The sequence below is a fragment of the Centropristis striata genome, chromosome 13, assembly GCF_030273125.1.
Source record: "Centropristis striata isolate RG_2023a ecotype Rhode Island chromosome 13, C.striata_1.0, whole genome shotgun sequence".
NCBI classification, from domain to species: domain Eukaryota; kingdom Metazoa; phylum Chordata; class Actinopteri; order Perciformes; family Serranidae; genus Centropristis; species Centropristis striata.
In genome coordinates, this window is record NC_081529.1 from 13051797 (window position 1) to 13123885 (window position 72089).

The 72089-nt window shown below is 39.8% G+C and overlaps 2 protein-coding genes across 3 annotated transcripts; one reads left to right on the plus strand and one right to left on the minus strand.

The window, feature by feature from the left end:
• The first annotated feature begins 7222 nt into the window (after positions 1–7222).
• On the plus strand, positions 7223–39973 carry sgsm3 (small G protein signaling modulator 3). Its single transcript, XM_059348621.1, has 21 exons — positions 7223–7395; positions 14688–14772; positions 15005–15090; positions 16174–16237; positions 21100–21311; positions 21461–21568; positions 21755–21898; positions 22988–23183; positions 23451–23596; positions 24252–24485; positions 24587–24769; positions 31473–31628; positions 31743–31797; positions 32838–32887; positions 33081–33233; positions 33337–33407; positions 33641–33689; positions 33941–34026; positions 34144–34266; positions 35159–35219; positions 37833–39973. The coding sequence occupies exons 2-21, from the start codon at positions 14766–14768 to the stop codon at positions 37914–37916; spliced, it is 2268 nt and encodes a 755-aa protein (XP_059204604.1). The 5' UTR covers positions 7223–7395; positions 14688–14765; the 3' UTR covers positions 37917–39973.
• Positions 39974–43678: 3705 nt separating this feature from the next.
• On the minus strand, positions 43679–66331 carry gtpbp1 (GTP binding protein 1). 2 transcript variants are annotated; one of them, XM_059348623.1, is made up of 13 exons: positions 65895–66331; positions 61403–61514; positions 58571–58751; positions 56715–56898; positions 55860–56024; positions 55636–55759; positions 54610–54724; positions 54387–54531; positions 53344–53526; positions 53089–53224; positions 51766–51944; positions 49783–49944; positions 43679–45473 (listed from the first exon to the last, which is right to left on the minus strand). In XM_059348623.1, exons 1-13 carry the CDS (start codon positions 66087–66089, stop codon positions 45357–45359), a joined length of 1998 nt encoding a protein of 665 aa, XP_059204606.1. In that variant the 5' UTR covers positions 66090–66331; the 3' UTR covers positions 43679–45356. The 2 variants fall into 2 exon arrangements, with proteins under 2 accessions (XP_059204606.1, XP_059204607.1); XM_059348624.1 differs by having other exon boundaries at positions 43679–45683.
• Positions 66332–72089: the final 5758 nt, after the last annotated feature.

A 72089-nucleotide genomic window follows, 5' to 3' on the forward strand; every position in this document is an offset into this window, starting at 1 on the left:
AAGGAAGATTTGCATGTTTAATGGAACGTTTTGGAGGAAGAGTGGCATTTTTCATTTAACATTTTGAATGGGACTTTGTGGAGATTTTTGGATGGGGGGGGGGGTGCATTTTTGAATGAGTGGGGTTAGGGGATGGGTGATATTGAACCCAACACTCCTGTTTTTGTTCATCCATGAAATAAGTAATTAGAACGTGTTCTACTCTACTTCCAAATAAATCTGTTGAAATTACATATGTATTATATGTATTGTAGCTTCCAATTTGGAATATTTCCAAAATTCCCAAGCTTAACTTCCCATGGAAATTTTCCGGAAATTTACCGGAAATTTTCCGCCCCTTTGCAACCCTAATTAGAAGGGGTGTCAATATATTGTGCATCAAAGGGTGAAGCACTGGTTACATAACTTTTCCATTTTACAAATTGCAAAAAAGTGATTGCTGTAAAAGATACCACTTTGTAGTTCTGTAGTTATATTACAGAATACAGATTTCCTCTTATAACAATTGCCCAGTGTTTGAGGTTTCTTGTAGCATTTTGTTAAAGTAGAAATACAAATGTTTCATTGCAGTGATACATTAATGCAGCACTTTTATATGCTGCAGTGAAAAAAACACATTCTGCTGTGGCTTTATGATTACTATCTGTACCCTCTTTGGCTCTGCCTTTTATATCTCACATTGTAAATCTAGCTCCATGTGCTTCCCTCGCTGTCATCTTAACATGTTGGTCCCTCTCACCTCACCTCACCTCCTTTACATTACATCAATGCCCAGAGTGTGTGTGTGTTTGGATGCTCAGTGCAGTATTCCCCACATGCATTGACCTCAGTAAATGATAAAACAAGCTTAGACAGAGAGAATGTAGGACACAAGTGCACTAAAGATGTCATGATACTCATCAGACTCCTGTCATTCTTTTCCCCCTCGCTCTGCTTTTCCTTTTCATCTTGCCCTTCCCACAACCAAGAAGTACGAAATAAAAAACGTGCTATTCAAATGTATTTGTCTTCATCACATGCAGATCTCTATTTTTTTAATGAGTGACAGGTAGAAAGCATGTTGCCCTCCTTTTTGTGCACCACATGCTCTATCTTAGTATAGATTTAACAACACAGAATCATTTTTGTGCCCCACATGCTCTATCTTAGTATAGATTTAACAACACAGAATCATAAATACACAGAGCAGCCACTCCCAGCATAACACCCATGAGGATTCACTTGCCATTGCAATGCGTAGCCTCAGAGCTGCTGCCCTTTACCTTCAATCCTCCTCATCACAGGAGAGATCCTCTGAGACTGGGGGAACAGCTGCGTGAAAGCCCCATGATCCAGCCCAAGAGACCCAGTCTGGCTAAGTCTATTCTGGCCTTATATGCAAAATTGATCCCAAAGGCAGAAGCTCGTCATGCAGGTTACATAAACCTGTGCGCTGTGTTGCTTAAGGGCCGCCCTATGATCTCCTCTATGACAGTAAAGACATGCAGACTTAATCATGTTCACCTGAATGACTTCAATCTAGTTCAAAAGAATGAAAATATTAGAGTGAGGACTCATAGGAGTCACGGCCTCACTGTGATTTTATTATGCATGCTGGAAAAACACAGTACATACACATGACATCGTAAAGACAAATATGTATGCATGCATACACATAAATGAATATGCATGAATGGTGCTGATATGTGGGCACACAAGCCTGTTTTCATACACATCAATGCATGTTCTCATGCATGCGCTCATGTGGGCATGGGCGCACATTTGCATTTACAATATAATCAAATATGGCTCACATGCAGTTAATTGCATACTGACTGAGGTAATGCAACAGCACTATCTTCTGTCCTGATGGAAAATTGCAACACTGCAGCAAATTGACTCAGTGAGAACAAGTGGTCCTATCTCTTTCTTTTCTTTTCTCATCTGTCTGATACTAAGCTGCTGATTCATCTGGATCAATAATCTCTTTCATCTGATCCAATGAACATGTCAATAACACTTGTGCATGTGTGCTTGTATCTGTGTGCATGCAAGCTTTGGAGCTGACTAAAAACCCGCCCACATACACACCAAGGCTGTGAGCCTGAGGTTTCTCTTGCTTTATATGAACAATATATTTTAAAAAAGCCTCTCTCAGCCCACGTCTTCTCTCCTCCCTATACTTTTTCACTCTGTTTTACACTGCTTTCTCTTCATTCTTCAACTGCCACTTGCTCTTAATTATCTTGTGCTCCAGCCCCACATAAACACACACTTTCTTCAATGAATCTCTCGCTCATTTTCCTATATTTTTTGCACTCACACTTATCACATCTTGATTTCTTTCCCCTCCCTCCAGAGGCGTGGCCACCGGGGTGGCTGGGGGTGGCACTGGCTACCCCTGAAATGTGATTGGCCATGCTGCTGGCCACCCCTACCAGAGCTGCCAATCAGTTTGTCCGAGTCGATTTTAAAAAATATACAGGATGCACCAAAGAAGAAGAAGTACTCTGCTCCGGTCGCACTACAACTCTCATTCAGACTCGCACTTAGCTTGAACTAGATCACAAGCTTTTATCTTAAAATGTATACTATTACTACCAGGTTATACACCAGTATAGTCTTCAGGAGCAAAGATCAACCCATTCAAACGAACAAAACATTTTACTCAGTTAGATACAATTTTCTAAATGCTGGAGGCAACACTGTTCTGTGCATTATTTGGGTGAATAAAATAGTTCTATACATACCTCAGCCTACTGTTTATTATGTTTAAGACTGGGACATTTAAAATGTAATTTCAGTGTGCCACCCTTCCACAGTCTGTGCCCCGAGCGTGCCCCCCCCGAGAAGAAAATCCTAGACAAGCCCCTGCCTCCCTCTCCCACGTATCCTCCCCCCCTCTTTGTTTCTCAAGCTCTGTCTGTCTCCTCATTCCTCCCTTGGCATTTCCCTCCGCCTCTTTCTGCTTCTGTCTGACGTCATAGCAACTGCATTGTAAGATCCAGGGCTTGCATGACAGTGCCCATCATTCTATCAAAAATGACGAAGACAGCCAGACAGATGACCACTAGAGGAGGCGGAGTAGGGTGAAAGAGTTTGCTGAAAGGGACTGAACCACACCCACATTTCTGTGACATTTAGAGTGAATGCACTGTTGGGGCTATTTGGCCAGCAAGCTGTGGGCAAGGTCGGCTTCAGGCTGCAGCATTTTTAATGATGTGACTCACTCTGGCATGGTGCAGCAAACTGAGCATGCAAGCGATGCAAGAGGGTTAGAATGAAGAGAAGAGCGTCATGCTGATGTGTCACAGGGCAGAGGCAGAAGGGAAGGGGGTGAGAGGGAAGAAAGAGATTGAGGGAAGGGTATGTAAGGCGAAAGATATTTTAGAGAAAAGGACATAGTAACTTTTCAAGTGTGTCAGTGGCAAAAGAGGACTGCAGGAGCAAAGGGGTGAGCTGTTGTGCAAGTGTATTAGGTAAAAACAGGGTGAGACACTAAGTTATTTGCATTTTAAGGGATTATTGGCTCCCCTGTCAGGAGGCGACATGCGACATTTTCATGACACAATCTCATTTTTTGGAAGGAATTAAAATGCAGTCTCTCACTGTTCAAAATATGCAGCTACAGCATCAAAGTGCCAGCTCCTGTCACGCATGAATCATCTCGTAGATAGGAGAATAGCTGATCATTGGTTCTAATGCCCATTTATCCTGACTTCCACAAGCTGACGTGAGATAACACAGCCTACTGTCCCTTGAGGCCAATTTGGACTAAAGGAGGACACCAGAATTCAATTAGAATATCTTATCTTAGGTGTTCATTTGTGGGTGAGAGGTTTAGTGGGTGTGTGGAGGTGGAAGATGGAGGCCTGTGGGGGCTGTAATAAAGGAAACATGCAGGTCTTACTTTCAATGGTTGAGCTATGACTATAATGAAGAAGCCAATGTGAAAAAGCTTGTGAACTCATTGCACTAGAGACATCTTGTGGAGTAATTGTGTAAAAACATTATGAACATCAGTGAAAACATTTTACAGGAAATCCAAGGTTTGGCTCAAAATAATTTAAGGGGGACAGTCGGGTGATTCTCATGAACATGGTACAGCTCATAGCAAAAATCCAACAGCATTGAATACATATTCTCTTTGAGCCTTTATAACATATACAATCTAAAGTCACTGTTTAATATGGATTTATAATCTCTTTGAAAACTTTTAAGGTATTTTTTGACATTTCTAGAGACACTGTGAGAAAAATTCATTACAGTAACACATTTTTAAATGAAAAAAACATTTTTTTTTCTCGTTTTTTTCTTTGGCAAGCACTTAAATATGCTCAAGGGTAGCACAAAAATGTTTTTAATTAAATATATACATATTTTAATGCAAACAATTTATTTTTATGAAGTTTATTAAATATTTATTTCATATAAGTGTGGGGAAACCATGACATTTTTATCTGGGCGCATAACGGTAATGAATTTGTGATTAAAAAAATATGTTTAAAAATATAGAAAATATTATTTTAACACAAAAAAATGAATTGTGCCTCATTACGGCTATATTGTTCACTCATATAAAAGTGAAATATATTTAGTTTAATAAAGTATGTCACAGACATAACTTAGACTGGCTTCATCACGCAATTGCTCCTCAATGGTGCTACAACCTAATACCATTCAATGTCCATTTATGTCATTTATATATACAAAAATCTTTATTTTTTAGATTCAATATGGCAGTTTATTTTGAATAGATAGTCTATCCATGCCCACACCTAGGGGTAAGAAAGAAAAGTACGCCAATACCATTAGGCTACACTTATTAGAACTCAATAGGCCTATAATAATAATACTCATCGTCATCATCATAATCATTATCATAATAATAACCATATTGCTATTTTTGGTGTCACATCAGAAAACATATCTATGACTTCCTGTCAACGCAGGGTTACGGCATTCTCCTCCTTATTAGCACGGCAGTTGATTTTGTTGAACTGGAAGACTACTGCTCCACCCACCTACACACATCTCATCAGGAGTATTATGTGTAATCTGTGGCGGCTGTGGCTCAGTTGGTAGAGTTGGTTGGCCCCTAACCGAAGGGTTGGTGGTTCAATCCCTCACCGTCGCAGCCTACATGTCGAAGTATCCTTGAGCAAGATACTGAACCCCAAATTGCTCCCGATGCTGCGTTCATCGGTGTGTGAATGAATTCCCAAGGCAGGTGGGACTGTTTAGGGTAGCCTCTGCCACCAGTATGAATGTGTGTGTGAAAGGGTGAATGAGCGCAGTCTGTAGTGTAAAGCGCTTTGAGTGGTCGCAAAGCAACTAGAAAAGCGCAGGTCCATTTACCATTTAATCTTAAACTAGAGGAAATCAGATTTATTGTCCATTGTTCTCCACCTTGGGGTGATTTCTGGGGGTCGCCAAATCATTTTGGAAGTCAGCTCTGTCTCCACTGTGTTAAAGTGTTTATGTGTTAATGTGTTTTAGTCTTTTTGGTCATTTAATGTCTTTTTTTTGTGGTCATTTTGTGTCTTTTTTATGTAATTTTGTGGTCAATTTGTGTCTTTTTTTGGTCATTTTGTTTCCTTTTTGGGTAATTTTGTGTCTTTTTTTTGGTCCTTTTGTGTCTTTTTTGGTCATTTTGTGACTTTTGTCGTCAGTTTTTGTCATTTTGTGGTCAATTTGAGTCCTTTTTTGCTTAATTTTATGTAATTTTTTGGTCATTTTGTGTCTTTTTTTGACTATTTTGTGGTCAATTTGATTCTTTTATGGGTAATTTTGTGTTTTTCCTGAAAAAGTATCAAGTTATTACTTTCTTTAAGTCTCTGGCTTGAAGCTGACTGTTACACACTCAGGAGGTCAGAATGGACCTTTACACTTATAGCAAAGGACTTAGATTAAAAGTAACAATAAAATATAAAAATATATATAAATGCACAGACAGAGATGTTTTAGTTGTTGTCTGCTTCATTATTTGTCCAAATTTTTTTGTATCAACTGAATTTGTATGATCTAAACTGTGCACATGAGATTGTGTTCAGTGAGCGGGGGTCGCGGACAACATGAATGTTAAATTGGGGGTTGCGACTCAAAAAGGTTGAGAACTACTGGTCTACAAAACTTTCACAAGACATGGGATGACTTTGTTGGATTTGTAAAGCAACTTGTTGGGCTTCATTTAGAGTGATAAACCTCCAGCTGATCCATTATTACTTCAGGTTCTCTGGTTGAGGACAACTGACTCTATGCCAACTGGACCTTTACCCCTTAACCCCCAGAGACCCACCCTCCTCCCCAATCCCTCCCTTCCCTCTTATGTTGTCCCTTCCTGTCTGTTTGTATGTGTGTCTTATCTTCCTTTTATTCCATTTTATTATTATTTTCTCATATATGGTTATCTTCATTCATGTATTTGTTTATTTTCCATTTGCTTTGTTTTTGTATATTTTGACTATGTAATTTTGGTGTTTATATTTATTTTGTTCTTACCTAGTCTATGGATGTATTGGATAAAATGATATGTGCTCTGACAGCTGATATAATTCAGCTCCAAAAATCCAATAAAAATCATTTTGAACATAATAACAATCATAATAACCAGTGTGTCATAACCATTTTATTATGTGAAAGATTATAAAACAAAATTAATCCAATCCAATCCACTTTATTTATATAGCACGTTTATAACAAACACAGGGTTTTCAAAGTGCTGCACAAAAACACAATAAGTAAATAACACAATGAAAGCACAATTAAAAAAAGATAGGTAGACAATAAACACTAAAATACAACATGATAAAATAGAATAAAATAAAATAAATGAAATGCACTGCCCGCACAAAATAGAATGTGCATGCATAATTTACAGCTTTTTTACTCTCATTGTCAGTTTATTATGGATAATAACGTGATTCAAAAGGTTTTTATGAGTCATTCAAAATAACAAGTAAACGAGCACAAATAAAAAACAATCGACGTGGATCCCGAACGTGATAAAGTGTGTGACAGTGTGACAACTGTTTCATCTCACTTTATGATTACTTTATTATTGTGACTGGAGTCAGGTTGACTTTGGTGCAGGAATGAATGAAAACATGCGGAAACTAATGAATGAATGAATGGAAGACAGAAACGTCGTGTGCCTACGTCATCTATTCCTCAGCGGAGGGATATGTTCCGTGAGAAGCGCAGTTCCGGGATGTGGGACTACTTCTCAGGATGGACAGGGAAAATCCTTAAAAAGGTGTAAGGATACGGCGGAGCTACACGTCGCTAGCAGGTGCACAACGCAGGGAAAACACTAATAGGAGACGAATGATGGCATAGCATATGGCGGTTCCCCTTCTCCAACTCCAGAAGAAACCACAAACCACAACCTTGTGCTTTCACTAGAATAATGTTACGGTAAGTTGTGCTAGCAGGCTATTGTCCTCCGTTGTATGTAACTGTTAGCTCAAAGCAAAAGGTAGCATGTTTGGCTAGCAGCTGACAAGTGAATGACGTTAACATTACATGACGCTTATCTCTACAACGGCTGTTAGCAGTATTATCAACTCATAATTGTGTTTTAAATCTTACCGAACCGTTTGAGTATCATTTATAATGCATGTGAATGTCGGTCAGTGTTGCCATTGACAATTTCTGCTCGTTTAATTGTCTAACTGCATTTGACGTCAGCTGTGGTTGACGTAACGTTTACGTTATTTCAGCTTTCTATAGTGACATGACGTATAGGCCACACACCTGCATACAAATAATCACAATACTTTCATAGCACCTCAATATGTTTGCGCTTTATATCGTGTGGCTCTAATGAATAACGGTGCACAACGTCAGCTTTTCATAAACCATCTTCGTGGACTGCCAATTATAACAGATACTGCAGTTTACATCTTTATGTTACAGCTCAACGTGTGTGTGTGTGTGTGTGTGTGTGTGTGCTTGTGTGTGTGTGTGATCACCAACCAGTGATGACTGACTTGTTGCTTCAAGTATTATATTATCTTATAGAAGACCTGAGGGCATCAGAGACCGTTCATATTTTAAGAGGAAACTTAAGACTTATCTTTTTATTTGGCTTTTACTTGAACCATTTTCTTAGAGATTTTTCTGCTCATGCATCTTGGTGTTATAACATCTTCTCTTTATTTATTTATATATATATATATATATATAAAAAAATGTCATTTATTAGGGCCCGAGCAGGCAACGACCTGCGAGGTCCCTATTGTATTTCGAATGATTATTTTTTTTTTTCTTCTTCCCAAATGATCGCATTTTTCACTGCCTGAACATACTCCAAAACTCATGAAACTTTAAATATAAGTCACACCTGGCGAAAAATTTTATAATCTATTTTCATCCTGAATTTTCACCACTAGGTGGCGCTATAATAAAGGAAAGTGCGATTTGGCTAATAGCTCCCACATACTTTATCGCACATTCAAAAAACGTATACACGCGTTCACTGAGTTGTGCTGAATCTCGTAATATAAACCACGCCCATTTTCGCCTACCTTTTTTTTTTCGCAAATTCACGAAATGTCGTAAACCTACTTTTTCGAACTCCTCCGAGGCAATTTCATCGTTTTGCACCAAACTTTGCACACACCATCTATGGACCCTCATGACAAAAAGTTAGTAAAAGAATTTTGATTACCCAAAGAATACTCAAGTTATTAAATGACAACTTCCTGCAGGTGGCGCTATTTTCAACACAAAACACGGAGTGTTGCATATCTCCACATTGGTGTGTCTGAATGACATGAAACTCAGGTTACTACTTCCCCATGAGCCCCTGAGGCTCGCTGCAAAATTTTGGGCGATGACCACTAGGTGGCGCTCTTTAAATTGAAGTATTTTATATCTCCAAATCGGTTGGTCGGATTAACACCAAACTTGGTATACTTATTGTCAATGCCCTCCTGAGGATAAGCCTTGAAGGTTTTATTGATCAGCCCCTAGGTGGCGCTCTGGCGGCAGTTTAATTTAATAAGTGCCACTGTGCCCAGACCATAGGAATTAAGGCAATGAAATTCATAGGGGTGGTATAGACTGGCCCCTGTAACGCACACACCCTGACGGCAGCATGCCCCAACACGCATGGACTGCGAGGGCCCGTTCAGTACTGCGCGCAGTCCTAGTTTATTTTATCTTTTATTTTTTCTTACCTCTTGTTACAAAGAAAGCTGTTTTTTAAATCATTTTACAGCTTATTTTTGAAGTAGATTTATTTATTAAGAGCTGTGAACTCTATAAAAAAAAAAAAAAAAAGAGAAGCTTTTAAAGAACGCTCCTTTCCCCTGCAAAATGATTTGTCTACCTTCTAAAACCCCTGAAAAGCTGGGGATTACGCTGGGGTTTTCCTCTAACTCTTATTTCCCTGTTCTGGAGGAAGCAGCATTCCTGTTTACCACAGTGGCTCATACCTCTGTGTGGTGTCCACTGACAGATGGAGAGACGCAGTCAATGCCAGAGAGTCATTTAAAAAGGAGTGTCTATCCAAAGCTATCTTGGTGGGGCACGAGCCGTGGTTCTCTGACATACATGGTTGTGTAGGTGGGCGGATTCACAAGAGGAAAACATGACTCACCATTGTTTTGGTTGCTGTGAGGAACAGCTGGAGGAGGTGTTTGTGAAGGGAGGGGAGAGGGCTGTTGGTTGGGAATCCCAACAGGGCAACACAAACTCTGTTATCAAGGTAAAATTAGGACTCACTCTCCTGATGTAAAAGCAAGAGGGTGATTGTCATGAAGCCAGACTAAGTTATGTCTGTGAAGATTATAAGGATATACTTTATTAAGCTAAATATATTTCACTTTTATATGAATGAACAGTATAGCCATAATGAGACACAATTCATTGTTTTGTGCTAAAATAATATTTTCTATATTTTTGAGCATATTTTTGATTCACAAATTCATTACCGTAATGCGTCCAGATAAAAATGCCATGGTTTCCCCACACTTGTATTCAATAAATATTTAATAATTTTAATTTTAATTTAATTTAAAAATGTATAATTTAACAGAATATTATCAAATATAATGTTTTTTAACAAAAAACAAAATCAGAAAGAAAATTGATGAGTAAAAAAATGGTTAAATGTTACGGTAATTATAGAATTGTTTGAATTAAAATATGTGTACATTTTAATAAAATACATTTTGGTGATACCAGCTACCCTTGAGCATATTTAAGTGCTTGCCAAAGAGAAAAAAAAAACCTTTCATTGTTTTATTTCTATTTTAAAATGTGGTATGTTAATTAATTTTGCTCACAGTGTCTCTAAAAATGTCAGAAAATACCTTAAAAATTTTCAAATGGATTATAAATTCATATTAAACAGTGACTTTAGATTGTATATGTTATAAAGGGTCAAAGAAAATATGTATTCAATTCTCTTGGATTTTTGCTATGAGCTGTACCATGTTCATGAGAATCACCCAAGGACTTTGTCACACACACACACACACACACACACCCACACAGACATACACTTGCCCTGTCAGTGCAGCAGGATGTTGCTCTTTGCTTTACTTGCAGGGTGTTAACCAGTGTGTGCAAACATCGGTGAGCACAGCCGCACCTCAGTAGTGGAAGAGATCTTCTTGTGTTCAGTGTAAGATAAAGAAATCATCCTATTATAGATTCAGTTGAATCCTCTGTAAAGTCACCCAAACCAAAGTGGTTTCTCCTGGGAGTTTCATATAATCTGTATAACATTGGACGATATAAACTCTGAGAACACATTTGTAACATGCCAGATTTTGTGGTCTGTTCCTGCCTCTTCATTGTTTCTGTGTTGTGTTTTATATTGCTGGTTCAGGGATTGTTGTAAATCTGGAACTGCTTTTTGGCAATATTGGATTTTATTTGATATTTTAGTCTTTGGAGTAGAGCCTAACATATACTGGACTTCTGAAGCCAATACTGATAGTGGGATTTGATAGTGAGGATAATAAGACAACAATTGATATTTTATTTTTCATCAATATTTTTTCTGAGGAACCATCAAAAATTGACGTATGATTTTACAACTGACCAACAATATAGAACAATAGTATTTGGAATGGTAAATAATACATTGAAATATATCTTATTATAAGAGCACAAAAATGACTGCTGTGATTTCTTTTCTGTCTAAGTGTAACCAGTATGATGCATCTGTGGTAGCCCAGTGTCTGCAAATAATATTGGTTCTCCTCTATTCTCAACATAATATAAAGTCGATGTGGAATTATGTTTACTCCAGTGTAACTTAGACATTGTAAAAGCTGATACACTACTAGCTAGTTACCATCAGATTGGAAACAACCTAGTTGTCTACAATTTTTTTTTTTTTTTATTCTTTGCATTAAGAATCATATCTTACTTGCTTACTTACTCTGACAGTATGGATGTAAAATTCTCTAGCTTTCTTATTAATCCTCACACATCCCTGCCTTTGACAAGCTGGACCCAGCATTTGTTGGCATTTTTATTTTGGAAATTACTTCAAACAATTAGTTGATTATTTTTGTTTATTTACTAATTTGTAAATCAACAAATTGTTTCAGGACTACCTTTTTGTTTCTTTCTGTTGCAGAATTTTGCTGTTGGGTTGTAAATATTTGCAACAGTTTGCAGGAGGGGCTCAGTCGTGTTGGTTTTCTTGGCAGGTGATTAAGCGGTTTGTGTTATTGTAAGGGAGTCAGTCCAAAATCCCAGTACCCCCCTACACACGGAGCTAGCCTGAAAGTACTTGGCCATCCTCCCAACCTCAAATTGATTTCTCATCTCTCTTAAGTCCTAAATCCCTCTTCAGATGCTGCAAGCCTGCTGCTGGAATGAATCATTTTGGCAGGGTGTTTGCATGCTGGTGAGCCTCTTTTGCAAGTTGCAGTGGTTGCGCTGTTGTGTCTGCTCATGTGGGTTTGTGCGGGTTATCAGTGCTTGCATTTAAAATAATGTCCCCTCTCAGGATACTTAGTAGGGCTGCACAATTAATCGAATTTTAATCGTGAACACGATTTTGGCCGCCACGATGAAAGTAACCTGATCATCGGTGATATTTCCCTTTTTAAAATGTGGACTTACCTGCATTTCTAATCAAGCACTTTCTACACCAGTAGTCTACCAACCACTAGTTGGTTTGGCCTGGTTGCTGATTGGATAGAACGCTAAGCACGATTTGACGTAGTACTCGACGCCACTACAACACGCGCCATTTGTAAAAGCCGGCAAAGCAGTGTTGCCAACTTAGCGACTTTGTTGCTATATTTAGCAACTTTTCATACCCCCTTAGCGGCTATTTTTCAAAAAAACGACTGGAGACAAATACAGCAACTTTTTCTGGTCTTATTGGAGACTTTTGGGGAATTGTTCTTACTCGGGGGATGGTGGCTCGTTAAGAAGAGTAAGGACAAGACGAAGCAGCACAGTCCTCCTGCAGCAGTCTCTCCCAGCTGCAGAGCCGGAGGGGATGTTAACCCCTTAGCGTCCAGTCTGCAAATTGCTAACAGGCTAACAGTTAGCTCTGTAGCAGTACAGTGTGTATGTGCTGCTGCTGCAGGAGGTGTTCACTTAACGATCTCTGTTTGTTTACAACAAGCACCGGACACTCTGTACACACACTAAAAACTGTTCCTATTGTTTGTTTAAAAGTAGTACAATAAAAATACAGATGTTTTCCCTAACATGATGAATAATCTTGATTACAATATTGATCAAAATAATTGTGATTATCATTTTGGCCATAATTATGCAGCCCTAACACTTAGTATGAACATGAAAGTAAGATGTTATGACCTTTTATATTTGAATCCAAATTCCCCTTAATCAATGCTTAAATGCATAATGTGCAGGAACTGTCACTTAATGTTTGTAAACACAACAGTTAAACTTGGCACCGCCTCATTGGCTCAACAAAAGTGAAAGCAAACCCCATATGCATTCCTGTTATGTAACAAGCTTTGTCAATTTGATGTTGGTGCTGTGTCTGTTATTTATTTTGTAGTTTTGTGACCAAAGGGTGACACCCAGCATTGTCCTTAACACGGCAACATTAAAGGAAGAGAATAATAATGGTAATAGGCTCAGCCGAAATTGCGCAACTGAAAAAGAAAATCCAGTTTTTAAAATGTAAATACAGGAAAAAGGCCCTGTGTACTGGCCAAATGTGTATTTCTGTGAGAGAAACTTTGCTATGCAAATTAACATGGAGAAACCACAGCATTAGCATTTGCTCATAGCAGTGGTAATTATCTGGGCAATATATCAAGCACAACTATATCAGCACTGAATACACTTTGAGGAAACGCCTTGAAAATACTACACTGCTTCACACTTCATAAGAAGACATGCTCCGTTCCTTCTCTGGCTAGCTGCTACTACTACTACGCAAGCTGTTAGGTTGTGTGCTCTGCCAAATAGTAGAATGCAAGCCATGCCTTACAACAGGAGCCTTGCAGCTCAAACTGGCAAAGTGCACTTGGTAGGAATCGTTAAGAGTTCGTATGGGTGATTCTCATGAACATGGTACAGCTCATAGCAAAAATCCAAGAGCATTGAGTAAATATTTTCTCTGACCCTTTATAACACATACAATCTAAAGTCACTGTTTAATATGAATTTATAATCTATTTTAAAAAATTTAAGGTATTTTCTGACATTTTTAGAGAGACACTTTGAACAAAATTCATTACTGTAACACATTTTTAAATAAATAGAAACAACGAAAGTTTTTTCGTTTGTTTGTTTTCCTTAAGGGTAGCTGGTATCACCAAAATGTTTTTATTAATTTTATTAAAATATATACATTTTAATGCAAACAATTCTAGCATTACCGTAACATTTAACCATTTTTTCTCATCATTTTTCAACACAAAACAATAATTTGTGCCTCATTATGGCTATATTGTTCATTCATATAAAAGTGAAATATATTAAGTTTAATAAAGTATGTTCTCATAAGCTTCACAGACATAACTTAGACTGGCTTCAGGAGAATCACCCGTATGGGACCAGACCGAAACCACCTCAAGGACCTCAGTGCGGTTGTGTCTTAGTGCCTTTACAAACAAAAGAATCGCACAAAAGGGGAAAGTGAGCTGAACATAAGAGCACTGGTGTGAAAACACCTTAAAATTACCACAGTTGTGATGCACAAGACCTTCCCAACAAAACACAAGATCAAATTCTCATGAATAAAAAGATGTTGCCAAATGAAAAGTAAATAGTGAGAAGACAGCTCCCCCTGAATATTCTCAAAGAATGTTTAATTTTGCCCCAGGTCTTGTACTGTTTAAAAATAGGGAAAGAGCACATATGCACAGTCATGTGGCCATGAGAAGAGAAACTAGATTGTCCTTCTTCCTCTCTCGCGTATTGTAATTGTGTAGATCCTCTGAATCTCTCCCGTCAGTAATGCTTGGAGAAAGAACATTGCTTTGTTACAGGATTATTGGATTTAAGATTGGACTCATTATAAAAGTACTTGTACAATTCGATGTTTCAGACATTGCTTAGTATATTACTCTGCTTTGGATGGATTGGCATTGCAACAACCTTTTTTCTTGATGCTGACCAGATGTCGTAATTTGATTGATGTCTGGAGCACTTTGTCTTCAGCATTAATTGACATTTCCTATTGCTGTATGGACAATCCTGGAAATGAATAACCGATGTTTTCTCTTCCTCTATTTGTCATTTTACAGTTTGGATATTATCTTCTGACCTCAATTCTCCAGAGATACGGTGGTATTTGAATATAGAAGCCTTTCACCATCAGCAAAATGTCAGGTAAAGATTTGTGTGAATTTGGTGTGAACAGCAACAACAATTTGAAATAGCATGAACAGTTAATATTCGATTCATTGTATTACATTTAATCACAAGAATGATCAAACTTTGGATGCAACTTGATATTTAATTCATGGTTCTTTCCTGATTTGTCAAGATTCAGTTATTATGCGTATCATATTTTCTGTTTGAGTTCCAGTTTTTCTAATTAATGAATCGGTCTTTGTTTTAGGTACCTACACACCAGCCCCTGGTGGGCCCTTCTCTGCTCTCACCCCAAGCATGTGGCCCCAGGACATTTTGGCCAAATACCATCAAGTAAGAATGTGACTTTATGTGGTGTTCATAACTATTTGTGACATTGAATGGAGATTGAAAACAGTGACTGTGTATATAAAAGTTTGATATAAAGACAATAATGCCATAGGAGCTTTGTCTTCATGTGACACTGACATTTGATCCAGGGCCGCACAATTAAACGCACAATTAAATTTTAATCGAGATCTCGATTTTGGCCGCCACAATTAAATTAACCTGATCGTCGGGGATATTTCCATTTTAAAATACGGGCTCTCCTGCATATCTAATCAATCACTTTCTACACCAGTAGTCCACCAACCACCAGGGAGCAGGGCCGTTTTTCTTCCCTGAAAAAAGCCTGGTTACTGATTGGATAGAACGCTAAGCAGGATGTGACGTAGTACTCAATGCCACAACAACACACGCCATTTGTAAAAGCCGGTGAAGCAGTGTTGCCAGCTTAGCAACTTTGTTGCTATATTTAGCGACTTTTCATACCCCCTTAGCGACCATTTTTCCAAAAAGCGACTGGAGACAAATCCAGCTACTTTTTCTGGTGTTATTGGAGACTTTTGGAGACGCGTTCTTACTCTTCTTAACGAGCCACTGGACGCCACGGGCGCTGGAGCCGGCAGCTTGTTAAGAAGAGTAAGAACAAGTTGAAGCGGAACAGTCCTCCTGCAGCAGTTTCTCCCAGCTGCAGAGCCGGAGGGGATGTTTACCCCTTAGCGTCCAGTCAGAAAATTGCTAATTTAACAGTTAGCTCTGTAGCAGTACAGTGTGTATGTGCTGCTGCTGCAGGAGGTGTTCACTTAGCGATCTCTGTCTGTTTACAACAAGCACCAGACACTCTGTACACACACTAAAAACTGTTCCTATTGTTTGTTTAAAAGTAGTGCAATAAAATGTTTTCCCTAACATGATGAATAATCGTGATTACAATATTGATCAAAATAATCGTGATAATCATTTTGGCCATAATCGTGCAGCCCTAATTTTATCTGTTGTTAACTTGTGCTTAAGATGCCCAGAATAGCTCTTCTGGTCAGCTTTCTTCTTTCCTCAATTCATGAAATGCATATTATTTGATTGTCTCTACAGAAAGAGCCTTCAGAACAGACTGAACTCCAATATGATGAGTTTGGCTTCAGAGTGGACACTGAAGGTAATTTATTCACTTTCTTTGATGCATGCACAAATGCCAATTTCTTCTGTCCTCACTCCACACTAGTAAAATTCTTGAATCACAATCAAGAAACATGAATGGAAATATTCATATCTAGGCACAGTAGCAACATTCTGTACACATATTGAGTGTATGTGATCCCAGTTGTGACTGCAGCTTTTTTTTTTTCTTACTTGAGGCGAAATAATTATGTTTTGTACCACATGAAACCAAGGCCTGTTGTAGTTTAGATGATCAGAAGGCTGTTCTCTGTGCTTAAATTATTCAATATTTTGTGTTATTCACATGTTGGCCATTAAGCAAGATAACCTATAAGAAATATATCAACTATCACGTGAAAGCTGAAAATTTACTGCTGCCAAACAGTCAACTGCTAGGTGTATAGATAGATAGATAGATATACTTTATTTATCTCAAGCTGGGAAATTACAGTGTAGCAGCAGCATTACACACATAGACAATGACAATTAAATAAAAAGAACAACCTAGGCATACTTCGAGCAATAAAATATAAAAATACAATAAAAATACAATAAAATATAAAGTGTCTAAAGAAGGAGTATGTATTAAGGAGTAGAATAGAATTCCAGTGCAGAATAAATATGAATATACAGTATAAAAATGTTGGTGCTATGAAACAAATAAGGTGCAATGAACAGTGTGCATAAAGAACACATAAAGTGCATAGACAGTATGTAATGAACCAGGCTATTATTTGTTTTTGTACAGTGTGATGGCATGTGGCAGGAAAGATTTTTTATATCTGTCCCTATGACAGCGGAGCTGGAGCAGCCTGTGAGAGAAGGTGCTCCGCTGTCTTTCTACTGTGTGATGGAGAGGGTGCTGATCATTGTCCATGATGGCCAGCAGTTTGTTCAGTGTTCTCCTCTCCACCACAGTCCCAAAAGTCTCCAGCCTGAGACCAAGTACAGAGCCAGCCTACTTGATAATTCTATCAAGTCTGTTGGTGTCGCTGGCTCTGATGCTGCTGCCCCAACACACAGCAGCAAAGAAAATGGTGCTGGCAACAACAGACTGGTAAAAGATCTCCAACATCTTGCTGCACACATTGAAGGATCTCAGCTTCCTCAGGAAATAGTCTGCTCAGCCCCTTCTTGTACACAGCCTCTGTGTTAGATTTCCAGTCCAGTCTGTTGCCGATCACCACTCCGAGGTATTTGTAGTCCTCCACCTCCTCCACCACCTCCCCCCTGATCAGAAGTGGCTGCGGAAGCATCTTCTTCCTCCTGAAGTCAATCACCATCTCTCTGGTCTTGACGTTCAGCTTCAGGTGATTCTGTTCGGACCACTCTACAAATCTGTCCACCAGTGTCCTGTACTCACCCTCCTCTCCCTCTCTTATACACCCGACAACAGCTGAGTCGTCAGAAAACTTCTGTAGGTGACATGACTCAGAGTTGTACTGAAAGTCAGTGGTGTATAAGGTGAAGAGGAAGGGAGAAAGCACAGTTCCCTGCGGAGCTCCTGTATCACTGACCACCACATCAGACAGGACACTGCCCAGACGGACAAACTGTGGCCTGCCTGTCAGGTAGTCAGTAATCCAGGAGATCCTAGAGTTGTCGACACCATCCCCCGCAGCTTCTCACCCAATAGCAGAGGTTGAATGGTGTTGAAAGCACTGGAGAAATCAAAGAATGTGATCCTCACAGTGCTTCCTCCACCATCCAGATGCAAATGGGCTCGTTGCAGCAGGTAGATGACAGCATCGTCGACTCCTAAATGGGGCTGGTAGGCAAATTGCAAGGGGTCCAGAAACGTCCTCACCTGTGGCCTCAGCTGGGCCAAGACCAGTCTCTCCAGAACCTTCATCACATGAGATGTGAGGGCGACAGGTCTGTAGTCTGCTGGGTCAGATGGTCTTGACTTCTTGGGGACTGGGACCAAGCAGGAGGTCTTCCACAGCAGTGGAATTTTAACAGGGACTTTCTGCTGACTCAGACTCAGGTTGTACAGATCTCCTAGTACAGGAGACAGCTGGCTGGCGCAGGTCTTCAGGATCCTGGATGCGATACCATCAGGACCTGCAGCTTTACGCTTATGTAGTCTTTCCAGCTGCCTCTTTACCTGGCCTGTAGTCACCGCTGAGGGGGGGTTGGTGCAGATGTCATCAGTGTGGGGGGGGGGGGGGGGAGGGAGGGGGGGGCAGATGGAGAGGTGCTGCACTGGAGAATGCTGGGGGGAGGGTAGAGCCATTAGGACAGTGTGGATGTGTGGGGGGCAGGGGGTGTAGAAGGGGTGGCAGGCGGTGAGCTTAAACCTGTTAAAAAAGTTGTTATACTGGTTTGCTCTGTCCAGGCTCCCTGACATCTGCCTGTCCTTCCCCTTCATCCCTGTGATGTGTTTCATTCCTGTCCACACATCCCTCACACTGTTCTGTTGGAGTTTGGCCTCCAGCTTCCTCCTGTAGGTGTCCTTGCATGTCCTCAACATCTTCCTGAGTTTGTGCTGCACTCTCCTCTGCTCCTCTCTGTCTCCAGACATGAAAGCCCTCTTCTTCTTGTTCAGAAGTGCCTTCAGGTCACTGGTAATCCAGGGCTTGTTGTTGGAGAAGCAGTGTACGGTCCGGGCTGGCACGGTGGTGTCCTCACAGAATTTAATGTACTCTGTGATGCAGTCAGTCATGTTATCAATGTCCTCCCCATATGGCTCACAGAGTACATCCCAGTCTGTCGACCCAAAGCAGTCCTGCAGTGCCTCGGAGGCCTCATGTGTCCACCTCCTCACCGTCCTGGTGTTCACAGGCTGCCTTTTCACAAGAGGAACATACTTTGGGGTCAACATGACCAAGTTGTGGTCCGACCTGCCGAGGGGGGGGGGGGGGCTGTTGCCTCATATGCATCCATGGTGTTAGCATACAGGAGATCTAGCGTCTTATTGTCTCTGGTGGGGCAGTCAACATATTGCTGGAAGTTATTTAATGTTTTGCCCAGAGAGGCATGATTAAAATCTCCTGTAATGACCATGAATGCATCCGGGTGTTCAGTCTGTAGTTTAGCAGTGACAGTGCTGATGACTTCACAGGCCACTGCTGCATTAGCTGATGGGGGGATGTAGACAGCGACAAACATGGTGGACGTGAACTCCCTCGGCAAATAATATGGGCGCATTCCCACCGCCAGCAGTTCAATGTCCGCGGTAAAGAGCCGTTCCTTCACACTGACATGTCCAGGGTTGCACCACCTCTCACTCACATAAAGTGCAAGCCCGCCACCTTTCTTTTTCCCACTTTTGGAACAGTCTCTGTCAACTCGAACCAAACTGTAGCCAGGAACATCAACGCTGCTATCCGGGATATGTGAGTGCAGCCAAGTTTCGCTGAAGCAAAAAACGCTACACTCACGGTATTCCCTCTGGGTCTTCACCACCGCCGAGAGCTCGTCCGTCTTATTTCCCAAAGACCTCACGCTTCCCATAATAACCGCCGGGACTGCTGGCTTATGTTTCCTCCTTCTCTCCCTCCGCAAGGCTCCAGACCTGCAACCCCGGCGTCTCCTCCGCAACTCCTGCGGGACCGCAAGTCTGTCTCCGGGCAGCAGTAGAGGCTCACACAGCGCAATCAGCTGTTCGCGCGTGTAAACAATGCCCTCATAACTACCGGCGAGGTTCTCTGTTACAAAGAGTAGAAAAAGTAACAGAAGAACGCGGAGAATGGTAGTAAAACTTAGTCCAGCCATTGTCACAACGTTTGTGAACAGTATCAGATAGATAAAAAACAACACCAAAGGAATAAAAACCAACAATTAAACAAAAGTTACAATACACGACGGGAACTGCGGCTACAGGCTGCCACCTGGAGCGGCGCCAGAGACGATGCAGTGTACAGTGTATATCTCCCATTAACTCTATGGAGTTTTGGGCTATTTTGTCCATTTTTGAATCCTTTTCATCCTGCCTGTATACACCACTTAAAAAATGTTTAAATGCCATGTAGGTATATATTTGTTGTGTTTGGGCATGCTGACTGTGCTATCGTTGCTACATCATCACCGCTGGTTGCGGTTTTAAGCACGACCTCACCTTTATGACCTAATAATAATTGATTTTTTATTCTGACTTGCTGGATCAACATTTTGAACCAAAAAGAAACAAAGAAAAACCAACATAAATGTGATCTTGTGATTGTGTGTGATCCTGTCATCAACTCTAGTTTTTATTCTAGTGTGACTATTTTATTTGTGTCTTCTGTGTTTAGCCTAACAATTTTGGTTATTTTGTGTCTTTATTGGTCATTTTGTCTTCTCATTTTGTGTTTTGTTTTTGGTCATTTTGTGCCTTTTTGGTCATTTTGTGTCTTTTTTTTTAGTCCTTTAGTCCAACATAAAATGTGATTTTGAATCTTTTTTTAAAAAACACTATCATGCTCAATAAAGAATTTTAAATGTTGCAAATGTGAACAAATGTGTCAAATATAACATATTAGAGGGTTACATCCAGTTCTATCATTTTATACAAAATTTATCTGAGCTTGTCTCCAGTTTTACTTGGTATATCATCATCATCAAACTGAAACTGGCCTCATGGAGTTTACAGCCATAACTTTAGAGGTAAATTTACAGTAGGGCTCCACGCTGCTTTGTTTTCTAGTCTGGATGTGATGAAGAAGTCATGCTTTGGTGCTTTTGGAGACTCCAGAGGGTTAAACAAGTTCTATTTCTGGTTGTGCTATTTAATCACTTTCTCTCCTGCCATGACCCGGTCATGCTTGGTTTCATTACAGTTGTACTTGATGTACTTCCAAAACCTCAGTTACACAAGTGTAATGGGTTCACTGTGATTACAAAGAACACAAACTGATACATTGCTCACTTCTCACTCAGATGATGGAAAGCCAAGGTCCTGGCTAGGCACTGAAGGCTCTCCCCAGCGTGAAGACCCCCAACAGCGATTGCGCTGGCAAGCCCACCTGGAGTTCACCCACAACCACACAGTCGGGGACCTGACCTGGGACCTCATCGATTCTGTCCTCCCATGCTCTGACCGTTTGCGCTCCCTGGTGCTAGGTGGCATACCCCACAGCATGAGGCCACAGGTAGTTTTGCTCTGCGTAGGAGAAACTATTTGTGACATGATTAGAAGTGGTTCACATTGGCCCAGTCAATTTTTGCTTCCTTTGAGTATTTACATTCATGAGTTATCTCCAAAGTCACAAACAGCACTTTTAAAGACGTTTTGTTTTAGCTATGGATGCGTCTGGCTGGAGCACTACAAAAGAAGAGGACCTCTGAGATCTCCTACAGAGAAATCATTAAAAACAGTTCCAATGATGAAACCAGCACAGCTAAGCAGGTAATATCCAAAGTTATAGCACACATAACAAAACACAATCCTACATGAACATGCCTTAATAATGATTCATCACTTAATTGATGGTGGTGAATGAGAGGTCTTTGTTAAGTTATTTTTGCCACTATCCTACAAGGATTGTGTTTTGCAGTTTTTTGTAATCATATGAATTGTTTCCCTGTCCCTCAGATTGAGAAAGACCTGTTACGGACGATGCCAACCAATGCTTGTTTCAGTAGTATGACCAGTGTTGGAGTGCCAAGGCTGCGACGGGTACTGAGAGGCCTAGCCTGGCTCTACCCAGACATTGGGTACTGCCAGGGCACTGGCATGGTGAGAACATGTATATACAAATCCTGTTTTAACAACAAACTACTGCATTGCACCAGGCACTCACTAAACACTCATAAATGGGCAAACATGCATGTAGTAGGCATCAGGACCACAGAGACTGTTGATGTTTTTAAAAGGAGGCTCACTTGTTTGGTCTAGCTTTTGACCGATTACTTTACTATTTATTTATTCACCTGTTTATTTATCTATTTATTTATTTAGTTGTTCATAACGTTTGTATTTTTTTCCCGTTGTATTTTAGTTTTCACCTGAACCTGTTGTCTTTTAGTTTCTATCCTGTCGTTGTCTTTTAGTCTTTTAGTTTTTATCCTGTCCTGTTGTCTTTTAGTCTTTTAGTTTTTATCCTGTCCTGTTGTCTTTTAGTCTTTTAGTTTTTATCCTGTCCTGTTGTCTTTTAGTCTTTTATCCTGTCCTGTTGTCTTTTAGTCTTTTATCCTGTCCTGTTGTCTTTTAGTATTTTAGTTTCTATCCTGTCCTGTTGTCTTTTAGATTTTATCCTGTCCTGTTGTCTTTTAGTTTTTAGCTCCAGTGTTTCCTCATGGGGGTCTCCCCACTGGGGGGTGTGTTCGGTTTGCCCGTGGGGATGTGGTCTTGGAGATTCCCTGGGCCCGGGGGACTAGGCGGCTTTGCACAATGCGTGGAGTCCGCCCCGGTCTACCCGGGTCGTGGTGGTCTCTGTGATGGCGTCCTCTATGGCTGTGGGCTCTGCCACCTCTCAGTGTGGATGCTCCCACAGGTTGCTTTTTCCTCATCTGGACCCTCGGTGCCGTGCCATGTCTCTACACCGTCAATGAATGTGTTTTGTGTGAGTCTGAGTGTGTGTTTGTGTGCGTACGTGTCTATGTGCGTGTGTGTGCATGTTTGTGTATGTCTACATACAGATGTGTATGTGGGGATGGGAGGGGTGGGTTTGTCATTTTTATTGTCTGTTTTTTGAAGTTTGATTGATAGTAGTAGCAGCTACATCAGATTTAAATGTTAAATGTGGATCATGTCTTTCTTCTTACATTTTCCATCTTCTATTCTCTCCTTTTCATTGCTCCAACACCAACATCTTCACCCCCTCAGGTGGTTTCCTGCCTGCTGCTCTTTCTTGAGGAGGAGGATGTGCTATGGATGATGTGCGCCCTGATTGAAGACCTCCTTCCTCCATCCTACTTCTCCTCCACTCTGCTGGGCGTCCAAACAGACCAGAGAGTCCTCCGCCAGCTCATAGTTCAGTACCTGCCGGCCCTCGACCGTCTTCTGCAGGAGCATGACATCGGTAAGGATGTATATTGGGAAAGGTTGTGAGAGTGTGGTGCATCGGGCCAGAGAGGCTACATAGGCATTTAATCACTAACACTAAATTACCTACACTAATCACCCACCATCTTTCAGCCCTCTGCTGGGCATTCATATAAACATCATTTTCAGATTAAACTAACACATTTTATAAGTGAATTAAATCCACTGATACAAGTGGTGTTTGGAATCATTATAAATTGTATACAGGATACAGTTGGTAACCCCCTCCTTCTTATACATCCAGAGTTGTCGCTGATCACACTGCATTGGTTCCTTACATCATTTGCCAGTGTGGTGGACATTCGTCTGCTCCTCAGGATCTGGGACCTGCTCTTCTATCAGGGCTCATTGGTGCTCTTCCAGGTCACACTGGGCATGCTCAAGATCAAGGTAATTTAACTACACCACCAGTTCTTTTACTGTGTTATTCACTTTGCGTGTACAGTGACCTGCTTGACTTTCTTGGATAGAAAATGAGGAGGATGATAGTTTCTGTTGGAACAAAGATCATGTTGCATACATTCACCATAAATATAGCCATAAATCATCCCATGCCAAGTGTAAACGGACTACTCCTACTTTTTCACAAAAAACTGTATACGTTAAGTTAGGGCTGCACAATTTATCGAATTTTAATAGTGATCAAGATTTTGGCCGCCAGTAAGAACAAGTTGAAGCGGCACAGTCCTCCTGCAGCAGTCTCTCCCAGCTGCAGAGCTGGTGGGGATGTTAACCCCTTAGCGTCCAGTCTGCAAATTGCTAATATGCTAACAGTTAGCTCTGTAGCAGAACAGTGTCTATGTGCTGCTGCTGCAGGAGGTGTTCACTTAGTGATCTCTGTTTGTTTACAGCAAGCACCAGACACTCTATGTACACACTAAAAACTGTTCCTATTGCTTGTTTAAAAGTAGTGCAATAAAAATACAGATGTTTTCCCTAACATGATGAATAACCGTGATGACAATATTGATCAAAATCATTTTGGCCATAATCGTGCAGCCCTACATTAAGTATTGACCCTTGTGAAATGTTCTCCTACCCCCAGGAGGAGGAGCTCGTATCATCAGAGAACTCTGCATCCATTTTTAATACGCTGTCGGACTTGCCAAGCCAGCTAAGAGATGGCCCTGCAGTTCTTGGCGAGGCTATGAGGCTAGCAGGGACACTATCCCAGGAAACACTGGAGGCCCACAGGCACAAGCACCTAGCCTACATCCTCAATGAACAGGCACAGCTCAACAATGGGAACAACACAACGCTCAACACCAACCTCAACAAGGTCAGCCATTGTGTAATGCATTCTTCCTGAGCTTACTTATTAAAGAAAGCAAAAAACACAAAATAAAAAAATGATAAATTGCCATGTTTGTATGTGTTCAGGTGCAGAGGAGACAGTCCCTGCGCAGGAAGTCCACCCTGAGCTCCCTGCTGTTTGGGGAGGATGAGGCAGAGGCCCTGAAATCCAAGAACATTAAGCAGACAGAGTTGGTGGCAGCTCTGCGTGAGGCCATCACCCGTACTGCAGAGCACTTCCACTGTCTGGACCCACGTCACTCTAGCACTGTGAGTTCACACACTGCAGCACAAGAACAGTGTATACTGCAAAAAGCCAGCTCTCAGAAACAAGGGAAAAAAGTACAAAAATGAGGTGTATTTTGCTTGAAAATTGCAAAATTATCTGCAAATGGAACGAGAAAATTTGTCTTTTGTCTCTTTTGTCAAGACTTTCCAAAACAAGTTAATATCTCTAATCTCAATGAACCCACAAACACCTTTAGAATTACTGTATTCTAACTAATAAGTGCATTTTTCTAGATTCTAATGAAATACATGTGACCTATTTTCTCAATATGTTGAAAAATATTCTTGAATTAAGTAAATGCTTCATCTTGACATAATGATATGCATAGACATTATATTTCTTGAACCCAGCAAAGTCAGACTTAAAACTAGTGAACTTTTCTTGATACAGCTACAAAGATTTTTATCTGTATGTAGAATAATTCTTGAAGTAAGGCAAAAGCCGTGGAATCTTTATATCAAACAAGTCAAACCGTCTAAAATAAAAACTGCTTACTAAGAAAAACTGTCCTATCAGGCAAAAATAAGCATATATCCCCTTGACCTAAGATCTTACTTAGGTTTCAGTTTTTGCAGTGTAGGTTAGGGTTAAGAGAGTAGACCATTATCTGTATCTGTTTAACCAACTAAATGATCTGTATCCATACTTTGAACAGGCAGGGTTTAAACCGGAAATGGATGGAGCTTAAACTGAATATGAGTGGAACCTAGGAAAGTTAATATTTTGAGCCTGAAATTGATATTGGCTAATCAAAACTTGCTAGATGTATTATTAAATTATGAACTGGACAGACTTGGAATGCTTTTGATCACAAGACTTAGAACTATTTACAGAATCCAACTTCCCAATGAGGATTTTTTTCTTCACCACAACCACTTAATATTGACCCATTTTACTTGGATTATGTTTGTGCTCATAAAAAGTACATCATCCATACCTGATACTTTGGAACCAAAGACTATGACTCAACCAAAAGAAGGGAAGCCCCCCTTAACCCATTTAGGCCTAAAACACCTGGAAAAAATGCCTGTAAAACCTCTGGGCGATTTTTAAACAAGCCCCAAAAACTGGACTTTTCCAGGAAATTCAACAGAAGTGTCAATGCCTACTAAATAATAGATTTTTCAGCCTTTGTAGCAGATAGAAATTAAATTCAAAAAGTATTTACTTCTTTCTCACTTACTTCTGAGCTCCCTCCGCTATAGTCGTCTTCCGCCATGATTTCAAAGTTGCATTGTGACACTCCTACATGTATTCTGATGCATTTCATTGGACAAGAGACCGAAAATAGGTGGAAAAAAACTACAAAACGATGTATCCGCTTTCCCGGCTTTAATGGTAGAATAACACAACATTGCCCCCGGTTTTAATGGTAGAAATGTGGTAATGCTTTCCCGGCTTAAATGGGTTAATTTTTTTTTTTTTTTTTTTGGGGGGTGGCGTTATGTGATTGTTACAGGGACATCATATGGGACTCCTCTTATTCTAGCAAATGTATATGCCCCCAACTATGATGATGAGCAATTTTTTTAATTCTCTGCCAAACATTGACTCTCACCAGGTTATTATAGGTGGCGATTTCAATTGTTGCCTTCAATCTATTGATACAAAAATATTGTCCCTTGAAATCTACTAAAGTTATAGGTATGCATCTTTTTTTAAAGATTATTTGAATTTATTTGAATTTTAATTGAAAGCGAGAGACAGATTGAAAGGGGGTGACAGAGGGGAGGACATGCGGTAAAGGGAGCTCAGGCCGGATTCGAACCCGGCTCCACCGCAGCGAGGACTGTAGCCTCTATACTTGGGGCGCCTGTGTAACCCACTACGCTACGGACCACCCGGTATGCATCTTAATAACTATGGTTTGACTGACATATGGAGACTTCGGAACCCCAATGCTCTGTTATTATTTTTTTTCTCCTGTCCACAACTCATATACACGTATAGATTATTTTCTTGTAGATAATAAACTACTTCCTTTCATTCGAAGGTGTTGCTATCATGCTAGACATATCTCAGATCATTCACCCGTCTTAATGACAATTAATTTCACTCATAATTCTACATCACGCCCACCATGGAGATTTAAAACATCTCTGCAATCTGACACTACTTTCATTGAACATATATCCCAACAAATTGATTTCTTTATTGATACCAATGCAGCTAAAGAGACAAATCATAGCACATTATGGGAGGCTTTTAAGGCTTACATTAGGGGTCAAGTAATATGTCGTGTATCATATGATAAGAAGCTGCGGTCATCTACTTTCACCGATATCATGCACCGCATTCAGAATCTAGAAAACCAGTATATTCACTCCCCCTCTCCTGCTTTGTATAAAGAGAAGCTTCTCCTCAAAACAGAATTTGAAAACCTCAGCACTGGTCGTGCTGAAGAAATGGTCCTGAAATCCAGACACACCTACTACGAATTTGGTGATAAACTGAGTCGCCTCTTAGCACACCAACTCCGCAAATCTGCTGCTTCACGACTCATTTCAGAAATCAATTCAAGCAGTGGCCTTACTACGGACCCGCAAGAAATGGGCCTGATGGATCCACTGAGTTTTTCAAAAGATTTTCTGCAAAGCTTATTCCTCTGCTTCTTAACACGTTCACTGAGTCCCTTGCTTCAGGCATTCTTCCCAAAACATTACGATCTGCCCACATTTCTCTACTTTTAAAGAAAGATAAAAATTCCCACTGCTGTGGCTCCTATCGCCCAATTTCATTATTAAATGTTGATGGTAAGAACTTAGCTAAAATCCTCGCCCGTCGTCTTGAGATAAAATTACCATATATATCAGCCGATCAAACTGGCTTTATCAGAAATATATTTTCATTCTTTAATGTGAGGTGTTTGTTTAATATCATTTACCACCCAGCTGATTCCCCTATTCCAGAAATTGTACTGTCCTTAGATGCCGAAAAGGCCTTTTAAAGGGTGGAATGGAGCTACCTTTTTTATATCCTTGAGAAGTTTGGTTTTGGCCAGAGGTTTATTTCATGGATTAGATTATTATACACTTCTCCTCTGTCTTCAGTTCACACCAATAACATTTTCTCAGATTACTTTCAGATAGAGCGTGGTACAAGACAGGGTTGTCCATTGTCACCTTTGCTCTTTGTCTGGCCTTTGAGCCATTATCACTTGCTTTGACACACACTCTACAGGTCAAAGGTGTCACTAGAGAAGGTCAGGAACAAAATGTTTCAATATACGCAGACAACCTACTCTTATATATTTCAGACCCAGTTAACTCTCCCCCACATGTGCTTCACATATTAGACCAATTTCATAATTTCTCAGGCTACAAACTCAGTTTACAAAAGAGTGAGGCTGCCCGTCAATACTCCTATAGTTCTCTACCTTTCAAGGTGTCAAATAAATTTACATATTTGGGAGTCAATGTTGTGGATAAATTCTCCAACCTCTTTTCTACTAATTTCTTACCTCTTCTCAAACAGACTGAACTAAACCTAAAGCATTGGGGATCCTTTCCTCTTTCTGTTGCAGGCCGTATTGATTCAATCCAAATGAACATTCTTCCTAAATTCACATATCTTTTTCAGTGCATACCAATATTCGTTCCCAAATCTTTCTTTCGCCAACTAAACTGTTATTTCCTCTTTTGTGTGGAATAACAAAACTCCCCGCATAGTGAGAAATATTTTGCCACATCCTAAACGTTTGGGCGGTATGGCAGCTCCAGATTTTCTTGCCTACTACTGGGCATCTAATATACGGCCGATTGTACATTGGCTGTATGAGGACCCAGGTGCTGATGCACCATCATGGTGTGTTCTTAGTGTAGAAGTGAGGAGGAGTACAGGAGCCTTGTGAGGGACTTCGTTGTCTGGTGCCACATAAACCACCTCGAAAACCAAAGAGCTAGTCATTGACTTTGGTAAGTCAAGGCCATGTCCGAGACCAGTTCAGATCGAGGGGGCTGTAGTGGAGAGTGTTGTCTCCTATAAATACCTGGGGCTGTGGCTGGACGACAAGCTGAACTGGGCAAGCAACACAGACAGTCTGTTTAAAAAAAACTCAAAGTAGAATGTACTTCCTGAGGAGGCTGCATTCCTTTAACATCTGCAAGAAACTCCTGTGGATGTTCTACAAGTCTGTGGTCACAAACGTCCTCTTTTACGCTGCTGTGTGCTGGGGGGAGCATGTCTAAAAAGGACTCTTCAAGGCTGGACAAGCTGATCAGGCGGGCCGGCTCCGTGGTCTGCATGGAGCTAGACTCCCTGGTGACAGTGGCAGAGAGGAGAACTGCCAACAAACTGCTGGCTATTCTGGAAAATGCCAGCCATCCTCTGCACAATGTCATCAACAACCGGAAGAGCGTGTTCAGCGACAGGATGCTCCTCCCCAAGTGCAACACAAACAGACTGAAAAACGTGGAGGCAGATGGCGGCAAAGGAGGGCAGAGGTCGGGGAGGAGCACCAGGCCTGACCCACTATATAACACCAACCACAACATGGCCACTGTATACACTTGCACTAACTAAGTACTGTTATTATAGTTATAGTATATATTTCATTTACATTTACATTTACATTTAGTCATTTAGCAGACGCTTTTATCCAAAGCGACTTACAGGAAGAGTAAAAAAGCAAACAATCAAGGTATAGTGCAATAAGAGCTATTAGTGCTAGTGACAATTCTTTGAGGAGTAGACTTATCATGTGGTCTAGGAGAGAAGATGCTCTCTGAAGAGCTGGGTCTTCAGGAGTTTTTTAAAGGTAGAGAGGGACGCCCCTGCTCTGGTAGGAACTGGTAGTGTGTTCCACCAGCGGGGAACAAGAAGTGCAAAGAGTCTGGATTGCCTTGGACCAACGGGGGGCAGAGCCAGGCGCCGTTCATTGGAAGAGCGCAGCGGTCGTGAGGTAGCATATGTCTGAATCAGGGCGTTCAGGTAGGTAGGAGCAGTACCGGAGACAACTTTGTAGGCCAGCATTAGAGATTTGAATTTCCTTTCCTTGAATTTCCTTGTGTTTATAATATAATTTATAATATCTCTTGTTTTTATATTTTATATTGTATTTTTATTGTGTCTTGAACTCTTATGTTGCACATTATGACTAGTTACTAACTTTATTCTATTTATTCTATTTTATTGTATTGGTGTTGGAATTGCCAATTTCCTGAGAGAACCTTCCCAAGGGATTAATAAAGTTCCTATCTATCTATCTTGAAACTCTATCTTGTCTACCCACCTCCATGCCAGCCTTGATATATTTACCCATATCTAGATCCCCAACAACTTTTACCATAAATAAGATCGTCAGATCAAGCCTAAGGATCTGGACACAGATGCGCCGTTGTTTCTCCTTAAAGGCTCCTATCCATTCAAACCATGTTTTTATTCCCTCATTAGACAAGTCTTTTTTAAATTAGCAAAAAATAGGTATTCAATCTTTCTATGACCTCTACTCTGATGGCGTTTGGTCGTCTTTCGACCAGCTCTATAACAACAAATTTCATCTCCCCAAGAGCAACTTCTTCCGCTACTTTCAGGTTAGAGACTTCCTACGTAAAACACTACCTGTGTTTCCAGCACTGCCACCATGCAACCCACTTGAGATGCTGGTAGAGCAACCTGAATCATTTAAGAGGATAATTTCCATAATATACAATAAGTTTACTCTGGAGCGCCTCTCACAGCTTCGCTTCTTAAAGGCTGACTGGGAACTTGATTTGGGTGAAAGCATAACTCAGGATTTGTGGGTCTCTATTTTACAACGAGTACACCAGACGTCAATATGTGCTAGACACGGCCTAATGCAATGTAAAATTTTATATCGTTCCCACTGGACCAATTTAAAAATGTCTAAATATTTTCCAAACATTAGTCCTATCTGCAGCTGATGTCTTTCACTCATGCTCACGTTTTGGGCTTGCAGCAAGCTTAAATATTTTTGGTCTTTGATTTTTGAGGCTATTTCAGAATTTATGGGAATACCTATCAATCCATGCCCATTTTAAGCAATTTTTGGTACATCTGCAGAACATCCTAATTTGTCAAAAACACAAATGGACTGTATTGCGTTAGTGACATTTATTGCCAGACGTCTGATATTAATTAAGTCGAAAGATCCCCATCCTCCCACCTTTACACACTGGATCGAAAATGTTTTATATTTCCTTTAAACTACAAAAGATAAAATACTCGTTAAGGGGCTCTGTTAAAATGTTTTTTTTGTGCTGTGGATTCCCTTTATCAATCATGTCAAAGATAAAATTGTGCTACCTGTAACTTAAATGATCTAACCTAATGCTTAACTTAACTTCAGCTCTGTGGTGTGAACATCTGCACCAATACTTGTGACTGCTGCCTGGATATATCTTGTATTTTTTTTGTGTGTGTGTGTTTGCTCGTTCTCTGTTTTTTTGTTTTGTTTTGTTTGTGGTGTGGGGAGGGGAAGGGTTGAGGGTTTTTCTTTTTGCTGTCATACATTTCATATTCATAATTGTTTGCACTGGTTGTCATTGAGTATATCAACAATGTGCTGTACATTGTTTTGAAAATAACTATAAACAAATTATTTTTAAAAAAAGGGTTAATTTGTTGGCATGTCAGATGAAATGGATTAGTCTTACATTTAGTGTTGTTATACCATCATAACTCAGCACTCAGTAGTGATACCTTGTCCCTTCTTGTCCATCCTAGGACCTGACTCCTGACTACTCCATGGAGAGCCACCAGCGAGATCATGAAAACTTTCTAGTGGTGTCTCGCAACCGACGGAGACGGGCAAAGGCTTTGCTGGACTTTGAGCGACATGATGACGATGAACTGGGCTTCAGGAAGAATGACATCATCACTGTGAGTCAGGACTTGCACAGAGACACACAAACAAAACACAGCTTATTGTACACATGCACACACACTGTAGCCCTTCACCTCTGAATCTTACACAGGTGTACTATTCTCTTTCAGATTGTCTCACAGAAAGATGAACACTGTTGGGTTGGGGAGCTCAATGGCCTTAGAGGTGAGTGCTTTTTCCTTAGATTAGGGTTAGTTTAGGATTAGTTCTCCGTCGCTTCGACGGATTTCCGTCATTTGGAGTTCAGAGGCCACTTATGAGATCAATAGCCGTGTCTCCTTTAGGGGAAGAGTGGCCGCTGGGAAAGTCTCAGGCCACGCCCTCTTAAATGTCTGCTCACTCAGTGTCTCCATTACAAAAAGGACCCAGAGGTATTTACTAGACTCCGGAGGTGACGTATGGTTTTGGATCGTAGCATAATCGTTTGGCGACAGTTTCGACTGTGGCTCACATGGCTAATTATGCACAGCATCTCCGCTGATCATAAACATTGTGATAGTGAATTAACCGGCTTCGCTAACTGTGCACACGGTGTCCGGTGCTTGTTGTAAACAAACAGAGATCACTAAGTGAACACCTCCTGCAGCAGCAGCACATACACACTGTACTGCTACAGAGCTAACTTTTAGCCTATTAGCAATTTAATTGTGGTGTTGTTTTGTTTGATGCTTGTTATGTTTGTTAACTTTTTTAATAAGACAAAGCACTATAGAGATTTGCACCCATTGTTATTTAATCCTGGGGCTGTTTGTTGATGTATTTTTTTATTTCTATTTTCTTATAAAAGGTTTACTTGAAATAATAAGGCAAAAAACATGTAATTAAAAGTTATGTAGATGCTTGAGTAAAGACAAGCTTTGCAAAAAAATAATTATTGAAAAGACAAAAAAAATGCAATAGATGCAATAGAAGAGCTGTTTAAAATCCTCCTCCTGTAAAACTGGTATTGGTTGAGCATTCAAATGTGATGGCTGCATTTGGTGCTGAAGTCTTATGCTTTAGTATTTCTTAAGCAGGTGTCAGTAACCTAACCTGGAACATGTTTCACACACTGCACGTGACTTGGCTGTAGCGTGAATAAAAAATCAGAAGATTTTTTTTTTTTTTAACTTTACTGCATGTTATCAATGTTGCCATCTCAGTCATGGATGTTTCTATAATCCTTCTTATATTTGACACACTTCTAATGAGTCTCTTTCTAACAGGTTGGTTTCCAGCAAAGTTTGTGGAGATCCTAGATGAAAGAAGCAAAGAGGTAAGGAAACTGTTAATTATTAGCTTAATAAGGCAGCAGTGTTTCTAAGCTGACGTTGATTTTCCCAGTAGAAGATCCCTTAAATGTACAATCCATGTGATCAGTTTTTATCCTTCTATCCTCACTTTACCCTTCCAGTATTCTGGTTATTAATTCTTAGTGTACTAATTGTTGCTTTGATGTCTGTCCTCAGTACTCCTTAGCGGGTGATGACTCTGTGACGGAGGCAGTGACAGACCTGGCCAGGGGCACCCTGTGTCCGGCCCTAAAGGCCATCTTTCAGCACGGTCTCAAGAAGCCATCTATACTGGGAGGGCCTTGTCATCCCTGGTTATTCATAGAAGAGGTATGAGAGGATTTTCTTTTCTAATGGTACCATATTGTGCAGAGTTGTTGTATCAAATTCACCTAGGGACTTTATTGTTCTTTGTCCTCTTGTTTTCTCTCAGGCGGCCAGTAGAGAGGTAGAGAGGGACTTTAACTCTGTCTACTCCAGACTGGTGCTGTGTAAAACTTACAGGTAAAACTGTCATTCTTCATTTGCTTTGGCAAACTTTCTGTTTCAGTATTCACAAGAAAGTGTTTTGAGGGCTGGATAAATCAAATTACACTTGGTTTGAAAACAAGCCAAGTTGGCTTAGAATCAATGAGATTTTTACTGTTAGTAAGAACTGAAATGGGTTTTAGCGGTGTAATGTAGAATCCAATTTTATTGAGCAAGGTAATAACTCCTTCTGTTGTGGTACTTACCAGGTTAGATGAAGATGGGAAAGTACTAACACCAGAGGAGCTGTTATACAGAGTAAGTAATCATTTACTCAGTGTGGGGAAAAGTGGAACAAACTGTACATTAAGCTTAATAAAAATAACCGTACAAAGTAAAAAAAATATATATATTTCATTGAAATGTATATTTGGTCCCAGCTTCTAAATATAAGTGTTTGTAGAAAGTAGTGTTTGTCTGGTGTGGACTGAGCTATGTCTGTAAATGTAGCCTGGAGGAATGAATGTTGGTAGGAGGTTGCATGAGCGCCCTCTTTCTGCTCTTCACAGGCAGTGCAGTCAGTCAACATGAGCCACGACACCGCACACGCCCAGATGGATGTCAAGTTTAGGTCTCTCGTCTGCGTCGGCCTAAAGTAAGTGCTCAAGACTGGCACACGCATCACAGCCACTAGAAATATGCAGATCCTCAAATTATGAGTTACACACAAGCCTCAAGCTGTTTGGTTGTGAACATGCGTCTACTCCCTCAGTGAGCAGGTGCTACATCTATGGTTGGAGGTGTTGTGCTCCAGCATGGCAGCTGTAGAGAAATGGTATCATCCATGGTCTTTCCTTCGCAGCCCTGGATGGGTACAGATCAAGTGCGAGCTTAGGTAAGAACTTCCTAGCCTGTTTTGATTCTGTCTATCTCAGGTTTGTTACAGAATGTTACAATCTAGGGCTGCACAATTGATCGAATTTGAATCGTGATCACGATTTTGGCCGCCACGGTTAAATTAACCTGATCGTCGGCGATATTTGCATTTTAAAATGCTGCCCTCCTGCAGATCTAATCAAGCACTTTCTACACCAGTAGTCCACCAACCACCAGGGGGCGGAGCCTTGTTTCTCCCCTGAAAACAGCCTGGTTGCTGATTGGATATAACGCTAAGCAGGATGTGACGTAGTACTGGACGCCATAACAACACCCGGCAAAGCAGTGTTCAGACCCCCTAAACGACTATTTGGCAAAAAAGCGACTGGCGACAAATCCAGCAACTTTTTCTGGTGTTATTGGAGACTCGTTCTTACTCTTCGTAACAGGCTCGTTAAGAAGAGTAAGGCCAAGACGAAGCAGCACAGTCCTCCTGCAGCAGTCTCTCCCAGCTGCAGAGCCAGAGGGGATGTTAGCCTATTAGCAATTTGCAGACTGGATGCTAAGGGGTTAACAGTTAGTTTTGTAGCAGTACAGTGTGTACGTGATTAATAACTGTGATTATCATATTAATCAAAATAATCGTGATTATCATTTTGGCCATAATCGTGCAGCCCTACTACAATCTCACTTAAAGCATTTAAAGTTGTTGACTGAAACTTAAAGAATTTAGTGGAGCAGCTTACCCATATTTAACATTTTCCACTTTCCACAATAAGTCGAGTGGTTTGTTTTAATTTTTGTGCTTAAAGCCTTTTTTATATATTCACTGATATTTTCAAAGGGTATCAGTAAGGATACTAGTCTGAGCAGTAAAACAAACAACCAGTCTTGTGTTTCTGCCTCCTCAGGGTCCTATCAAAGTTTGCCTTCAGCCTCTCCCAAGACTGTGAGCTACCTGACAAGAAAGAGGTGAGTCAGTGAGATCACCACAACATCTCCAGTTAGGACATCAATGAACAAGTCTTACTATTCAAAGAAAATGAAAGCTTTCAGGAGAGAAAACAATATGACTTTATGCTGTTTCAGAAATCTGAAGTTATGGATGTGCTGGTTCAGCATCACCTCTTTAGTTGGGACCTCTAGGTAACATATCACATAAAAGACTGTAGATGCTTTAGTACAGGTATAACTGTAGTTTAGGGCTGCACAATTAATTGAATTTTAATCATGATCACGATCTTGGTCGCCACGATTAAATTAACGTGATCGTCGGCTATATTTACATATATTTTAAAATGCAGCTCTCCTGCATATCCAATCAAGCACTTTCTACACCAGTAGTCCACCAACCACCAGTTTTCTCCACTGAAAAAAGCCTGGTTGCTGATTGGATAGAACGCTAAGCTGGACGCCACAACAACACGCGCCATTTGTCAAAGCTGGTGAAGCAGTGTTGCCAACTTAGCAACTTTGTTGCTATATTTAGCGACTTTTCAGACCCCCTTAGCAACTATTTTTCTAAAAAGCGTTGTGTGTTATTGGAGACTTTTGAAGAACCGTTCTTACTCTTCTTAACGAGCGGCTTGTTAAGATTAAGAACGAGTCGAAGCAGCACAGTCCTCCTGCAGCAGTCTCTCCCAGCTGCAGAGCCGGAGGGGATGCTAACCCCTTAGCGTTCAGTCTGCAAATTGCTAATAGGCTAACTGCTCTGTAGCAGTACAGTGTGTATGTGCTGCTGCTGCAGAAGGTGTTCACTTAGCGATCTGTTTGTTTACAACAAGCACCAGACACTTTGTGCACACACTAAAAACTGTTCCTATTGTTTAAAAGTAGTGCAATAAAAATACAGATAATTTCCCTAACATGATGAATAATCGTGATTACAATATTGATCAAAATAATCTTGACTATTGTGATCATTTTGGCCATAATCGTGCAGCCCTACTGTAGTTACTAGTTTACTTATCTGTTTTAGGTCCGCTACCCTTCCACACCAATCACCTCACTCAGTAACTTCCATAAATTTTGATATAATCTCTGGAAAAAGTGTGATAATTTGTTAAATGGGTAAAGTATCTCATAGCATCACAGAGAGAGACTGGTGCACACTTTTCTAACCAGACTATTGTTAGGCTGTCCTTTCTGCCCTACAGAGAAATACAACGGCTACAGTTACTGTGCAATTCTGATGCATGAGTGCAGATTAAGAACAAAAGGAGAGCACCCAGTACACCCATTTTAAACTGTTGACACTGGTTACCTGTCAGTTTTTCATATTGAGTTTATAAGGCACTACATGGCCTTGCACCAGACTACCTCTCTGAAATGCTTTTGGTTTATGAACCAGGAGGGCCACTCATATCCTCTGGTTCTTCTCCATTAGCTGTTCCACAAAGCAGAACAAAAACATTTGGCAGTGCTGCTTTCAGTCATCATGCTCCAAGCTGCTAGAACAGCTCTGCGGAGCTAAAATATTGATACTTTTAATCGTAAACCCAAGACCCATCCATTTATGTAGTATTTTATAATTTTGTGTTATTATTATTATTATTGTTTCAGCAGCATTTCACTGCTAATCCATCTGATTTATTTTAATACATTTTTGTGTCACCATTTTACTACCATTACCATCCTAAATTTTGTTTATCACTTTCGATTAGTTCAGAAGGTTCTGTTAGGGCTGCACGATTATGGCCAAAATGATAATCACAATTATTTTGATCAATATTGTATTCACAATTATTCATCATGTTAGGGAAAACATCTGTATTTTTATTGCACTACTTTTAAACAAACAATAGGAAAAGTTTTTAGTGTGTGCACAGAGTGTCTGGTGCTTGTTGTAAACAAACAGAGATCGCTAAGTGAATACCTCCTGCAGCAGCAGCACATACACACTGTACTGCTACAGAGCTAACTGTTAGCCTATTAGCAATTTGCAGACTGGATGCTTAGGGGTTAACATCCCCTCTGGCTCTGCAGCTGGGAGAGACTGCTGCAGGAGGACTGTGCCACTTAGACTCGTTCTTCCTCTTCTTAACAAGCTCATTAAGAAGAGTCTCCAAAAGTTTCAAATAACACCAGAAAAAGTCGCTGGATTTGTCGCCAGTCGCTTTTTTGAAAAATAGTAACTTAATGGGGTCTGAAAAGTCGTTAAATACAACAACAAAGTTGCTAAGTTGGCAACACTGCTTCGCCACGTGTTGTTGTGGCGTCCAGTACTACGTCACATCCCGCTTAGCGCTTGGCCAAAATTGTGATCACGATTAAAATTTGATCAATTGTGCAGCCATAGGTTCTGTATGAACTAAGTTTGATTGATTGCATCACCTTCAAGTTGCTTATGCCCATTCAGGAATGACTGAGTCTCTCCAGTAACATTGTAGATCTCCATCTCAAAGTATAAATCATTTCTCACTAGATTTCAGTCACTGATTTCAGCCGTTTTAGTTTCCATCAACTATCAAAGACAAAGTGCTTTCTTTAAATGAGGTGTTTGTTAGCAGTGTACTAGATTAGAAATGCCTTCTCTGGTGTCGTGTTGATCTCGTCTTTAGTTAACTGGTGCCCTTTCTTTGGCAGGAAAAGGAGCAGAGGCCGCTGAAAGAGGGAGTGCAGGATATGTTGGTGAAACATCATCTCTTCAGTTGGGACATTGATGGCTAGAGACACAGCAGAACACAGCTGAATCCTCCCCTGTCCTGGTGTCTGTATATATTTGATGTCTCTTTACCTGTTGCTCACAGACTGTCACTTATAAACTAGACACCGTCGTCTGCTACAGTAAGTGACCACTTCAGACTCCGTCACGTCACCTTTCAGCAGTGGACAGTGGACCAGTTTGTATGTGGTGAAGCATGTATGCATTAAAGTGCATACTTTATTTTAATTTCAGACCCAGCGTAGGAGGTTGCACTATATGGTAAACTATAGTAAAACACTGTTGTACAGAATATTCTGTAGCTATGGGACTGGAACACTTGGTGCATCTTAACACTAAGTATTTGTGTACTTACTGTTCTGGCCTTTCAGCTTTCCATGGCTAACTGTGGGCATATTATGTGCAGGAGTGAGAAATCCGCTCTCCTGCATCAGTTGTGTGTTTATAAAACACGGCTGCAGATCATTACCACAACACTGGTATGAAGGTATTGTTGGTGTTGAGCACCTCTAACAGTGGAATTTGTAGTTGTGTACAGTGATTGTGTATGCATATTGTAAAATTTAAGTCACATACTCAGAGTTGTGTACTTGTAGATTTTTTCCCCCCACAAATACAACACAACACTTACACATTCACAAATTAATTAATTACAGGTGCACAAATCCTATTTTACAAGTCACAGATTAAAAAACTGAAATGCTCACATTTTTTCTCCTATTGTTGTTGTATATTTGGTGCAAAATTTGTGGGACAAAAGCCCCTCTCCTCTTATTGGCTGTGGGATCAGTCAATCTCATATCAGCACCCGCCTTTTGCTCCAAAGACTGAATGCACAGATCATTCTGCACCACAGACCTCAGTGGAGGGGTGATTTGTGATTTTTTTTGTAAGAAATAATTTCACATACATTGAACATTTATTGCACAAGTTCACATTCAGATTTGCACATATTCAAATTTTGTCCACAACTTCACATTGTTTGGGGCAGTGTTAGAGGTGCTCAAATCTTTTGCACCAATAATATCTTCATACACTGGGCCATTAACATGGTCCTAAATTCCACATTATCCTTTAAATTCCCCAAAATTAACCAAATCGGAACATTCCTCAACACGGAGCTGTAAAGTTACAAACTATTTTTTGAGAGGAATGCTACTTACCTCAATATCATGAATTCCACAAAATATCTCCAATATTAATGTTGCACATGCCGAGTAAAGCCTTTTCCAATTGTAATACAAGATTATGTGTATGTATGCTACCTTAACAATGGTAGTCCAGCCTGCATTGTATAACATAATGTAAATGAAGCAGATAAATACTGTTTGTGTTACAATATATGGTAAATAAATGTTACATATGATTTGGAATGTCTTTGTATATAAAGTAAACGCTTACTTTGCTTGTGACTAAATGTGCCCTTGCATGTTAAAGTGAATTAAGAGCTATGATCAGGCCCCCAAAAAATCAGGACTAACGCTACTTGAACCTGCATAGTTTCTGTCTAAGTCCTGCCCTAGACCAATTACAACAGCAGCTTTGAGACCCCAGATGGATTGTAAAGCTATACTTCTACTGTAAAAAAAAGTTTTAAAAAATGGAGAGAAATTTGCACAAACTTGGGTCAAATTTTTAGAAATTACGACCAGGCTAGTCGGGTCTGGCACAGAGTCAAAGCTCAAAAAACGATTCGACAAACATACTGATTTCAAAACTGACCTTAAATTCCGACATAAAGCAGTCTTTAACAGTAGACTCCAGAAGGATGATACTAATAGCAAAGTTTTTTTTTTTAAGTACTTCATTAAATGTAATTTTCCCATGTGCAGAATATGCAATCAACTTTGTTTTTCATCATCAGAGTCATTGAAGCCTGTGTAAATGAAACTGTATTTTGATTGTAAGTTTTTGACAATATATCAATCATAGGAAATATTTATTTTATAATAATCTGCTGTCTACTAAAAGACAATCAAGCCAATGGTTGCCACTTTCCATCTATAACATGCTGAACTGATAAAACTACATAAAACGTAAACCTAAATGAGTTGCAGCATATTTTTTTTTATTTTTATTTTTTTTTGGGGGGGGTGTATAATCATATTGTAAACCTACCTGTTCTCTTGTTAAAGATATACTATGTAGGATAATAAATGTATAGGCTTGTACAAAAAAGAATCCCTCTCAATCATCACAATCATCTGTATCTGCAGATTACTGCATAGTATGCTTTTAAATTGTCCCAAGTTAAGAACCCATGGTGACACTCATGTAACAAACACTGTAAATCTTGTAGAATCTCCCATATTCAGCTTTATGCTTCACCTTAACTCATTAAATCCCTAAGTTAGTGGAGCGGCTAAGTGTTCATTTTTGCCAGAATCTTTCAGTTTATGATACAAGCGTGAAAATTGGCATGAACACTCTCCATGGGTCACTTAACAAGAAAATTGTCAGAGACATTTGAAATTTTAAGATGGCGGCCATTTTTCAAGATGGCCGACACCTAAGTGGAGCAGTTAAGTGATATAATGGTTTATTTGGTGATACAAGCATACAAATTGGCATGAGCAGTCTCTGTTGGTCACTTGACAATGACCCACCGACAGTTATTTGAATTTCCAAGATGGCGGCCATTTTTCAAGATGGCCAACACCTTAGTGGAGCAGTTAAGTGATATAATGGTTTATTTGGTGATACAAGCATAAAAATTGGCATGAGCAGTCTCTGTTGGTCACTTGACAATGACCCACCGACAGTTATTTGAATTTCCAAGATGGCGGCCATTTTTCAAGATGGCCGACACCTTAGTGGAGCAATTGAATGATATAATGGTTTACAAGCATACAAATTGGCATGACCAGTATCTGTGGGTCACTTGACAATAACCCACCCACAGTTACTTGAAATTCCAAGATGGCCGACACCTTAGTGGAGCAATTAAATTATATAATGGTTTATTTGGTGATACAAGCATAAAAATTGGCATGAGCAGTCTCCATGGGTCACTTGACAATAAGCCACCCACAGTTACTTGGGTTGACAAAAAAACACTCCCAGCCACTTGAAATTTCTATTTTCAAGATGGCCGCCCCCTGGATCCTCAAAAGATCAATTTTCTCATAGAAATGTATTGGGTTTTAGATTATTCTGGAAAACAAGTTTTAACACATCATAATACAGTTGTGTTGATTTGTTGATCATGGACAGATTAGACAAGAGTGAGTATCTGCACTACCAGGGCACAATGGTGATATATGGCTGCTGTTAAACTCAGAGTGGGGTTCAATGTCAGCCAATTGTAAAGTTAGTCAAAGAAGAGACGACAAATCTCTGAGTAGTTTTAGTTAACCGGGTGGTGTACAGATCGTACAGGGTAAAAATGGCATTGGATGAACGATTGGACTAAGTGTAGGGTTAAGGCATGAACTTAGTTGTATCCCATACATCAAAGTGCTTATTAAAAGGTGGTAAAAGGCTAAACCCTCGGCCTCTGCCTTTGAATTTGCTGCAGACATTGCAGAAGCCATCATAACAGTTGAGAAAACAAACAGCAGGACACCAAGATCATACTGGTTATGATACCATTGCCACAAATGTTCCATAATTTCATAAAATAAATGCTCTGCCTATTTTACGTAGTCCAACCCAACTAGATGAAGGTGATGGCATAGAAAGCACATTGACAAGAAACAGAGCAAAATATCATTCAAGCTGTAAACTTATGTTCAACAACACACAGCTGGAAAGGGCACAAAAAAAGGCATCTACTGCTGCTACAGATACCAAAGATATCCATGTCAAGAGGTCAAGAAGATCTCAGACTTCTTATGATGCTGGATATGTGTGGGGACAGGCATTGAAGAGACATCCACAAATGCTGAGCCCGTCCGACTGGGAATGGGTTAAACGGGACAAGGAGAGAGGGTCTTCTGGACTCCACTTCCACCTATTGCGGAGAGTTGTTGGGAGTTGACAAAATGTGGGTGCACCAAGGCTTGTACTGGAAGTAAGTGTAAGTGCTACAGATATGGACTCAGTTGCCCCTGCTAGAACTTATTTGCTTGTTTCTTTTGCCAGTGTTATTCCTTGTTGTCCTTTGTGTTTTAAAGTGTAGGCCTATGGCTCGGCTTCCCCTCGCCACATCGGCGCATTATGTTCTATTTTGTCACCAGCCTATTATTGTGACATGTTCAGTTTTTACTTTGTAACATTGCTTTCAAATTTTCAGTTTAGTTCCCTAGTATAGTTTCAGATACTGTTTGTCATGGTTCCATGTCAGCCAGAGCTGCTGTTGCCTCTGGATCTGTCATTATTGCCATTCAGTATTAACCATTGCTCAATTATTATTTTGGAGCACTGTCCGTTCAGCACCACAACTGTGTTTCCCCAACCCTTAGTATTTATTTGGCATGTTTAATGGCAGTAGTAATGGTTAGTTTTTAAAAAAAAAAAGTAATTTAAAAAAGTATTTAAAAAAGCCCTCATGGTAAGGGAGCCTGTGTACCTCGGTGAACCCAGAGAGCTACGCCGGTGGGAGGGAACTCCTGTCAGGTTTTACCAAACTGGTCGTGGGCAAGGAGTCAAAGCACAGTCAAACAACCTCTCTTGAGGAACCCAATACATTTCTATGAGAAAATTCATAATTTAAAGGTCCACATGGCCACATCCTGAAAAAAAAATTGCCGCCTTGAAATTTCAAGTAGCTGTGGCTGGCTTATTGTCAAGTGACCGACAGATACTGCTCATGCCAGTTTTTTTGGTATATCACCCAATAAACCATTGTATCACTTAACTGCTCCACTAAGGTGTCGGCCATCTTGAAAAATGGCCGCTATCTTGAAATTTCAAGTAACTGGGTGGGTTATTGTGAAGTGACCCACAGATACTGCTCATGCCAATTTGTATGCTTGTATCACCAAATAAACCATTATATCACTTAACTGCTCCACTTAGGTGTCGGCCATCTTGAAAAATGGCCGCCATCTTAAAATTTTAAATGTCTCGGACAATTTTCTTGTCAAGTGACCCATGGAGAGTGTTCATGCCAATTTTCACGCTTGTATCATAAACTGAAAGATTATATCACTTAGCCGCTCCACTAAGTGATATAGTGGTATACTCAACACCCTGGTGTGGTGGTCATGTGACTGTGACAGGAAGTGACTTCTCCAAAATGTTGCTGTGACTGGAAACAGAAATGTGAAAAAGTGGCTAATTTCAAAAAGCTTATTTTTTGTTATGAGGCTAAGTTTAAACATTTAACAATTCTAATCCGTTAATAGGGAACTGAACAAATTAAAGTCACAATTCTGATATATGTTGTGGAGATGCAAACAAAAAGGCAAATGGCTTTGTTTTAATTTATTATTGATTTATTCTTATTTTGTTACTTAAACAAATCTGAAAAATGATTTATTGTTAAACAGCACTATTAATGTCACAATTTTGATATATGTTTTGGAGATGCAAAGAAAAAGTCTAGTTTATTGTATTTATGTTTATATTTCTTATTTTAAAATAAGTAAACGCCCAATGTAACGTTTATGTCACATCTCAGATCTTTGAGCACATTTATGTTTTTAAAAACAATTCTACCCCTAAATGTCAATGTGGTCAACTTGTTCTGTGGTATATCCCCCATAATTTTCCTTTAAGGATAACTGAGTCTGGGTTCTTATGGGTTAAAATATTTTTTTCACTTAAGAATAACTGAGTTAAGACTAACTTAAAGAAAATGCACAAAGAAAAAAACAAAACACTGTTAAAAAGTTCAGTAAAGCCTGTTTATTAATGGTCAGTTTTTAGCGGCAACTTTTGTTTTAAAATGTCACAACATCTTAACAACAGGCTATAAACGCATGGGGTACTAGAGTTACAAGTAGCACTGAAAGTACTGCATGTCTTATAAACATGAGCAACTATTGGAGTGAAAAGATTATTTGCTGTATTTGTTTGTACTAAGACAATTTTTATAAGTAAGGTTGGCTGACTGACGGTGGAAGCGTGATGGTTCCTACTGAATCTACGAGTGAGTGTGAGTAGTTTGAAAGATTAAAGACCATGAGAGTGAACCTTCTGCATGTATGCCAAATAAATAACTAATTAAAATTATAAAAAAATGTAACAGCTTATATTTTCCATATATCTAGAATTTAAAATCACTGTGCCCTCTGCTACATTCATTTATGATTTGCATATGTTTTGTACAATGGCATCGTTCCAATAGGAGCCGACTAACAGCTAATGTACATATGCAGTATAAATAGTATATGAACTGTTTTTCATTGCAAATACACAGGGAATGCATCGGGGAATCTCACGTATAGCTGCTCATATTGGTACTGGACCCTTGTTTTGGGCTTGGCCTAGGGCTGCACAATTAATCAAATTTTAATTGTGATCACGATTTTGGCCGCCACGATTAAATTAACCTGATCGTCGGCGATATTTCCATTTTAAAATGCGGCTCTCCTGCAGATCTAATCAAGCACTTTCTACACCAGTAGTCCACCAACCACCAGGGGGCGGGGCCGTGTTTCTCCCCTGAAAACAGCCTGGTTGCTGATTGGATAGAATGCTTAGCAGGATGTGACGTAGTACTCGACGCCACGGCAACACCCGGCGAAGCAGTGTTGCCAACCTAGCAAAAGTGACTGGAGACAAATCCAGCGACTTTTTCTGGTGTTATTGGAGACTTTTGGAGACTCGTTCTTACTCTTCTTTACGAGCCTCTGGCCCCCGCGGCTCGTAAAGAAGAGTAAGAAAGAGTTCAAGCAGCACAGTCCTCCTGCAGCAGTCTCTCCCAGCTGCAGAGCTGGAGGGGATGTTAACCCCTTAGCGTCCAGTCTGCAAATTGCTAATAGGCTTCACTTAGCGATCTCTGTTTGTTTACAACATGCAGCGGACACTCTGTACACAAATTAAAAACTGTTCCTATTGTTTGTTTAAAAGTAGTACAATAAAAATCCAGATGTTTTCCCTAACATGATGAATAATCGTGATTACAATATTGATCAAAATAATCGTGATTATCATTTTGGCCGTAATCGTGCAGCCCTAGCTTGGCCTCCCTCCCTGCCACTGACACTGAGCCAGAGGACTGAATTGTAGATTTCCTACACACATAAATTATGGATAAAATTAAATAAATCATCCTGAGTGAGGCTCACCTCAAAAACCACACTACTTTCCATCACCCAAACCATTCAATAATAGTAAAGGCAGCTGACGTTAAAATGCATAAAGGGTGTTTGCCTTTCGGTGTGAGACACACCCTTTGCGTCCCTTAAAAATAAAAAACTATAGGACCCGGTGTAAAAAGGCAAGGAGTGATAAGACTGAGGAGTGTCTTTCTCCAAATATCTTTCATGGTTTGTGGAATGAAGACACTTGGTGGAATGATAGCAGAGAGGGAGGTTCACAAGGGACACAAGGGCAGTTCAGGAGCCTCCTGTTCCTGACGGGGAGGGAGCTGCTGTGGAGTTGGTGCTGCTGTTCTGGCCTTTTCCTTTGTGCCTCTGGCCGCCCCTTCTCCTTCCACCTCCTCCCGACTTTGGCTGCAAAAGGAGAGATAACAAAAACACTTGATCAGGCACCTCCTAAACCAGAAAACATTTACTCAAATGTATCAAGATCGCCAGGAAATGAACTCGACCATCTTGCTTCGTAATACACAGGCTGTATCCCAAAGTCAAGGATCCTTCCTTGGTGGGATCCTTCCTTCAGAGTCGGGTCCTCCAGAGAAGAGGCCAGAGTCCTTCCTATCACTGGTATAACACATAAATAGATTAGCCTTCAGTGTGCAGCTGTGTGTCATTGCGTAATTGGACGTCCTGCTTAAATTCAGCGTCGCAATTTCAAAACCACTTCACGACATGGATGTGTCTTGGGCATCAGCACTCTGACACATATTTGTGGAAATGGAAGAAGATGCTTTAAGGTTGAATCTCCACGATTTAGCAAGTAAAAGCCACAAAGTGGATTAAACCTGAATATTTCACTGATCCTGGCTAAATTTGGCCGCTACTTACAGTGCCTTGCAAAAGTATTCATACCCCTTGAAATTTTCGACCTTTTGTTGCTTTTACACATTAAATCATGGTCGATATAATTTGGCCTTTTTAAAAAGAATTTGCAAAAAAACCCTCTTTAATATCAAAGTGAAAACAGATTTTTACAAAATAATGTCAATTAATTAAAAATCTATAAGGTAAAATAAATGAGTGCATAAGTATTCATACCCTTTAAAGTAACTGAACTAATTCAACAAAGTTCCAGCTAGTTGATGCAGCAGAGTCACAGTTAATGAAATGGAGATCAGCTGAGTACAGTTGATGTGTATCAAGTGATTATAGTATAAAAAAACATGTGTCTGGGAGGTCCAGTCTCTGGTTCATCACTATTCCTGCTACAATAGTACCATGAAGACAAAAGAACACTCCTAGTAACTCAGAGAAAAGATCATTGAACAGTGGAAGTCAGGAGATGACTACAAAAACATGTTTAAACTCATTGGACATCACAAAGAGTTCAGTTAAACAATCATTAAGAAATGGAAGCAGTATGTCACTTGTTTAAATCTGCCTAGAGATGGCCGTCCTCACAATCTGAGTGACCGGACCAGAAGAAGACTGGCCCTACAGCCTTCCAGGACCTGCTTCTAAGAAGTGTCCCCAGAGCATGATGCTGCCACCACCATGCTTCACACTGGAGATGGTGCGTTTGTGGTGATGTGCAATGTTCGGTGTTCGCCAAACATAGTGTCTAGTCTGATGGCCAAAAAGGTCAGTTTTTGTCTAATCAGACCATAGAACCTTCTTCCAGTTGACCCTGGAGTCTCCCACATGCATTTGGGTGAATTTCAGGTGAGATTTGATGAGCTTTTTTTCTCTCCCGCACATCTCCGACTGGTGAAGAACCTGGCAACAGTTGTTGTATGTGCAGTCTCTCCTATCTGAGCCACCGAAGATTATAACTCCTGCAGAGTGGTCCTAGGTGTCTTGGTGACCAACCTCTCCAGTCTTCTTCTTGTCAGGTCACTCAGATTGTGAGGGCGGCCTGCTCTAGGCAGATTTAAACAAGGTCCATACTGCTTCCATTTCTTAATGATTGTTTAACTGAACTCTTTGTGATGTCCAATGAGTTTAAATTATTAGTTAGAGCTTATTATTACTAGAGCAGGCCGCCCTCACAATCTGAGTGACCTGACAAGAAGAAGACTGGAGAGGTTGGTCACCAAGACACCTAGGACCACTCTGCAGGAGTTATAATCTTCGGTGGCTCAGATAGGAGAGACTGCACATACAACAACTGTTGCCAGGTTCTTCACCAGTCGAAGATGTGCGGGAGAGAAAAAAAGCTCATCAAATCTCACCTGGAATTCACCCAAATGCATGTGGGAGACTCCAGGGTCAACTGGAAGAAGGTTCTATGGTCTGATGAGACAAAAACTGACCTTTTTGGCCATCAGACTAGACACTATGTTTGGCGAACACCGAACATTGCACATCACCACAAACGCACCATCTCCAGTGTGAAGCATGGTGGTGGCAGCATCATGCTCTGGGGACACTTCTTAGAAGCAGGTCCTGGAAGGCTGCAGGGCCAGTCTTCTTCTGGTCCGGTCACTCAGATTGTGAGGACGGCCATCTCTAGGCAGATTTAAACAAGTGACATACTGCTTCCATTTCTTAATTGTTTAACTGAACTCTTTGTGATGTCCAATGAGTTTAAATTTTTTTTTGTAGTCATCTCCTGATTTCCACTGTTCAATGATCTTTTCTCTGAGTTACTAGGAGTGTTCTTTTGTCTTCATGGTACTATTGTAGCAGGAATAGTGATGAACCAGAGACTGGACCTCCCAGACACATGTTTTTTTATACTATAATCACTTGATACACATCAACTGTACTCAGCTGATCTCCATTTCATTAACTGTGACTCTGCTGCATCAACTAGCTGGAACTTTGTTGAATTAGTTCAGTTACTTTAAAGGGTATGAATACTTATGCACTCATTTATTTTACCTTATATATTTTTAATTAATTTATACTATTTTGTAAAAATCTGTTTTCACTTTGATATTAAAGAAGTTTTTTTTGCAAATTCTTTTTAAAAAGGCCAAATTATATCCACCATGATTTCATGTGTAAAAGCAACAAAAGGGTGAAACATCCAAGGGGGATGAATACTTTTGCAAGCCACTGTAGTTTCATAAAAGCAGCGGCCCATAACTACCATGGAGATGTGTTCTGTGATTTAATTTTTTTTTTTTTTTTACAGCACAGTACAATTAGTTATTTATAAATAAAAAGGTTTATAGCGGGCTGTCAGTCCCTGTTTATACAATAAACAAATGTATAACTTTCTGAATGACACAGTATACTTTGCACATAGTACATAATCATCTGACGCATATTTATGAATTAACAATTGATAACTTTGGCAGACTGAGACGGCATCAATTAACTTAACTGGCAATGTATCATGATGACGTTTATCATATTTTAGCTAAATATACTGTCATTTGTTTATGCATATGTTTTGCTTGACTATGAACACAAGTTTTGTAAGTGATGTGATAATATTTAATGTAAACTGAAAATACTTATATATTCATATTTCTGCACCGGCATCGCTGTTTCTTCGCTCGCCATTTTTAAATCTCCCCATAGACCTGTGTGTGCAAGGCATTATGGGTATGCAGGGTGCATGGAGGATACACACATGCATCCTTGGAATTCTACACATGTAGAACCTGATAATGTAATAACTCCGATAATGTAATAAAAATCTGTACTTGAGTTCATTGAAAATGTAATAAAACCTGATAATGTAATAACTTCCCGATGTAATAAAGTGCATTTCCCAATAATGTAATACACTTTTTACCAATAATGTAATAAAGTATAACATTAATGCAAGGTTTTTGATCAAATCAAAGATGGCGGAAAATCCAATATGGCCGAAAAACCCCATTGAGAATGCATTGAGCTTGGATTGGCCCAGGGGTTCCAGTGATACATCCTTTGTGAAAAATGGATGAACGGGTCAAAAGTTAATAAATGTTCAACTTTGACCTGTTGGTGGCGCTAGAGTTCTTGAGCTTGAGTTGCCTACACAGTATCACCACTTGAACTCAAGTAATGGGTGGTCTGCTGTTAAATTATTACAATATTGGGGAATTATTACATTATCAGGACTTGCGAAATGAAGGCTAACCTGATAATGTAATAACCTCCCATTAATGTTATACTTTATTACATTATTGGTAAAAAAGTGTATTACATTATTGGGAAAAGCACTTTATTACATTATCGGGAATTTATTACATTATCAGGTTCTACAGGGCAGAAGAAGGACTCTGTCCTCTGGAGGATCCTGGACATGGTGACAGTCCTTCCGTGGATGTCAATGACGACTTTAAATTCGGCCGTTTGAGGATCCTTCCTTGACATTGGGATACAGCCATGGTCTCCAATTTTCCGTTTCTCTACTGTTCATTTTGAATGGACCTATTTTACCTTGTTCTCTTTGTTGCCCTCCTTTATCTGAGGGTCTTCCTCTCCCTCTCCCTTTCGAAGCAGCAACGCAAGCAAAGGAGGGGAGAGAGTGTGGAGTTATGTGGCATGACACAGTTAGAGGTTAAGGATAAAATTAGGCAAAAAGCAGGATGTAGTGAGTGATGTTGCAGGAAAAGAAACAAAAGGGAGGACACAGAGTGTTAAGTTAGAAGATAGCCGAGAAGTAATGGCAAGTACACAGTGAAAAATCCAATACACAGTGAAAAATCCAAACAAACGCGAGACAGTCACTACCACATTAAATCGCACTTGATAAATGAACATTTTTCTTGACTTTTCTCACCGGTTGTGTTGTGTTTGGGCATGCTGACTGTGCTATCGTTGCTACATCATCACCGCTGGTTGCGGTGCCATCCTCTTTTCGCAGTGGTCCCTTCTTTGTAGACTGCATTTTGATTTGTGGTGGTTTGGAATTTGATGGTAAATTATTGGTGGATTGCAACAGCTGAAAAAGAAAATGAGCCGATATTTGAGAATCATCAAGATAAAATAAACCATCTGCTTGCGATTTTAAAAAAAATCTCAGCCTGAAGCCCAATCTGGACAGGATCTGTTTCACAGGGGAAGTCGGTAAGATTAAGATTCACACAGCCAAGTCTTTAATTTGAATCCTTTTTTATACATTTGTTGCCTTCTCAATCATACACTTTTTACCTATAGTACGTACAGTTTTTTAAGGATATTGCGACATCTCCTATAATCATTTCATAAATCAGGAAATGCTGTCAAAACTCATTAAAAACTAATTTTTGATTTGTAGGAACAAAATGTTATATAAATGATGGTACTAATGACGTACAGACAACCATGTAAATCTTAAGAATATAGTTGGGAATAAAACTGGTAGGTTTTGTGTATGTAAGTGCATGGAGCATGAGAAAAAACTAATTTTGTGAAAACGCCTTTAAAGATTTCATACATTCTCAATGGAAAGGACTATTTGAAGAAAAAATATTGAATCTAATTCATAGCAACAACAAAATAGAACATGTCAAACACACAATATTGTGCGGGAGAGTGGGAGCTTTCTAACAATGCCTGTGATGATGAGATTTAGACTCCCTGCAATAGAACACTGACTCTTAGTGATTTTAGAAGAAATTTACAAAATATTAGAGGTGGGGATCACCACAGGCCCCATGATTCAATTTTAACCTGATACTTGAGTCATGATACGATATTGCGATTTTAAGCATTTTGCAATTATGGTGAGTATTGTGATACAATATTGGTTTAACTGCATTTTGTGTCCACAAAATTCAATCCAATCAAGAATTGTTTTGTCAAATAAGATAAAATTCTCAGTCTATTTTCTAAACTCACTTCAGTCTTTTTATGTCTCCACAAAGTCAAACCCACAGACTGTCCTACAAAGTATTCAGTCAAACTGAACTTAACTGATATCAACATGTATGGACGACAACAATTGCAGTATTTTCTGCAGTAACTCTCCTCAACTTTAAGCTTCACTGCTCTGAAATTTTCAAATGAAAAATAAAAAAAAGTCTAACTTTGCAGCGTTATTTCGACAACTTATCCTGGCACGATATCCTGACGCGCATGTCCTGCATATCTAATCAAGCACTTTCTACACCAGGGGGCAGGGCAGTTTTTCTCCCCTGAAAAAAGCCTGGTTGCTGATTGGATAGAACGCTAAGCACGATGTGACGTAGTACTGGATGCCACAACAACACCCGGTGAAGCAGTGTTGCCAACTTAGCAACTTTGTTGCTATATTTAGCGACTTTTCAGACCCCCTTAGCGACTATTTTTATTTAAAAAAACAACTTTTTCTGGTGTTATTGTTTCTTAACGAAACACCGGCAGCGGCGGAAAAGTCTTCCTGCAGCAGTCTCTCCCAGCTGCAGAGCCAGAGGGGATGTTAAGCCCTTAGCGTCCAGTCTGCAAATTGCTAATAGGCTAACTGTTAGATCGCTAAGCTAACACCTCCTGCAGCAGCAGCACATACACACTGTACTGCTGCTGCAGGAGGTGTTAGCTTAGCGATCTGTTTGTGCACAACAAGCACCGGACACTCTGTACACATTAAAAACTGTTCCTATTGTTTGTTTAAAAGTAGTGCAATAAAAATACAGATGTTTTCCCTAACATGATGAATAATAATTTTTAATAATTGTGATTATAATATCGATCAAAATAATTGTGATTATCATTTTGGCCATAATCGTGCAGCCCTACTGTAGAATCTCGCCTTACACACCTACTGAACAGTGTAAGTCCTTGAGCTTCCAGAAGGCTGCGTTACCTTAGTGATGGTACCCACGGCCTTGGTGCGGCCCTCCCTGAACACCAGCCTCTGGTCGCAGTGCAGGTACTCGGGGGTCTTGATAAAGCGGAAGTGGACTGAAGCCTTGTCCCCTGTTCGTAAGCAGTCTCTGTTCATAGACAAGATGGTGGCTGTCTGCCGGATGCTGCCACAGTGGACTGAAAACAGATAGGTGATTGGATAGAGGAAAAGGAAAATAAAGGCAATAGTGAGTCACTAAATGATACACTTGTACTTATTGTTTACAGCCAGGCGGCAACCTCCGGGTCTGAGCAGGGAGGCAAACCAGGAAGTGCCTTAAGCTGCATTCTACCAAAAATTCCAGCAGGGGGCACTAAGTTTGGCTGCAAAAACAATCTGTCCATTCATTTCAGTGCAAAATGAGAAAACTTTTTTAGGACAACACTATGGTCTCAATCACTAGTAAAAAATCTTCTTCAAGACAATTTGATGTTAATAGTTCTAATAATGGCCCCATTTAGAAGAAAATAGAAGATAACGAATCGTATCATTTGGGGCGTGGCTACCTTCGATTGACAGGTCACTAACAAGGTGAGCTGTCATCTGGAGAGAAGCAGAGCAATGCGTATCCACGGCAACGTATCAATAAAGTTATATATAACGTTATATAGATATAAAAAAGGACGTTTACCACTTTGGTCTCATAACTTTGACCCTTTCACTGTATTTTCACTTAATGACAGTTTATTTGAACGTTTTGTTCAGTAAAAAAGGCTTGTTCAGCGTTTGCTTGGACTAACAGACACTCCAAGGAGTCGCTGTTCAGTTTTCTGAGGTCAGTAACATACATTTTGTTTTTGTTTTTTGCTAGCCAAAACTAACATCCCAGTCAATGCTCCAGTTAATGCTAACATGAATTAGCAGCGGCTTCTCTCAGTCAGGTTGAGGTGTAGAGAGGCTGTAGTCAGTGTCGTCAGATCCCTCTCGCTCCTCCACAGTCCAGATATGGTCTGCTCCCCGTATCGGAAACAAGATGGCGACGCAAGATGGCGACGAGTGTAACGATGAACTCGAGGCTTCCAACGGGTGACATCACGGTGACTACATCCATTATTTATATACAGTCTATATTTGTCAATCGTAAAACATTGCGTCAGGTGTTTTGTACAAATTGTCCATTATTTTAAGAACATTAGCCATTCAAGCAAAGAAACTTAAGAAATAAAATTCAGTGTTTGGAAAGTTGGCTAGAAGTTGTCAAGCCACTTGATGAGTCAATAGCATAAAGCTGTGCAGAAAGCCAGAGAGCATGCACTTTTGTTCCAAATCTCTGGTACTCACCCATGGCCTGGTATCTGGGGGATATCGTAGTGGGATGATGCAGAACCAGGATCTCGGCCTCAAACTCCCAAGTGGCCTGTGGGCATAGCCTTGGGGAAACCATCACCATGCCTTTCCTTATGGACGAACGCTTGATCTTCACAAAGATACACAAGGAACAAAGAAAACCTCAATTTTTCAACACTGTTGCACTATCATTTCTTTGAACCATTTCTTAGGATTAGATGTAGATCGGACAATCTTTCCCCCTCCTACCTTTTTGAGAGCAAATGAGGCAGTCTGGCCTCCTCTGACCTCCTTTACAGGCATTCTCTTGCGGTGAATTGATTTGACAGCAATTTGGATGAAGCTGCCCAAGGGGTCCGGCCCAAGCAGCATTGTATCATTCAGTCGTATAAGTCCACGTAAAGTAGTTCCTGATACTACTGTTCCCACTCCCTGAGACATAAAGAGAACACAACAAGTGGTTTTAATAGCATTTCGTACATGCCGTTCTTTATCGTTCTGTGTCAGCGTGAACCTAAAACATGATACACCTCACTTATACAATTGACATAGTTTAACCCTCTGGAGTCTCCAAAAGCTCCAAATTCAGACTTCTTTATGACATCCAGACTAGAAAACAAAGCAGCGTGGAGCCCTACTGTAAATTTACCTCTAAAGTTCTGGCTGTAAACGCCATGAGGCCAGTTTCAGTTTGATGATGATATACCAAGTAAAACTGGAGACAAGCTCAAATATATTTTGTGTAAAATGATAGAACTGGATGTAACCCTCTTATGTCATATTTGCAACCTTTGTTCACATTTGCAACATTTAAAAGTCGTTATTGAGCATGATAGTGTTTTGAAAGTAAAAAAATATTCAAAATCACATTTTATGTTGGAATGAAGGACTAAAAAAAGACACAAAATGACCAAAATAACTAAAAAGACACAACATAACTTAAAAAGACACAAAAGAAACTACAAAAGACACAAAATGACCAAAAAAAGACACAAAATGACCAAAAAAGACACAAAGTGACTTACAAATACACAAAATGACCAAAATTGTTAGGCTAAACACACAAGACACAAATAAAATAGTCACACTAGAATAAAAAACAGAGTTGGATGACAGGATCACACACAATCAGAAAATCACATTTATGTTGGTTTTTCTTTGTTTCTTTTTGGTTCAAAATGTTGGTTCAAAGTGATGTATACAGGCAGGATGAAAAGGATTGAAAAATGGACTAAATAGCCCAAGACTCCATAGAGTTAATGCATACAGTGATCTGTCATTGGTCAGCGTACCGGTACAGAGTAGGTGTCGTCTATCTGAAACTCAGCAGGCTGGTCGTCTCTGTAGGAGGTCCTGGAGGAGAGCAGGTTGAGAAACATCTTAAGCAGGTCCATGTTCTCTCCAGTCACATTGGAGATCTGAAAGATGGGACACATCCTGGAGGGGACACAACACACAGGTCACAAAGGATCATTTTAACTCCAACTTTGAATCTGGCTTGGACAGACTTAGTACCTCTCTGAACTGAAGTTTGAAGCTGTGACTATGACGTCGTCTTTGTTCTGTACCAGGACAGGAATCTTCCTACAGCCGGGGGACTTCAGTAACCTCTGGAGCAGCTTCAATGTCTCTGTTTGCAAGATCACACGAATTGATAAAGAGAAAATCACAATGCTTTTTTATAGGGCTGGGACTCGATTAAAAAAAATAATCTAATTAATTAGAGGCTTTGTAATTAATTAGTCGCATATTAATATTTGACCTGAGAGCAGTGAGAAGTAATTTTTTCCACATGGATTTTTACTATACCATTGAATAATGACTGAATACATAAGCTTAAGCAACAAAAATATTGTTTATTTTTGTTCAAGTCCAACAGACCAGTGCAATTTTTGCCATTAAGTGTAGCAATAGTATATTAAGAAATATAGTACATTTCAGAAATTCAGGTAGCCAATAGGTAGGTAGGCCTTCTGTAAACTAGAATACTTTGGTTTTTTAAGTAAAACACAATCCACGCTAGCTACCACACTAGCCACTAGCTGCTATATGTTTTGCGTTGAGGTGATACTTGAGGCTTGATGTGCTGCGGTGATATGTGAATTCCTTGTTGTATAGCAACACAACCATGCTCTTATCGACGCTTCCATCCGTTGGTTTTTTGTAACAAAATGTCCCATCATCCACGGGGCCAACCAAAGCGCTCTCATCAGCTTCTTCCTTCATGTTCACTGTGGTTTGTTGTTGTCTGAACTCATGAACGCTAGTTGGTGCTCCAATATAATCGGTCCACCTGAAACTCATCCAGTGAGAAACGTTCCGAGGTGCAAAAATAAGTGCGATTAAAATGCGTACATTTTTTTAACGCATTCATTTTTGTGTAATTAATTAATCTTAATTAACGCGTTAAAGTCCCGGCCCTACTTTTTTAACATCCAATTTTGTTACAAAGTGCAGTCAAGCTGCGTATAAATTACAAATCCAAGACAACAGGTAAATATGTAATACTTTTAGTTATAAAAGTGACTTCACAGTACACACCTTGCAGGATGTTGGCTGGACACATGTCTATCTTGGTTACCACTACAAACACAGGCACATTCAGCGCTAAGGCCAGGCCCAGGTGCTCTTTGGTCATCCCTACGATACCTGCATTACTGCCCACCTGGTGAGGTAGAGAGAGAGAAAAATCTCTGTTTAAATAGAAGACACAGGAAGAGAAGTATTTCACATTTGGGTACGTAAAAAAATGTAACTCTTCAGACCATGAGCATGCAGAAGTCAGGCAAGTGTCCGGTCATCCCAAACACGGTGGTCTTGAGGTATTTCTCATGGCCCGCCAGGTCAATGAAGGTAATGACCTTGGAGGACTTCTCACAGATTTTGGTCCAGTCCAGGCTTCCTCCATGACTGTCTGGTTTGTTCACCACCTAAGGACAGACAGAAGGGGGTGGAGTTGTATCCACATCATTCATACTGTCTCCACCTGGTTGTTGCAAGTTTCTGAGGGAGGTTGCCAAGTACTATAAAAAGTTCAATAACTAGTAGGGCTGCACAATTAATCGAATTTTAAATTTAAATTACCGAAGCAGCACAGTCCTCCTGCAGCAGTCTCTCCCAGCTGCAGAGCCGGAGGGGATGTTAACCCCTTTGCGCCCAGTCTGCAGATTGCTAATTGGCTAACAGTTAGCTCTGTAGCAGTACAGTGTGTATGTGCTGCTGCTGCAGGAAGTGTTCACTTAGTGATCTCTGTTTGTTTACAATAAGCACCAGACACTCTGTACACACACTAAAAACTGTTCCTATTGTTTGTTTAAAAGTAGTGCAATAAAAATACAGATTTTTTCCCTAACATGATGAATCATTGTGATTAATAATAGTAATTACAATATCCATCAAAATAATCGTGATTATCATTTTGGCCATTATCGTGCAGCCCTAATAACTAGTACTAATGAAAAGCCCCCAAAGACAAGTATCTACGCTGCAGCTATTAATGGTGCTACTACATTAGCTGGTGTACTTGGATCACTCCACATTTACAAAACTAAATCATATCAACTAACTCTAATGCGATTCTTTCAGATGCTTTTCTGCTCTGCCACCTGTCCACCACTCACCTGTCCCTCCTGGTCAAACCCCAGGATATCGTTGCCCACACTGCTGGTCCTGCCACTCTCCATCTCGTGTTTGTGTCTGAAGAGCTTTTGCCGGGCAAAGCCCCTGCCGTTGTCCAGCTCTCCATGCGTTAACACTCCCAGCAGAGTACTCTTCCCGGCATCCACATTACCCACGACTGCAACCCTGAAGGACAGAGAAGTATAAAAGTATCACAAAGCTGTACAAAAAGCCATAAGTTTGTGGCATGTCTCATTCAGGAAAGTGTGACCAATACAGTGAAAAAGACTATTGTTTATTTGTTTATTTAAAAGGCTCCCCATTAGCTGACGCCAAGACGACAGCTAGTCTTCCTGGGGTCCAGACAATAATTTTTAATAGAGTACCACAACGGTATCGGTACTCAACAGTACCAATTTTCGGTACTTTTGCGTTTGTTTATGTGGTAATAAATGTTCATTTGTTAAATAACAAAATCAAATTTTTTCAATTCAACATATTTATTTCTCAAAATATAAAAGGATATCAAAACAATATAAAATCCAGGATGAGCAGTGCTTTATTGTTGAGTGAACGTGCATTTTGTAACATGAAGGTTGCAGTGTTATCAAAGAATGCAGAGGAGCGCTCTCAGGTTGCAAGTGCACAGAGAAAAAAAAAAAAAAATAGGTTGCAAGTGCACGTGTGATTTGTTGTGATGACGTCATAGCTGTGCGGCAGAGCACCGGTCAGACAGTATTGTGGCCATAGCATGGTTGGAATAAACAAGGTTGAGTCTGGCTGCTCTGTGCACATATCGAGGATGACGCAGGAGTCCGAGGGATTTAATTTCAGTGAGGCAGTTTGGAGTAAAGTGGCAGTTGAAGAGCGGAGTATTAGCGGAGGACCAGAGATGCAGCAGCTAGTTGCTAGCTGTTAATGACTGGTCTACAGAAGAATGGAGAGAGCAAACGGAGTAAGGAAGGTCCAATCTCGAGGCAGACGAAGGCCAAGCCCGGGTGGAGACATTGGAGAGATAGCAGCTGGCGGCTAGCAGGCCTAGAGCCGGGCTGCCAGCTGTTTGAGACTGTGTACCTGACACAGTCTCAGGTAGAGTAATCAGTCCACTATTCGCCCCTCGAGTGTTATAAGGATGAGTATTTGAGCGGTAAATTATATTATAAAAAGATTTAGGAGTCTGAGTATTAATTAGTTGATGCAAGTATGTCAGCAGATAGTCTAACTGCCATATGGTAGAGCACATTTTGAGTAATCATATTTCAATGAAAGGAGTGCTTGACTGAAATCCACCTGATTGAGCCATCTCTACCACTTGGCTGAGGTATGTTTTTCAAAAAAAAAAAAAAAAATCTGCTAGATGTCACTGTGTCTTTAAATAATATGCCTCCAACCAGGAAATCAGAATCAAGAAAATCACTACAGACATTTGGCATGTTATTGGTGAAATTTCAAAGTAAGGCAAATTTTTTTGACATATCATACTGTCAGACACCCTACTGAACAGCATAATGTTAAATGATTCCGCAAAAAAATTGTAATGAATGTATAATCATTTTTTTAAAACTATCTCAACCAAGCGGCCGTTTTGGCGATTTACGGTTAGCTTAGCGGTAGTAAGCTAATGTCATTGTAATAAACTATGTGACTGCTGGATGCAGCAAACCAAACAACTGAACAGTAACCAAGATGACATAAAACCATTGAACAAACTACTTGATGAAACAACTGTGTGTTGAGAAACGTGTAAAACACATTTACACGTTATGGCAATAGCTCTGTTCAAACTATTGTAATAGCGTAGATGTTGTGAGCAGAATGTAACCTTCACCCCTTTTTATTCTGACCTCTGAACACTCACCTGACCTCCAGGAAGTCCAGCTCGCCCACACGCCTGCGGATCAGATAGTCGCGTACCAAACCTGCAGCCTCATTTCGCTCTCGGAGCGTAATAAGATCAGCATCCACTTGCTCACACATAGATCGCACCGTGGCTACTGAGGCCTCCATATCCTTCTCATCCAGACCCCAGTCACCACCATCTACAGCAGAACAAGAGGTCAGTACACTATTTAACAAGCAGACTACAGTGGCTTGCAAAAGTATTCATACCCCTTGGATGTTTCACCCTTTTGTTGCTTTTACACATGAAATCATGGTCAATATAATTTGGCCTTTTTAAAAAGAATTTGCAAAAAAAAAAAACCTCTTTAATATCAAAGTGAAAACAGATTTTTACAAAATAGTATAAATTAATTAAAAATCTATAAGTTAAAATAAATTATTGCATAAGTATTCATACCCTTTAAAATAACTGAACTAATTCAACAAAGTTCCAGCTAGTTGATGCAGCAGAGTCACAGTTAGTGAAATGGAGATCACCTTAGTACAGTTGATGTGTGTCAAGTGATCGTAGTATAAAAAAACATGTGTCTGGGAGGTCCAGTCTCTGGTTCATCACTATTCCTGCTACAATTGTACCATGAAGACAAAAGAACACTCCAAGCACACAATCACACAGAGTTCAGTTAAACCATCATTAAGAAATGGAAGGAGTAGTTGGAGTTGTTTAAATCTGCCTAGAGCTGGCCATCCTTACAATCTGAGTGACCAAACAAGAAGGGGACTGGAGAGGGAAGTCACCAAGACACCTACGGCCACTCTGCAGGAGTTATAAGCTTTCGGTGGCTCAGATAGGAGAGACTGTACATACAACAACTGTTGCCCGGGTTCTTCACCAGTCAGAGCTGTATGGGAGGGAAAAAAGCTCATCAAATCTCGCCTGGAATTCGCCCAAATGCATGTGGGAGACTCCAGGGTCAATTGGAAGAAGGTTCTACGGTCTGATGAGACAAAAACTGACCTTTTTGGCTATCAGACTAGACACTATGTTTGGCGAACACCAAACACTGCACATCACCACAAACGCACCATCTCCAGTGTGAAGCATGGTGGTGGCAGCATCATGCTCTGGGGATGCTCCTCGGCAGCAAGTCTTGGAAGGCTGCAGGGCCAGTCTTCTTCTTGTCCGGTCACTCGTTTGTGAGGTCGTGCAGCTCTAGGCAGATTTAAACAAGTGCCAACTGCTTCCATTTCTTAATGATGGTTTAACTGAACTCTGTGGGATGTCCAGTGAGTTTAATTTTTTTTTGTAGCCATCTGTTCAATGATCTTTTCTCTTAGTTGCTAGGAATGTTCTTTTGTCTTCATGGTACAATTGTAGCAGGAATAGTGATGAACCAGAGACTGGACCTCCCAGACACATGTTTTTTTATACTACGATCACTTGACATACATCAACTGTACCCAAGTGATCTCCATTTCATTAACTGTGACTCTGCTGCATCAACTAGCTGGAACTCTGTTGAATTAGTTCAGTTACTTTAAAGGGGATGAATACTTATGCAATCATTTATTTTACCTTATAGATTTTTAATTAATTTAAATACTATTTTGTAAAAATCTGTTTTTACTTTTATATTAAAGAGGGTTTTTTTCCAAATTCTTTTTAAAAAGGCCAAATTATATCGACCTTGATTTCATGTGTAAAAGCAACAAAAGGGTGAAACATCCAAGGGGTATGAATACTTTTGCAAGCCACTGTAGGGCTGCACAATTAATCAAATTTTAATCGTGATCACGATTTTAGCCGCCACGATTAAATTAACCTGATCGTCTGCGATATTTCCATTTTAAATAGCGGCTCTCCCGCATATCTGATCAAGCACATTCTACACCAGTAGTCCACCAACCACCAGGGGGCAGGGCCGTTTTTGGCCCCTGAAAAAAGCCTGGTTGCTGATTGGATAGAACGATAAGCAGGATGTGACGCCACAACAACATGCGCCATTTGTAAAAGCCGGCGAAGCAGTGTTGCCAACTTAGCAACTTTTTTTCTATATTTAGTGACTTTTCAGACCCCCTAAGCCAGTGGTTGCCAACCTTTTTCTTGAGGGACCCACATTTTTACCATTGTAAACTTTGGCGACCCCCCCATTGTTCATTGCTTCTATGAAGCCGAACTCAATGTGACTTTCATGGTACCCTCTCTTTTTCTTTTGGAGATATTCAGCATTTTCGTCTCCCTGACGCTTCGCCATTTTTCCATTAGCTCTGTGTTTCTGTTGTTCGGCGAGGTTACCGCTGGGTGAGGTTACCGCTGGGTGAGGTTACCGCTGGGTGAGGTTACCGCTGGGTGAGGTTACCTGTGTATACGATATAGCCTTTATTTTCAAACTTTTCGATAGTGATTTTTCTATTTAAATAAATGAATAAACGTTTAATGTAGCCCTTATTTAGTTGTTTTTGTCCCACTAATGAATTAAATGCTGACTCATCTATATTTAACACATTAGATTTATTACATCTCTTAAAATCAAGAGGGCTTCGTGGATTTTTGGCGCCCCCCTGTTGGGAATCACTGCCCTAAGCAACTATTTTGCAAAAAAGCGACTGGCGAAAAATCCATTGACTTTTTCTGGTGTTATTGGAGACTTTTGGAGACTCATTCTTACTTTTCTTAAAAAGCCACCGGCCCCTGCGGATGTGGGGGTGATTACATTAATCAAAATAATCGTGATTATCATTTTGGCCATAATCGTGCAGCCCTAAAGCAGACCCTATAATTTGTCCAGGTTTGTAAATTCCAATGTTGACTGAGAAAATGGGTGGGAAAAGTGTGTTTTTTTCTCACCTGAGCCCATCCCAACCACATAGATGGTCTCTCCACATCCCTCTTCCATCCTGTCTCGTAGCTGGCGAAGTAATGAGTCATACTGCTCTCCATTTGGGCTAACAAGTGCAAGCTATTGGGTTTGTGCATGGAGGGGAGAAGAAAGAAACAGAGAGAAAATTGGCTATTGGTGGAGTTATGACCCTAGCTGATAATATACAAGTAGAACATCTATCCAAAGGCAATCCTTTATCCAATCAGTGACGGACAAAAACTGTTCAAAGTGTGGTTGCTTTCATGAGAGACAGTGACTGGACTGCAAAAAAGGTGTGTCTAAAAACAAGATAAAAAACACTAAATCCGAGGGAAATGATCTTGCTGCATGGTCAGATAATTTCACTTATTTATTATTAGATTTAATGTTTTTGTCTTGGTTTTAGACGCCCCTTTTTTGCAGTGTGGACTTCAAGGTATACATTACTGGGGACATTTTTCCCTCAGACAGCTCACAAATTCAAAATGTGAGCCACAGTAGAAGTAAACCTAGAGGCTATGGCAAATACAAAACCTGTTCTCCACACACGCACAGCTGTCTGTGTTCCCATGAAACCCCTCAAGGTTACATGTGAACACAGTACTATTGACTGATTAAGATTAAGTTAGTAACACAGGCAAAATATAGCTCACAGCAGTGCTCACACCACTTAATCCAGTACAACTGTGAAGGCATTTTACGCTGTTTTAACAATGCAATAAAAATAAGTATGACTTTTTAAATATGACAAAATGAACCTTCCTGTTGTGGAAATGTGGTTTGAAGTTTTATTAACCATTCATGTCATTAGATTACGGCTACAATTAAGAAAACAATCAGCTTCCCGTGTAAATGGTGCATGTTGCAACTTTTTTATTTACAATAAATGGTACATAAGTGTCCCTTGGAAACATCATGGTTATGATGGTGATATTAATGTGCTAAAACATAAACATTTGATGGTGCCACTGAAGCAGATCATGGTTTAGTACAGGGGTAGGCAACCTGCGGCTCCGGAGCCACACTTGGCTCTTCAGGCTGTCCCTGTGGCAAAATGAAATGTTTATTTCTTTACATTTTAAATTTAATTTAGGCCTAAGCCTAAAGCATTTTGTATTCCTCAATTGTATGAAATGTGCATATTATAATGGCAGTTATGTTTTAAGCCATTTTAGTCCACTAATATGTGCATCAGGGCTCAGGCCGGCACCCTAACCTCTAAATTTAACCAAATTCAAGTTGAGTTTTCCTTGCTAGGCTATAGCTTTCAGTTCCAAATCTCCTGAGATATTTCTTCAGTTTCCAGCCTCTCATTTGCATTCTGACAAAATCATATAAATAAATGCTCATTATGACCCATTATCAATGGTTAATCTAGACTTAGTAGACTGTTTTATGTCCATTCTAAGGCTCAAAATAAGGTCTGTGGCTCCATTAGGACCGTTTTCTCTTATTTTGGCCAACAATGGCTCTTCTGTTTGTAAAGGTTGCCGACCCCTGGTTTAGTATAAAATCTTGCCCATGAATGATTATTTTTATTATTTTCGGGGTGGAGTCATGTCACATCCAATCCCCAACAAGGAAACAACATGGAGGAGAACTCAAACAGCGAGGCCAACCGAGCAGCTTGAGCGGCTTGTACCCCCAAAAAAAAATGCCACGTCTGTTGTTTGGACACATTTTGGCTTTCGGGAAGAAGTCATCGAACAAAAAGGAGTCAAATGTAAACACTGTGGAAAAACTGCTAATTATTTATTTTGAGCTTTTTTAAAGAAGTTGATTTCTACTTTAAAACTAAAATGTGACATTTTCATTTCAAGAGATGCTTTGATTTCAGTTCAAAACATTCAAACTATTTCATATTCACCACAGAACAGTTAATCTATGCGTTTTTCCTTAATTTCTTTAAAATCACACAGATATGCACTCTTTCAATAAAAAGAAATATCCTGGATTTAATAGCTGAGCATATTTACAGCAGAGACCATGTCAGTGAACTATGAGGGCAAACAACCCAAAATATCTAAATTATCATATTCAAGGTAAAATGTTTGCCCAGCCTTAACAAAAAGTGTGTCACATTATCATTTCTATCCTGCAGTTTATCAGGGGCAGGTTTGACAGTAAGGGGAGTCTTTATAGCTATGAAAACTTCCTAAAAGCTAAAGCCTTTCCAGTTAAATACAGAGAGTCTGTTTCTATTGTAACCCCATCCCAACTGGTATGATTGAGTTAATAAAATATCACTTAAATTATCAGAATTTCTCTAAAAATTGTGGGATTGATATAATGGATACAAAATGCACAAACAAGCATATCAGAAAAATGTACAGAGACAAAATAAGATTTCCCTCAGAGGATTTTGGGATTCACAACTGAAGGGGATAAACTGGCATAGAGCTGGTTGTGTCTCTTCACATTCTGTCTCTCAAATAAGATTAGAGAAGTTAATTTAAAAATTTTGCATAATATTTACCCATGTAATAAATCAATTGCCAGGTTTGCTGATGTAAGCGAAATGTGCACTTTTTGTGGAGATGAGCCAGAGACAACTTTACATTTATTTTATGTTTGCCCATTGTCATCTATATTTTTGAGGGATATGGAAAAAGTCATACTCGATAAGACTGGACAGCCCATCATTTTTTAACCTCAAGATATTATCTCAAAATTTGAATCTAATAACAAAACAGTATGCTTTATAACAAATCTTATGCTCCTGATGGGTACGTTTCACATCCACAAGATAAAGCATTCCAAATCCCTCCCTAACTCTAATGTTTTTATAATAGAATTGAAATTTTATATCGAGACTCTGGAGTTTATGTCAAATGGGAAATGTGAACGCACTCTGCTGCACTTTGGAAGCTTGTTTTCAGAAACCCCAGAGTGATATGGGGGAAGCACCTATGTGCCTTGTTGAGTTGTTGTTTTGTTTTTGTGTATATATCTTTTTCTACAGATATTATTACTGACACTTTTTCTTTGGATGTCTTGTTTATATACTGAATGCCTGTATTTCCTTCATTATTAATAAAGATATGGAGAAAAAAAGTGAAAAAAAAAAAAGTTAAACCAACGGAATTGATGGAAGCCAAGATGAGCAAGGTTCTGTCTCCCTGATGCAACCCTGTGTAGCCAGTTTATGGTCAATAGTAGTATGTGTAATTTGACCCTTAGCCTGTATGAGAGTGACAGTAATTTGGCTAACACTAAGGCCAAACACTTACTCACTGACAGTTGTAAATACTTAATAGCTACTTTTAATAATTCAAAATAGGCCTGCAGCCTGATGATATCTTCTCTGTTATTGCTCAAAGGCATGGTTGATGGTAATGTTCCAGCAGGCTATAACCAGGCGCCTGATTCACAAAAGTGTTCTTAAGATAAAACTTAAGAGAATTCTTTTCAACCCTAGAGAATATTGGAGGATATTACATACTGCCAGAATGTGGACTGTGGAATGTGTAAATAAACATACAGAGGGGGGGTAATATTTTGAGAAATAAATTTACGAGATTAAAGTGGCAAATCTACGAGTCAAAAATTCGCAGATTTATGAGATTTATAGTGGTGAATCCGCGAGAAAAAAAGTTGCCCCCCCCCCCCCCACACACACACACACACACACACACTTTTTTCTCGTAAATCCTCGACTTTTTGCGCAGATTTACCACTTTAAATCTCGTAAATCTGCGAATTTTTGCGCAGATTTGCCACTTTAAATTAATAAATTTGCAACTTTTTTCTCGAAATATTAGGTATTTGCTGATTTGCTTGAAGAAATCCATGTGGTTCTACGACCTCACAGAGAGACATGGGGACCGAATTTTGATATCCACTGAAGTTACCAAATATAGTTCTTCAGCCGATAAAGGGTTATGAGCAGAGTTAAGAAAAAAAGTGGCACTTAAGAAGTATTTCCTTCATAAGAATGCTTTGTGAATCCTGATCTTTATCTGGTTGGTGTGTATTTCACTTATTTATATACAGTCTATGGTATTTCATCAGCCTGTGTGTGTGTGTTGGGCTTAACACACCATGTCAGTGTTCTGCTCTGGTTTGTTTGACAACACAGCCTCTGTCTTGCTCACATTGCTTTCAACAGCAGCAATATCACTTGACATGGTTATCTTCTAGACATGCTGTGGCAGCATATGGTGCTAAGTGCTTCCACTGATAAGCAACCAATGTTAGCTTTAGCTCAGGTTATATATATCACCTGGGGCTAACGCTAGCCACAGCCAGGCTAGCTAGCTATGTATTTTAACTAACGTCAGCAGAAGCAGTAACGTTACCACCAGTACACAAAGACATTCATGTGTCATTTTTGGCACCACGGTGGCTCAAGTACTTCCATTATTTAACAGCATACACTGTTTCGTAATAAGATAGCTATTACACATAATTTAATTCATTCATTCATTGCCAGGAGCAGCGAACGTTAGCTTAGCAGCCATATCCGAGGCCTAGCTGTACCTTGTTGGTGAAGTCAACCCCTCGCTCCTCCGGCTCGCCGTTGAAAATGTCCCCGTCGTCGAAGCACTCATCCCCGGCGTCTTCCCCGCATCCTCCCCGGTCCGGAGCGAATATACTGGCGGGGACTAAAGCCTCGGCCAGCGGTATGGACCCCGGGCTGGTACCGGCCTCATGCGCCGCTGCTATTGATGCCATTTTTATGCCAGCTTTGCACTAATAAAATTCAAGCTGTCCCAATTGTTTTGATGACGGCTGGCAACAAGCACACACACAAACACGCTAACTAGAGCAGCACACACACACACACACACACACAGAGCTGTTAGGCACTAGCGTCCGATAATGGAGTCACTTGTATCACCTCACACCAGATAACATTACAGTAACCTGCTGCTTATTGATATGCTGTCAGCTTGCACTCAAGCCATTTAAACATAAAACTGCCACCACCTTATGAATATTAATAAGAAGGTGTGTACGTGTCTTTTTACTTTCTATTCACCAATCATATCAAAGTGAAGGTGAATATATTAGCAGTGGACCAATGGCAGTGAGAGGGCTGTTCATATGATTACTCTCCCACAGCAGCAGTCATGGTGTAATCACACTGTAATAGTCTTTATGTAACCATCATTTAAAGTTCTTTGTTATTTTACTCATTGTTACAAGTCTGTTGTTTTTCTACTTGAATTCAACTATCTTCTTAAGTCTCTTGGAAAAAGACAAAAAATGAACTATTTCTTCAATACTTTACCTTAATTTCTAATAACTATGTGATTATTTTTTTATCATTATCAGTGAATGCACAGACTTTATGTACTTCGTACTCTAATGTATACCTCTTTTCCTTTTTTTTAAAATTATTATTATTATTATTTTTTACTACTATTTCTCCTGATCAGTTCTTTGTTTCATTACATTTCTTTCTTGTAATCCCTTTTTGTCTGACCTAATGATTGTAATGTTCCTTAATTATCAATAAAGAAAAAAAAAAACACAAAAAACAACATCATTTTAAAATCAAATGCTGTTATTTCTGTTTTTCCTGTATTTATCTGTGGAAAACTGACCCACACCGTTTCATAGGAAATACATATATAAAAAGTTGGATATGAGTTGATAATTAATAGTATTTTATTATTATAAAAGTATTTTTTGTTTGTTTTTATCTAAATCAGTGACAATTAAATAATATGTATATAGGTATGAGGCCTGCATTACCAGCAAAAACACCAAAAAACAAAGAAAACAGAAAATAGACATATTTTGCTTTTCTTAAAGTTTAAAATAAATAAGAATTGCAATGATGTAAACATATGAGAGTGACAGCAATCAGGTTTGTGTCTAAGGGTCAAATTACACATTACACCATTATTACATCCCCATAAACAGTTACTCAGGGTTGCATCAGGGAGGCAGGTCCTGCTTACCTTTGGCTCCTGTCAATTCTATTGGTTTCCACCACTGATAAACTGTGTTAGACACTTTTCAGGAACACCTCTCAGTCTAACAATTCACATGTTAATAGTTTTTTTTTTAACTGTGGCCTTTACAAAAGTTAAACCACATTTAAAGGTCATGTTGGGGATTATGTTTTGAAATAATAGAAACTTTTTTCTCTTCAGTCAGTATAATTGCATCATCCTTCATTAACAGTGCTATTCAGACTGAACTATTCTGTGTGAGGAAAACCATTTGTAAACTGCTCAAGAAAATGCAGATTTTTGTTTTTTGAGGGTGCTTTTTGCTGGAATTAGTTTAACTCTATGGTCTATTTTGTCCATTTTGGAATCCTTTCCATGTCTTTTCGTGTCTTTGTAAGTCTTTTGTGTCTTTTATTGGTAATTTTTGTTTTCTCATATTTGGTCATTTTGTGTCTTTTGTAGTCCTTTAGTCCAACATAAAATATGATTTTGATTCTTTTTTTTCTTTTTTTTAACTATCAAAACACTATCATGCTCAATAAAAAAAATTAAGTGTTGCAAATGTGAACAAAGGAAATGCAAATGAAAATATAACATATAAGAGGGTTTCATCCAGTTCTATCATTTTATACTAAATATATTTGAGCTTGTTACTAAAAGCACCAAAGTATGACTTCTTTATCACATCCAGACTAGAAAACAAAGCAGCGTGGAGCCCTACTGTAAATTTACCTCTAAAGTTCTGGCTGTAAACTCCATGAGGCCAGTTTCAGTTTCATGATGATATACCAAGTAAAACTAGAGACAAGGACAATATACAATATAAGACAATATATTTAGTATAAAATTATATAACTGGATGTAACCCTCTTGAATGTTATATTTGCAGCCAAAATGACCAAAAAGACACAAAATGATTAAAATAGACACAAATTACTAAAAAAAGACACAAAATGACCAAAAAAGATACAAAATGACCAAAAAAGACACAAAATGACCAAAAAGACACAACGTAACTTAAAAAAGACACAACAAAAGAAACTACAAAAGACACAAAATGACCAAAAAGGACACAAAATAACAAAAAAAGACACAACAAAAGAAACTACAAAATGACCAAAAAAGACAAAATGACCAAAAAAGACACAAAATGACCAAAAAGACACAACGTAACTTAAAAAAGACACAACAAAAGAAACTACAAAAGACACAAAATGACCAAAAAGGACACAAAATAACAAAAAAAGACACAACAAAAGAAACTACAAAAGACACAAATGACCAAAATCTTTTTGGTTCAAAATGTTGATCCAGTAAGTCAGAATAAAAAATCAATTATTATCAGGTCATGTGAGGTTGTGCTGAAAAAAAAAATGGACTAAATAGCCCAAATCTCCATAGAGTTAACATACAGCTTGGTCCTGAAATTTAAGCAGTGTGGTTGAAGATTACAACAGTTTGCTCTCCCTTTTTCTGAGTGAAGTGTAAGAGCTGGATAACCCTAAAAATGCTGTTAAAGCTATTTTTAAAGGTAAAAATCAGCCATCAGTCAGTCATCAAATTCATGCGGTGCTGCAGTTCTTCACTGTAATCACTGGAGGGCAGTGAAGACATGTTTCTAAATACCAATACCACAATACCATTTCCACCTTGTGTCAAAACCGTCAAAACAGACAAAAACAGACTAATCATTTCTGTCAAAACTCCACCCCCAGAAAAAATATCAAAAGGCTGTGTGTTGGTGCACTTCTTTGGCTCAGGAGTTGCTTCGGCCCGTGGAGAGCTCCTTGTTTCTTTATGATATGACAACTCAGGGTAAGAATCTTCGCTTTATCTCTTGGAACCTGAAGGGCGCCAATCAGCTCATTAAACGTAACAAGGTAATGACTCATTTAAAGCAACTCAGGGGTGATATTTTCTTTTTACAGGAAACTCACCTCTGCTCCTCAGAGGTTAACCGTATTAAGCGACCCTGGATAGGGCATTTATTTCATTCTAAATTCCCAGTAAGGGCAAGGGGCGCAGCTATCCTCATACATAAAAATGTTCCGTTTGAGTTGTCAAACTCCATTGAAGACCCTAATGGTTGATTTGTAATTATTTCTGGTAGTCTATGTGGTATGCCTGTGGTAATGGCCTGTGTTTATGCACCTACATGGGATGATGATAAATTTATTACGAGCTTTCCTTCCTCCCTCCCTAAAGTTGATGACCATTACTTAATAATTGGTTCGACTTCAATTTGGTTCAAAACCCCTCCCTAGACAGATCCTCCTCTAATCCTCAAGTGTTGTCCAAGTCAGCTAAAGTCCTCAACACATATAGGACCAGTTTAGGTTTATTTGACCCGTGGAGAGCTAAATCCCATTCAGACAAAGCTTTTTCCTTTTTTTCACATGTCCATCATTCATACTCGCGGATAGATTTTTTTCTCTTGGATAATTATTTTTTATCAGAGGTCCACTCGTGTGAGTACCATAGCATTGTTTTCTCAGACCACGCCCCTGTATCTGTGGATATCAACTTTCCTAGACGGGCCCCCCCCCTCCAGACAGTGGAGACTTAACTCTTCTTTGCTAGCTCAAACTTCATTTAAAGACTTCCTTCATACGCAGATCTCCTTGTTCTTTGATACTAATGATTCTCCAGAGATCTCTAGATGCACTCTGTGGGAAACCTTTAAGGCGTTTATGCGTGGGCAAATTATTTCATATGTTTCATCCCTAAAGAAGGCAGAAAGGGTGGAGTCAGAGACACTCATCAAGGAGATATATAAAATTGACAATTTGTATGCTACAGCTCCAACCCCTGCTCTTTATAAAGAACGCCTTCAGCTTCAGTCTAACTTTGATTTATTATCCACTAGTAAAACACAGAAACAGTTATTCCTTGCTAAACAAGGTTTCTTTGAGACTGGAGACAAAGCAGGAAGATTATTAGCGCATCAGGCACGTGCAGCCGCACTATCCAGACTGATCCCCAAGATCAAATGCGCGTCAGGCGAAGTTACCTCAGATCCTATCAAGATTAATAAGATATTTTGCTCTTTCTATTCTAACCTTTACTCTTCACAATGCCCTTCAGATGTTTGGGATGGGGACAACCCTCTGGATAGGATTGTTTTTCCCAAAATAAATGAGGATTTGTGTAGGGAGGTGGGAAATCCAATTTCTGCCGGGGAAGTACAGGAGGCGATTATGTCACTTCAGAATGGTAAAACCCCAGGCCCTGATGGGTTCACTGTTGAGTTTTTTAAACTATTCTCTACTACCATTGCCCCAGCCCTCCAGAGAATGTATAATGAATCCTTTGCTGAGGGTCGCCTACCTTCCACCCTGTCGGAGGCCTCTATTTCTCTGCTGTTTAAGTGTGATAAAGATCCTCTTCTGTGCGGTAGCTACAGGCCCATTTCTCTTTTAAATGTTGACCTAAAGATCCTGTCAAAAATCCTAGCCCAACGCCTACAGCGAGTTCTATCAAATATAATTTCTACTGACCAAACAGGTTTCATGCTTGGAAGACACTCATTTCATAACACAAGGAGGCTCTTAAATATCATTAGTGCTCCCAGTTCAACTATCCCAGAAGTAATTATTTCACTGGATGCAGAAAAGGCCTTCGACAGGGTGGAGTGGAGCTTCCTTTTTTTTGTTTTGCAGAAATTTGGCTTCCCCCCAGAATTTATATCTTGGATCAAATTGCTTTATGTCAACCCAGTTGCCACCGTTCACACAAATGGACTCCAGTCCGACCCGTTTCCCCTCTATCGTGGAACCAGACAGGGCTGCCCTCTCTCCCCCCTCCTATTTGCCATAGCTATTGAGCCCCTAGCCATCTGGCTGCGTCAGGAGGGTGGGTTTGAGGGCATCACCAGAGCCGGTTCAGTCCATAAATTATCATTGTATGCCGATGACCTCCTTTTGTACATGTCTAATCCAGCTGCCTCTCTCCCTGTGGTGCTAAATATTTTAGACAAATTTGGGTCCTATTCAGGTTATAAGCTTAACCTCCACAAGAGCGAGCTTCTCCCCATCAACTATCTGGCCAGAAATATACCCCCCAATTTTTTCCCTTTCAAATATACTACTGATGGATTTAAATACTTGGGGGTGTATGTTACTAATACAATCAATCAACTTTTCTCCAAAAATGTTGCTCCTCTCCTTGATAGGTGTAAACAAGACTTTGAAAGATGGTCTGGTCTCCTTCTATCCTTAGTAGGTCGTGCTAGTTTAGTTAAAATGGTTGTTTTACCCAAATTTTTATATTTATTTTCACATATCCCTGTCTTTATTAAAAAGTCTTTTTTTAGATCGATCGATCAATTAATTAGCTCTTTCCTCTGGGGCAATAAAAATCCACGCATTAGAAGATCAATCCTGCAGCTCTCAAAGGCTCTAGGTGGCTTAGCGTTGCCCAATTTCTTACACTATTACTGGTCCTGTAATGTTAATAAACTCTTATACTGGATTACCAACACAGCACTTGAAGAGCGCCCTGCTTGGGTAGATATGGAACTAGCATCCTCTAAACTTTCCCTTCATTCCCTGGCTTGCTCTCAACTCCCTTTGACTGCCTCCAATTTTACCTCAAACCCAGTAGTAACTAACTCCTTTAGAATCTGGATTCAATTTAGGAAAAGCCTAGGCCTCCATAGAGCCTCAGACCTCTCCCCCATTGTAAACAATCACCTATTTCAGCCCTCCTGCACCGATTTGGCTTTTAGAACTTGGTTCGACAAAGGGATAACTAATTTTAGGGACCTTTACAA

Excerpts from the sequence above, each read along its gene's own strand:
- sgsm3 (XM_059348621.1), top strand. Across the intron at positions 16,238-21,099 it reads CTTCAGAGTGGACACTGAAG|ATGATGGAAAGCCAAGGTCC; the intron begins GTAATTTATTCA and ends CTTCTCACTCAG. Across the intron at positions 33,690-33,940 it reads CAGAGGAGCTGTTATACAGA|GCAGTGCAGTCAGTCAACAT; the intron begins GTAAGTAATCAT and ends TGCTCTTCACAG.
- gtpbp1 (XM_059348623.1), bottom strand. The coding sequence starts at position 66,089 with ATGGCATCAATAGCAGCGGCGCATGAGGCCGGTACCAGCCCGGGGTCC. Across the intron at positions 61,515-65,894 it reads GGGTTGACTTCACCAACAAG|CTTGCACTTGTTAGCCCAAA; the intron begins GTACAGCTAGGC and ends CAAACCCAATAG. Across the intron at positions 53,225-53,343 it reads CCTCATTTGCTCTCAAAAAG|ATCAAGCGTTCGTCCATAAG; the intron begins GTAGGAGGGGGA and ends ATCTTTGTGAAG.